Source organism: Vipera berus (genome assembly GCF_964194415.1).
Source record: "Vipera berus genome assembly, chromosome: W".
Taxonomy (NCBI): domain Eukaryota; kingdom Metazoa; phylum Chordata; class Lepidosauria; order Squamata; family Viperidae; genus Vipera; species Vipera berus.
Genome location: NC_138210.1, coordinates 76,496,163 through 76,563,317, shown reverse-complemented (window position 1 = coordinate 76,563,317; position 67,155 = coordinate 76,496,163). Strand labels below are relative to the sequence as shown.

The following is a 67,155-nucleotide window of genomic DNA, read 5'->3' as shown; positions in this document are numbered from 1 at the left end:
AGGCGCCCGTCCAAGCCGTCCGTGGGCGGGGCGGAGGGATGTGGGGGGCGAGCTAATCTCCATTCTTCCTGGGAGACGAGAAGGTCTTTGGGCGCAAAGGACCGACGCCGGAGCTTCCGAGCAGGTGCGCCATCGGCTCGAGGCTCGCTCTGCCCTTCTGCGCTTCTTCAGCAGGTATGTTGGCGGCGCCTCCCTGCACCGGCCTGTCGGCCTCCGCGGGCGTTGGGGGAGACGGTTGCGGGGCTCCTGGGGGGATTCGGCGTGAGGCGCTGGCCCCCCTCCCCTCCCTCCTTTCTGCCGCCGAGGCCGGAGTGGAAGTTGGCTGCGGCCGGCAGCTCCAACAAGCGAGGAAGGCCTCGGCGGCGGCGGGGGAGGCAAACGACGGGGGAGGGGGGGCAGCCGGCTTTCTCCTCGCCTCCCGTTCACTCCCCGGGAGGGATCGTCTCCCTCCGGCCGCAACCTCCCGGAGCTCTTTCCCCCGCAAAGGGCCGGCCAGGGGAGGATGGCTGGCTGGAGCGGTGTTTGGTCCGGGGGTCTCCTTGGCTCTCCGAGCCCCGCCCTGCAGGGTTTCCCAAGGAAGGATGACAGCTGCGCTACCCTTCGTGCCTTTTCTGTTTCCAGGGCTCATCACCTGAGCAAGGGAAGGCCCTTCTCCCTCCCCCCCGCCCCCCCCCCTGTGTGTGTGTGAGAGAGAGAGAAAGAGAGAGAGAGAATGCAAGGAAAAGGGGGAGGGAAGAGCAATGTAGCCCGCACTCACACCGATTTTGTCAGGCAGGCTTTGTGGGCCAGTTCACCTGCCAGGGAAGGAAGCCTGGAGTGAGGAAGGTGAGGCTGAAGTTCCACTCTTGTCTTAAGAGGGTTTTGACTGAGGGGCTCCGTCAGCCAGGAGAAAATGGTGGGGAAACAGGACAGAGGTCACACCAAGGGCATTGGGCTGACGGCCTCTGCCCAGCTCTGGGGTCAGAAGAGCAGACTTTGGTTGCATCCAGCCATCTCCAGCCAGCGGCTTCTCTCTCTCTCTCTCTCTCTCTCTCTCTCTCTCTCTCTCTCTCTCTCTCTCTCTCTCTCTCTCTCTCTCTCTCTCTCTCTCTCTCTCTCTCTCTCTCTCTCTCTCTCTCTCTCTCTCTCTCTCTCTCTCTCTCTCTCTCTGAAAGCTCGATGCCCCCCTTCCCTTGGTCCATGCTCTCCCTTTGAGATGGTGGCTGCATGGATAACAAAAAGTAATTTTTGCTGAAGCTTTGACTGTCACAAATTCCCTGGATCTGCCGGATGTAAGGGTGAATATGCTTGCTTCATCCAGATCCCGAGGCTGCGTTTCCCCCAAGGCACAGCCTGTATTGTGACGACGTGTCTCCCTCCCCACTTGGTTGTAGGGCGCCAAGTGGGGCTTCTGTGGAAATCTGCGGGAAGCAGGAAGGACCAGCTATGCAGAGATGACCAGATGACTCACGGGATCATGGAGCCGCCTTCTCTTGCTAGGCTTATGTCCATCCCCAATTCCTCTTCTCCCTCTCCACCCTCCTTCTCCATCCCACCCGAGAGAACCTGTCTGCACCCTACCGGAGGCCAACCGGGCTGCTTGCAGAGGGCTGCTGTGGGACTCCCGTCCGTGGCCCTTCCTTGGGTGTTTATGGAACTCTGTGTCCCTGCAGCCACCGTTGCCTCTGCAAGCCATGAAATTGGAAAGTGCCGCCGACTCGCAGCTGGAGTTCGCCATAGCCACAGAAAGAGATTTTGAGGAGATCCTGGCCATCTCCAAGGGGATCTACGGGGGCCTCGACTACCTCCCAAGCCGCTACCATGCCTGGATCCATGAGCCAAATCGCACCGTTGTGCTGGCCAAGAAGAACGGCGTGGTGGTAAGGGCCCGTGCGAAGCTGGCTCGCTGCCTCTCCTCCCCCAACCCTTCAGCGGGGTGGGTGGGTGGGTGGGAGAGGCTGGTGGGGAGCAGCATTGGTCAGTGGAACAAAGGGACCTGGATCCTTTCCGAGGGAAAGGGGCATGTGGCCTTTGGCTGCCCAACCTACTGCCTCTCCAAGGGGATGGCCCCGGGACCCCTAGCCTCCAGATGTTCAAGGTGCACTGCCACATCCTCCTGTTTCCAAGAGGGCTGGCATTAGAGTGGAGTTGTGGATTTGTCCGCTACTCTTAGGAGGGGTTTACAGAATTTTTGGTGTGCCCCCCTTTTAGTGGAGAGCCCAGCCGAGCTTACAGTCCTGACAAACAACTTGGCCCTAGAATGGGAAGTAGCCCCTAAGGCAGAAGGGGAGACGTGACCTTGCCCTTTCTTATGCGCATATATTGTGTCCAGTAATGGTCCCAATTACTTTTGTCAGGTTATGGAAGGAACAACCTGAATTTGAGAAATAGTTTCTAAACGTGCATTGCCCCAAAAGCATTTGGCTGGAGGCCAGATTGGGTTAGCCCTGCAGTCCCTTTTGTGTTCTTCAAAATGGAAGAAGAGACAGTTCTGAAGCAGAAATCCAGAATGTTTCCAAAGCTGTAATGCGGCTGTTTTACTTTATCTGCCACACTTGAATGCCCCCCCCAAAAAAACCTTGGGAAGGAATACTCAGGCCAAGGCAGGCACTCGCCAAGCACTGCTTAGATGCCCCCCCCATTTCAGAAGCTGCAGAAGAAGGACCCTCAGGAGAAACCCCTTCCCCTCTCCTTCAAAGCAAGCTGTGCTTCCACGTTCACTGGACTTTTCACGTAGGTGCCAGGCGGGGCTCTGGTCCCCATCAAGGAACCTGGGGGGCTTCCTTGGACAAGTGCAGTGGGCTGATTAGAGTTTGGATCCCGAGTGTCCGTGTTTCATGTGGAGCCAGGGCCTCTCCCATGCTTGCTCCACCCATCGGACCTCTTGGAAGTTGACCCCCTGCTCCTCGCCCCCCCCCCGCAATCTGCCCCCAGATAGGGCTCCAGTCGGTCTACATCATTGATGCGGGCGAAACCGCCCTGGTGGAGGGACTGCGCGTGGCACCCTGGGAGCGTGGCAAAGGCGTGGCTGGGGTCTTGCAGCGATTCTGCTCCGCCATGGTGAAGGAGAAGCATCCAGAAGTCAAAGTGTCACGCCTGACCCGGGATGACAAGCTGGGCCCCAAGGACTTGAGGAAGTATCGCATCATTGCGAAACAGGTAAAGGGACACCCTGCTCTGGAACGACCTGTCCCTTCTGGGGGGGGGAGGTTGAGGAGGGGGGCGGGACCAAGTATACCAAAGCGCTGGGGCTCTGTTCCTGAACCAGCTGGGCCTAGGACAGGTGGATGCAGGACCCTTGGGAGAGAGGGTGCCGGTCGCCTGCCCCAGTTGAGAGCGCGGACCTGAGCCCAGGGCTCAAGGCCTTGGGCAGCCTGGCAAGCTGAGGTCGAGCGCTCGGCCCTTCAGCCCAGGCCGGGGGCACGGCCAGCAGGCACACTCCCCAGCCCAAGCCTGCCACCTGATGCTGCGGCCGCCTCAGCTCTTTGGGGAAGAGGCTGGGGTCTCTGTTGGGCCCCAGGCGAGGAGGAGATCCCTGCTGGCAAGCGCACCTCCATGGCCGCCCAGCTTCTCAGCCAGGAAGCCTCAGCAGCTCCTTCCCTGTGGCTGGGCCCATTTCTCTTCGCCCCCTTCTTTCCATTCCTCTTGGAAAAGGCCCTCAAGATCCACTTGGGGGGGCAATCTACTGGCTGCCTAGGAAGCCCTCCCCAGCTGGTTGCCTTCCCTGCAGACCTGGCTTCCGGGAACACCCCCCCCCCCATTTCTAAGCTGCCTGGAGGGACAAAAGCAAATGGGGATCCAGCCAGACCAGAAGGGCCTGGAGAAAGAGCCCCCTCTCCGGGTCTGTACTGGACGGGACCCCCCTGGAAGCCAAAGGAAGCAGGGCCAGCCCTAGGGGTCTCCTCGGGCAGGATGCCAGCAGGCAGAGAAGGGGCACTTGCCATAGTGGCCCCCCCCAGCAGGCAACGGCTTGGTTGTTGCCCCGCCAGGCTCTTCCCGCCCCCCCTGAAAAACCCTCCTCCCCTTCCAGGGGATCCTTCTGGTGCGCTTCCAGGCCCAGGAGGTGCTGTCGCGGCTGGAGGCTGCAGTGCTGGCGGAGGGCGGCTTCAGCCCGGAGCCTTCGGAGCTGCTCCTGGAGAAGGAGGTGCCGGAGGTCATTCTGAAGGAGGCTTTCCGGAGGGAGGTCCTCCCCAACCAGACCATCATCCAGGACTGGCAGCCCTTCAAGGCCACCCGGAGCAACCTCGGCCTCCTGCAGAAGAAGAGCCTCTGCTGGGTGGTGGATCAGAAGGCCCGCCCGACCGTGGCCACCCTGAGCACTCAGCCCTTCTCCATCCCGCTGGGCAAGGACTGGCACTACCTGAACATCGACGCCTTTGGCCGCAGCCTGGCCCACCTCAAGAGCCAGCTGATCCATCACCTGCGCCTCCAGGTGCCCGCCCTGCGGGGAAGCGTCATGTGCCAGCTGTTCCTGGAGCCCCAGCTGTGGCTGGAGATGGCGGCCTTCTGCCAGGAGGCCCTGGGACTGGAGCTGGCGAAGGACTACACTGAGCAGTACCTGCTGGAGGCCGACATCTGAAGGGCAGAGGGCCCCTCCCTTCCCGAGCCCGCTTTGCCCACCATGGGTCTCCCCTGCCTTTCCGACAGGCCCGGTCTGTCCTCTCAGGTGGGCCCCACAGGCCATCCCGGCGGAGAAGATGCAGGCCCAGGAAGGGGACACCCTGCCCCCCCGCCCCACCCCGTTGGCTCTGCCCGCGAGGCCTGCAGCCACAGCCCTTCCCTAGGGAACAGCCCAGGGGAAGGGGAGGATGGGTGGCCTCTCCAGAGGGCTGGGCCTCAAATTGTGTCCTGAGCACTAAAGCCCCATCAGCGGAGGTTCTCTCTCTCTCTCTCCCTCCCTCCCTCCCTCCCTCCCTCCCTCCCTCTCTCTTTCTCCTCAGTCCTGTTGAGAGGCATCTTGCTTGCCCTCCTCCCTCCCCCAGCTGTTTGCCATATCTATTCAGTCATATTTATTACATTTATACCCCACCACAGCCCTACAGGACTCTTGTCATATTGACAGGAGTTCAAACATGGTGAAAATATCAGTGATTAACATCCATTTAAAACCATCCAACACCTGAAATGCTCAAATCAGAAAACCCGAAAGGGACGCCCATGTCGTCCCAAAGGCCTCTGCCTGTATTTCTGTCCTCCACGCTCCAGGAGCTCCCTGTCCAGTGGGAGGCCATTCCGGAGGTCCTCTGTGCACCCCCCTCCCCCCCGGTCCTCCCAAGTGTGGAAGACCCCCAGCTGCCCTTCCGGCGAGATTGAGCGCAGGGGCTGATTCTGGGGTGGGTGGGTGTCTGTGAAGGCACTCCAGAAGCATCCGGAAGTCAAGCCACGAAAGGGAGCGTCTCTGAGCCCTGGGAGCCGAGGCCGTGGTGGGCGTAAGGTGGCCCCATCAGTGAGCACTGGAAAATCGGCAGCCTTTTGCATGTGGGGGCAGCTGAGGCTCCTGCCCTACTCTTAGAGGCAGAACCTTGAACCTTGTGCCAGGAGGCCCTGTGGCCAATCCTCTTGCCCCGAGGAGGCCCACAGCTGGGCACTGGTCAAGCTTTTTGCCTATTGTCCTCCTGGCCATGGGTTCTCTGCCAAGAGCTGCTCCTGGGGCCAACCAGGCACCCCGATGGACAAACCGTAGCTCCTCCTCGCTCCAGAGCTGTGGATACCCTCAGCACACTGACAGTGTTGAACCCCAAACTAACCTATAACTCAGCCGGTGGCTTCATGCAGAGGTAAAACTGGGTTTAGTTGCACCCTCCCTTTCTTTCACCCTGACTGGACCAGCCTTTCTGAGGAGCCCCCAATCCTGACCCAAAGTCCCTAAGGATGCCATGTGGAGGGGCTGAAAGCTGCTGAGGGGCCCGAAAGGAGCTGAACCGGGGTGCTCTTCCCATCCAGATCCCAAGAAGCTGCTTCCGTCCCAGGTCTGGGTCTGAATCCTGACCAGGTTCCAGACCTTCTGCTTTATCCGAAGAGGGTGGTTTGCCACCAACGCAACAACCTACTAAGAAAGAAGGGCGACAGACCAGGCAACAGCTATACAGCACCTCCGGGTACAGGGAGACGGGGGAGGCACGCCCCAGGTCCCTTGAAGGCCACCAGGAATGGCCCTTCTGCCTGGAGACACTGGCCGTCTCCCAGCGGAGGGAACAGCCTGCCTTGGCAGCACCACGAAGCCACAAGGGCCCAAGCTGCGGGCAGAGAGGGCATCTGAGAGAGCGCCCTGCCCCCTTCCTAAGGGGGAACCGACCAAGCTTACTGGCAGGTTGAGCGGAGCCAAAACGCAGGTGAAAGTGAGTGACGTTGCTGGCCCAGCATTGGGCTAGCCGGTCACAGGGCCAGCAAGAAGCCCTCTCGACAGGATCAGCCGCTCCAAGAAAGGCCACTGGACAGCAGCCCATGGAGCCCCTGAAGGAGAAAAAGTGTTTGGCCTCTCTTACCGCCACCTAGGAGGGGTGAAGCTGGGCAGGTACCCAGCTCAGCCTGTGGCTCTCTTGCCCATCTGTGCAGGTTCCGGGAGCTGAGTCTGCACCTCCTTTTCTGCAGGTCCTGCCTCAGAGACCAAGGAGCTGCCCAGGGCTGGCCAGTGGAGAGAGGCCATTTGGGGTCAGTTGTACCAAGGGCCTGAGGCACTGCTTATGGCCAGTGGTCTTCCCAGTCAGGTGGTCAAGAAGGTCCCTGGTGCCCCTCAAAGCCAGCCTGATCCGTGAGCATACGGGGCTCACCCTCCAAATGTTGAAACCTTGCAGAGGCAAATGGCCTCAGAAACACTCTGACCACGACGAAGGGGGGAGGACACCCTCCTTGTCCAGACCACAATTGCTGTGCGACGAAAGAGGGTCGTGGGCGTCAGGGCTGAGGCTACTTGAGGGAAGCCATGAACTCCTGGGGTCTAGTAGATCCAGACCAGCCTGCAGAGGGCTTGAAGTCGCCAGAACCACGGGGGGGGGGGGACTCAACTGCCAGCTTCCTCCCTAGGTACAGGAGACTAGGAGGGGATCCAGGTGGCCTGATATAACACAAAAACACACACTCACACACACCCTCCCTTTGATCTAGGTTACATACAAAGTCTGTATACATCAACCCTCTATCTCCAACTCTGAAAGGACTACATCCCCACCTTTGGAACACGCCCCAAGGCTGGCTGTTTGTCTACCACAGCAGGCAGTGGGGCAGCTTTGCAGGTTTGGGGCCAAGGCTACATCCAGGTTGGGGGGTGCAACCCCAAGGGGCCCAGCCGCTTCTGCTGCCCCCCACCTCCCTGGCAACAGTTGCATGGCTACGGCGAGGGAGCCTGGCAACGGGGCCGACGTAGGTGGTGCTCCTGGCAATAGTCAATGTGGCCACGTGAGGAGAGAGGAAGAGTGGCACCAGGTCACCACGTCCTATTGCCAGGGCCCCTGTCCAGTTTTCCCAAGAGTCACGTTCAAAGAAGAAGCCTCTGGATACAAATTCATTCCCTCCCACCTGGGCTCTGCCGTTCCCTCGCCAACCCTGCCCCCCAATAGCCTTTCCTCGCCCCTTGTTTTGTTCAGTGGGGAGGCAGAGCGAGCGTTGGCACAGGGCATTGCCAGCCGTCCTTGCAACGTTGTTCATTCTGAGAGCTGTCAGCAGGCCATTTAGAAGCGTGGGGGGGGGGGCTGCCTCCGAATTTGATTCCCCTTCAACCACAGCTGCAGCCCCTCTGTCTAATTCTCTGGGGTGGCTTATTCAGGGCCTGCCCCACAGGGGCAGTTTTCTCCCAGAGGCGGGGTGGGGCAGCCAGGTGGCAGAGCTGGAAGTGGCTCCTTCGGCTGGGAACAAAAGGCAAGCAGACTCGCAGCGCCCGTGAGCCAGATTTGCAGACCGTTTGCGGCCTGCTTGTCCTTGGGCTGCCTTTAGGACAGACAATGGGGCAGAAGGGGGACTGTCCTACCGTGGCCGGAAGCTCCACCCCCAAATGCCTCATCAGGCCCTTTTGATAAGCAGCCAATAACTTTTGAGGGATTGTGCAAAAAGGCAAAAGAAACGCCTGAACAAATTGAAGGCGTAAGAAAAAAGGGAAATATAGCTCAATCTAGTTGATGCCCTCCGGGACCCTCCAGGCTTCTGCCAGAATCCACACTCCCCTCTGCCATTTCCCTCCTGTTCTTGAAGCGTCCTTTTGAGCAGCTCAGCAGCTCCAGGCTTGCCCCCCCCCCCGCCCCCGCCTGCTGCGGCTCCCCTCTCCTCCTCCTCCTCCTCCTCCGGCCGGTTGAAGGAGCCGAGAGACTCACTACCGCCCCCAGCAGGGACCCTCCCCGCCCCGCCCCTGCTGGGCTTCTCCTGTGGCACCGCCGGGACAGTGGGCAGAAGCAGCGAACATTTACACAGCAGGACTGGACTTGACTTACCTGCACCCTGCCTTCCTTATTTTTCATAAATAACTCAGAGCAGAGAACACACAGAGCACTCCTTCCTCCTCCTTCCCCCCCCCCCACAGCAACAACAACCCTGTGAGGTGGATTGGACTGAAAGAAAGGGACTGGCTCAAAGTTGGGCAGCCGACCTTCATGTTTCATTTCAGGTCTAGAACTCGCCGCCTCCCGGTTTCTAGACCAGCACCTGAACTTCAACCAATATTTGTTCCTTGCACCCAGCCGCCATCTATCTTGCTATCGGCATTTGGTGCCCTTAATTTTTCCCCATTTGATATCTTTAGTGAGCATTCTGGCAAAGTCAACTAGCACATCACTTTGTGCTAGTTTTTCATTTACGTATGATTCACAATTATTTGTTCAGCTTGAACACAACTGCCTCGATCTTTGATAGACTAACATCCTCCTCACATTTTTCAATGTAACCAGTGTGGCAGATCATTCACATCTGGAGCAGAACATCTGCCTCAGAATTAGTGGATGTCCTTTCTGGGGAAGTTTCAAGAGGGGCTGGGGTGGCCTCTGTTCCCACCTGGCAAGGAGCTGGGCTGGGTGACCGCCAACCCGCCGGTTCCCATCTGCCCTTCTGTGGCTCTCTGACCCACACACAAAGCTCCTGGCACACCTGCACCCCCAATCAATGTACCCCAAACCTCCCCGCAGCAGTTCCTTCTACAGAGATCATAAATGCATCATGCTAAGAAGAGACATCTCTCTCCTTGGCTTTTATTGTCTGCCCATTCTCGAAACATTTGCACAATGAACTGTTTATTCTCAGACGTGCTCCATCAGTTCCAGAAACGCAGTTTTGTTTGTGTTCACTGTTGTCACCTTTTGCTTTTAGTAAAAGAACAAGAAGCATCCTGTACAGTTGCAACCTTGGCAGATAGGTTGAAAAAGTCACACAGCCGTAAGCAACCCACATCCCACTCTTAACATTTCTCCAGTTATACTGCAGGCTTAACCATTCTCAGTATTCTCACAGTATTTAGGTTTTCATTTTCATTGTTCGTTTTCTGGAAGCTAACAATAATATTAAAAATACTGAATGCCAGCTGTTTGATGGTCTGTTTGTTTGTTGAGTAACATTAATCCAAGTCCACGCTTTCCTTTGCTAACCTCTGAAATACCCCTTCCAGCATTCCCTTACTTTGGTTTTATTCCAAAATTCATGACTTTGATTTTCATTCACTGTTTTCCTTATCCAGTCCCTTGCACTCTCCCAAATGGGAGCAACTTTTATTTCTGTCCACCTCGATTTCTTCTGCCTCACGGGTCCCGCACTGTTTCTGGCAGCCGCCTCTGCTCCCTCTGCACGTGAGGCGGCCCTTTTCTCATCCTCACCTTCTGTAGCAGCCCTTTTTGGAGGGATATTTTTGCCCCTCCCCAGCCTCCTCCTTGCAGTCCCCGTTGGCATCCAACTCCACATTCTTCTGGGCACTTTAATTCTTTTCCTTCAGTTTCAAGCTTCTTCCATTGTTGCCGTGCACTACGTCCCTACGGTAAACCGAGGGTGACAAGTGGCAATACAAACCACTCCGTGACCAAGAGGACCTCATCCTGAACTGAGGAATTTACCCTGCCAAGACCCAATTGAGGGAGAGTTTCCCAACTGGGGCTTCCTCCAAGCATGGGCCAAGCAACTCCCTTCACCAGTAACATCAGCAGAAAAATTGGAAGCCGGGCAGTTTATCTGCTCTGGTGTCCCAAAGTGCTCCCCGCTAAGCAAGTTGTCCCCCTCATTTTGCACCCAGGGCAGTTTTTGAAAGGGGAACGGGGAAGCTAGCAGGGAACATACTGGTTGGTCTCTCCCCAAACAAACCCCAAAGCAAGGTGACCTCAAAGTAAGGGCTGGGCTGAGAGGCCTCTGAGCCTGAGTCATCCTGGAAGAGATTACCTGCTTTTCCTGCAGGAGCCCCACTCTCCTCCTCCTCCCCCCCCCTTTCTCCCCATAGCAGTCTGGTGAGCGACTGAGGGAGGCCCAGGCCCAGCCAAGCCCTCCAGCCTCTGCACTATCCTGCCCTGGAGAAGACCTCCCTCTCCCCAATCACCTCCCGGGGCTTGGAGAAAACTGCGAACTGAGCCGGGATAAGATACTGTAGGTCCCTAAATGGAACTCCTTCACTGCCTCTTTGTTTTTCTCTCAATGAACCATCGTTCCACCCCAGGACCTTTCGGATCCTCCTTATTAAGCCCGTGAGATGCCACCCTCCTCAGTCAGTCTCTTTGCTATATTCAGCCTCAGGGATGTTCTAGTTCACATCAGTTTATAGAAGGCTGCATCCCACCGGAGCTCTGCTGGGGTGGCTTTTGCTGCCTCTGGCACCGTAATAAATGCCTCAGAGGAACTGTGTGCTGATCCCCATTTCAAAGAAACTCTTGAAGAAATTGGTGGGAATAATGCTGAGGGCAACCTTTCGTCTGGCAAGCAGGCAGTATAAATGCTGCCTGGCATCACGGCCACTGCCAGCTCTCGGCTTCTGCCCCGTCAGGGGCTGCTTGGAGGGCAGGCTGGCCTTCATCGAAACCGGCTGAACTTTCTCATCTGGCTTTCTTGGCTGAGCCAGAGCCCCCTTTTTTATGGTCACCGAGCATTTGGCTGCCTGACGGAAAAAAGAGATGGCAGGCATTCCACTCCACTGCGCCCCACATTCTCCCAGGCTGACACGAGAAGGTGCAGAGCCCGAAGCCTGAACCTTTGTTCAAGATGCCTTCACTGGGGGTTGGGGGGGTGTTCAGCAAATAAAGCCCTGTTGCAGGCCCTGGGAGCAAGGCCAGGATCTGCCCCCCCCCCTTGTGCTTCTAGGCAAGCCAAGGGGAGAAAGAGCCGGACCTGGGTTCGCCTCCCTTGCTCAAAGCGGGGTCTCTCCTGCTGTTCCCACAATTCTTGCTGGCAGCGCAGCTCTCTGTCCCGGCTTCTCTTTGGGAAGAAGGCGCAGAGGACACTAAATGCTGCAAGGCAGCAGCTCAGGAGACGTGGTGAGACAGGCTGGGGCTGCGAGGCCAGTCCTTTCCCTGGCAGAATCGGGGCCGGCCCTTGGGCTGGCTGCCTCACTGCTCCCTGGTGCTGGGCCCATTTGAGTGGCTCAGCTTCTAAGTAAAAACTCTAAGAGCACCCACCCACCCCCTTCTCCTGGCCCCCTCCCCAGAAGTGAGGATGGAAAGACATGGTGCCAGGGGAAGGGGGCAGTGTAGCTCTTGAGCTCCAGAAGCTTCCAGGAGGACCTTTTGAGAAGCTGGAGAGAGACTCTCATCCAAGGGCAGCAGGAGAGGAAGCTCCCTCGGTCACTTTCCTTAAAAAGGACATGGACTTGGGGCAGGGGGAGGGGTGGGCTCAGCCATTCGTTCTTGGGCCTCCCCTCGCCTTGCCCCCACCACCACAAAGTTTCCTCCAGGCTGTGGAGAGTGCAAGGCCTGCAATTGGGGAGTGCCAATCTCCCTCCTTAGTGCGCAGCCTTGGAGGAGGAGGAGGTCCCCGCCCCACCGCCCCCAGGCCCCTCCCTCCCCTGATAAACGCCTCCTGTAATGTCCATAAAGATTATCAATGGGGTGGGGGAGTGGGAGAGAGATTCTTTGAAGCAATTCTCGCCTTGAAGGAATGGAGAGGGATGCAGTTGGGAGGGGCTTCTGCCCAGTCGGGGTCGGAGGGCTTACTTACCAAGAGGGGGGATAGACAAACAGCAGTTTCCAGAGGGGGGGTTCAAGGCAAATAAAGAGAAGCTCTTCATTACCATGGAACTGGCTGTCTGGGGGTCCACAGCCCAGATGGTCTTTAAGACAACAGAACGACAGCTCTCTCTCTCTCTCTCTCTCTCTCTCTCTCTCTCTCTCTCTCTCTCTCTCTCTCTCTCTCTCTCTGCCCCCACCCCTCACCCCCGCGTTTCTCTCCCTCCACTTGTATCCCGAGCTGGGAAATTGTATTAAGAATGGAGCCTGATTTCCCGATGTGTTCTCAATGCTAATACGGTTGTAAAACAGGCTGCTACTTTCGTGTGGCCACGATGGCTTACTTTTCCTGACATGGCTGAAGATGTTGGGGAATTGGGGAGAGGGAGGGGTGAGGCAGAATAAGCCCGTGTGCCTAACCCCTTAAAAGACGGAGAAGACTGTCAGGCAGTGGGCCAAGAGCTAGGATGGAAACTGACCCAGCTTAACCAATGCACAAGGAGATCGTTGAACAGATCTGGCTGCACGTGTCTTGGGAACCCCAAAGGATCAGGCGGGAAAGAAAGGGACATTTCCCTCCCCCACAGTGACCCCCTTATCTGACGATCCACAGAAGCCCTGGCAGAATCTTTCTGATCCACGAGCTCACTGATCCTTTCTGAAGGAAAAGAAGCCTTGCTGATCTGTCCCTCCGCCCACCGCCCCACAGTTGCTAGGCTGTGTCTCCGTGCTGGACGCCCCTTTAAAGCCCCTCTCCCCAGGCCCGTTGGACTAAATTTAGCACGGCGGGTCTTCGCCGCGCTCTGCGAGCTCCGTGACTCATTCTCTGCAGCCGTTTACTGCGTCAGCGGATCCGGGAGGGGGAGGGGGAGGAGGCGGCGACCACGAATGAGACAACCGGCGGCGGAGAGGGGGCGGCCACCAGCTACAACGCAGCCACACACCGGGATGGGTGGGGCGGAAGAGGGCCTGGCCCGCCCTGTGGCCTCGAGAGCAAAAAGCAGAGAGGCGGCCCTCCTTCACCGCCCCCCACCCTTCCCTGGCCTCCTCTCTGGCAGAGGCGAGGCTTCCCTTCCTTTCTGGGCTCACGGCAGGCGGACCGGAGGGGCTGTGCGCCCGGGGAGGGCCCCCCCCCGCGAGCTTCCAAGGCAGCGGAAGAGGGCCGGGGGGGGGGGAAAGAGAAGCGAAGGCGTCACTTTGGCACCTGCTTCTGATGCCGTCTGAGCTCTCTTCGAAACTTTGGGTGCTCTTCGCCGCTTCTCAGAGACGACTCCCCTCCTGACGCGGCTCTCCAAGGGGGCAGGCGCCCAAGGCTGCCGGAAAAACATCTCCTTTGTGAACCTTCATTATCCGTGACTCATCCCGTTTTCTCTTCCAGCCGCCGCCCCCACCCAGTACCTGCAGCGAGCTGGAAACGCGTTGAGGGGGCAGGGCGCCCCATACCTGCTTCGGGGATTGGAGCCGCTCGCCCCCCTTGCAGTGGGATTTCTTCCCCCCTCCCGCCACTCGGGCGGCTGATAACAGCTGAGGCGCACGGGGGGGGGTTTATGATTCACCGCTTCCTAGAGGAGGAAAACAAGAGCTGCCTGGTGCAATGGGGGGGAGGGGAATCTGAGCCACTTTTCCCTCTCCCTTCATCCGGTCTAAATTTCACCCTTACATACCGCTTCGGCTTGGCGGCACTCGCCCGCTAGGATCGGCTTCGTTAGCGTGAAACGGGCAGGCAGCGAAGGCCAGGGCGGGAGAAAACGCCCTCCGGCGGCCCCCAGCTCTCCAGGCCTCCGCCCGCCGCCGGGCCAGAGCAAAGCCGGGCCTTCCCCGGGCCGAGGCAAGGGAGCTTTCCGAGGTGCTGAAAGGAGGGCCTGCGTTTCCCAGCCGCCGAGCCAGGCGCCCCTTCGCAGGCTCAGGGCGCAGCCCCCCAACCACGGGAGCGGGCCCGGCCCAGGCTTGCCCGGAGAGTGCGGGGAGCGCACCCAGGCTGCCTGCAGCTCTTCGCCGCACAAGGGGGAAGGGGGCAGGTTTCCTGTCAGCTGGGCACTGGATCCGAATCGGAGGAGTAAAGTCCCCGACGGTCCTTTTTGGGCAGGAAGGAGAAGAGCCATTTAATCCAGGATGGCATAAAAACGGCCATGGGCGCCCAGCGGACTTTGCTGGGCTATCGCCTGAAGTCACAAGAGACACCTCAGGGCCAGGAGGCTCCTGATGACATCCAGCGACTCACCCACAATATTATCCTCTGTGACCAGCAATGTTGTGAACATGCACTAGTTCTTCCTCTGGCATGCAAATCGGCCCCGGGGCCCCCGTTTCGAGATCCCGAGCTTGGCAGGGAGAGCGCTGCTGGCAACATCAGGTTCGGGGGTGAAGGGGTGTCAGGCGGTTAGCAGGTTGCCTGGCTGTGAGCTGTGCGTGAGACAAAGCCCTGATGACGCACACTGTCCACAGCTGCCAAACCCACCAGGACACCTGTGGTCACACGTCCCCTCTTTCCCCCTTCAGTCTCACCATCCTGTCGGCCTAGATGGCTGAAGGCAGCACACGGGCACAAACAGGGCGAGGGGGCTTTTTGCTAGGGGCAAGGGCTGTCCTCCGCTGCCTCTCCCGCTTCCTCCGCATTTGGCTTGGTGGTTTAAAGCAGGGCAGAATAAGTTGAAGGCACACAAGGGCCTGCTGAGTCCTGGAGCTCAGTTGGCGGTAAGCCATTCCGAGGGTCTTCCTTTATTTATTCAATTTCTATAGCCCCCCATCTCCATCAGTGACTCTGGGCAGCTGGCAATTCAAGAAATATATTACAATTAAAACAATAAAACATTTTAAAACAATAAAAAATAAAGGAAACATCCCCCCCCAAATATGCATAGCAGCCAAAGTAAGCAAAGGCCAGTAAGCAATAAAGCCAGGAAACAGGAGCCTTGACCCACCCAGCATGGCAGCTGGGAACATAGCTGGGTCTTTAGGGCCTTATGGAAGGCAAAGAGGGTTGGGGCAGAATAAGAGAATAACAGAGTTGGAGGGACCTCGGAGGTCTTCTAGTCCACCCCCCCTCCACTCAAGCAGGAAATCCTCTTCCAGTTCTAATCTCCACGGGGGGGGGGGAGGAGGAGGAGGAGGTTCCAGAGAGCAGAAAAAGCCTTGCGGAAGAGCCAGCCTACAGCTAACAGGGTGATCTCAGGATCAACTGGCACTTCCCTTCTTTACTTCCAGGGGTTCTCAATTCCCTTCACTTTATTGCAGGACCTTCCCTTGCCCGTCTCCTGATTTTAGTGGCAGCTCATCAGCCCCAAAGGGCTGCCTCATGACCTGCTAAACCCAGGAGAAGGGCCCAATCCCCTTCTGGCCTGACACCTTCAAAGAGACAAGCCCCAAGGCGTGCTGGAAAGGCAGCCTCTGAAGACCAAGGCACCGGCTCTCGGCCTGCTTTCCCCCAGCAAGAACACTCATTGTTGCAGCCGTCCTGAGCTTGGACATCTGCCCTTGCTTCCCTCCCCCCCACCCCTACCTTCCCTCCCCCCATGCTACACAGCCACTCCTACAGAGAAAGACCGATTGCTAGTTTGTCATCTCCCCAGTTACTTGGCTCCTCCACAGCCCACTTGTGAGTCACACCACCCCCGTACAGTAGCACTGCTCAGGCCCACCAGCAGCAACAGTCATCCAGTGCCCAGGCTGGAGGGGAGGGGGAAGGGGGGGAACCATCAGCCCTCTCGAAACAGGCGAGGCCAATAAGGCTCCAGCTGCCAAAGGGCAGGGGGTGACCAGCACCCATTTCTGCCTAATTCTTCAGCCATTAGGAATGTTCCTATCAAGGGCGTGACTGGTCAAAGGCCTCCAAATGTCCTCCAGGGACTTTAGATTCCTTCCCTTTGCCAGAGATGGGGAGATGGGCCAGGGATCTGGAGAGGCCAAGTAACTATGGCCCTTCCTTGTCAGCTCTCAGCAGGTCTGGGCTTTGGGCCCAAGAAACTGCCGTGGATGCAGGTCTCACCCGATGATAAACTTCAGAGGGGCCGAGAAAGCCCCACAGGTCAAGCCCTGCCCTGTGCAGGGTGCAATGGATGCTGACGACGGCCCATGTCTTGTCCCAGTCCCAGGAGCCTGTCTCCCTTCAGGGACACTCAAGGCAAGCACCCCCCTCAGGCAGCCCCATTTGGCCCATGGAGATGCTTGAAAGGAGCTCCCCACGTCCTTCCCTGCCCCAGATATTGAGAGTTAATGGTTGGAAATGAGGCTGGACCCCTTCTCAGCTGGCCTTGTGGACCATACCACAGCCAAGCCCAGTAGGTGGAGTATACCCAGCCCCAAAGTCAGATGGGCATGGAGGCAGAGCAGGTGGGGGGGGTGGGCAGATGAAAGCACAGGAGGGAAAGGAGTCCTCCAGGCGGGCAGGCTGGCTCTGGAAGCAGGAGTGGTGCCAAGGGACAGGAGGCAGTCCTGGCCTCAGCAGCAGGGGGAACGGGCCCACATCTCATGGAAGTGGCAAGCTCTGGGGGCTGGAGAAGGCTCACCAAACCTGGGGAGGCCCCGTCTCTGACAGGGGTGAGTCCGTGCCCTGCATCTCCCCAGCACTGTCCTGCTGCCCAGTCTCTTTCTTGGCCCTATTTTAAAACAACAGTGGGGGGCAGGGAGGAGAAATTGTGTACTGCTTCACGCAGTTGCTCACACTGCTGCACAATCCCACTCCACGCCGCTTAAGGCTGGGGGGTGGGGGGGGAACAAAGGCCATTCTAGAATCTGAACTCTTGTTCCACACCTGGGAAGATATTCTGTTTGAAGCTGCAGCTCCACCGTGGGCAGCAACTCCATGGTCTCCCCATATCCCTGGTAGGGATCAAGAGCCATTAGGCAATATGGTGGGCAGAAAGCCAAAAGTCATCAATCACTGCCAATCATGTCCATCCCCCTCCATCTGCCCCCCCCAGTCCCTGCCCCGCTCCTTTCTTAGTCAGGGCTGGGGTCTCGCTCCACTCCAGTGGGCTGGGTGGGTTTCTCGAGTGCAGCAGTAAAGCTCCTGGTTGCAGACCTGCTTTATGCCAGGCAGGAGGAGTCCAGCCCTCTTGATTCATTCACACAATCGGCCCCTTCTGCTGCAGGAGTGACTCACTCTCCAGGCATTAATCTAAACTCTGACAGCCCGGAAATCCGGCATCAGCCCTGGGAGGGAGCAGCTCGCTCGCTCGGGGAGGGGCGGAAAACAGTCACCAGGTGGAATTTTTCCCCTGCGTGGTGGCCCTTACAGGGACCGAGGCAGAGAGCCAGAGCAGGTCCCCATCGTTTGAGTCTGCGTCTCCCGTGCATGCTGACTGCTGGCGAGAGTCAGGGTGAGGGTGAGGAAGGAGAGGACTAGCGCCCCCAGAGAGCGGCTGCCACCAAAGGTGTGGCCGGGCTCGCCTCGAGGGAGGAGCCACACTTGCCTTAGATCTCAGGACGCCTTGGTGGCCTGAAGGTTTTGCCGCCCCCCCCCCCCGGACCCCTGCTTCCTTGGCTTCCCACAGCTCCAGCCAGCCAACCAAAGAGCCTGGCCTCCCTGTCGATGTTCCTTCTTGGCCAGGGACTTTCTCTTGCTGCTGGATGCTCTTTGGACATCCAGAGGTAGCAGAAGAGGCTGCCCTTACAAGAGTGGCAGAGTTGAGGTAGGGAAGAGTCCTCTGGTCGGCCCTGCAGGGCGTGCATCTCCAGGACCCCCCAGCAGGAGCCGTTCAGAAGTTTCTGCAGCAGAATCCTTGGGGGGGGGCGGTTTCTGCTGATGCTCCGGAGACCACTCCCTTCCCTAGAAAGAGAGGCAGGCGGGCTCCTCTCTTTTCTTTCGGACCATTATGAAGTTGCTCTTTCTGCTGGGAAGTTTTCTCTGCGATTGATTCAGTGGATCCACCTTCCTGTCACTTAGATCATGACTCTCTTCTGCCTTCTGGAGTTACCAGAACCGGTCTTGTCTTTTTCTCTACGTGACAGTCTTTTAACGCTTGAAGACTGCTATGGCATCTCTTCTTAGCCGTTTCCCCTCCCTTCCTTCCACCTTTCTTCCCAAGACCTTGTTTCTAGTCCCCTAAGCCGTATCCTCCTCCTCCTCCTCCTCCTCCTCCTCCTCCTCCTCCTCCTCCTCCTCCCCCCCTCCTCCTCTTCAGTGCTGGGGTCTCCTGGGTGCCTGGACCTCTTGGCTGGGAATGTACAGTGCTCTGTGGCCAGAGGAAGGGGGAGGGTCACGGCTGAGTCTCTCTCCTGGGCTTCCTAGAAGGCATGAGCTTCAAAGCCACCCTCCCGTCGGATAGGACTTCAGTCCTCACAGCCTCCAGCTGTTTGTCCTCTGGCTGCAGGGCACCCAGTTGGGAAGGCTGGGCTAGACGGGTGGGACTTTCCCTGTGGAAGGGTGTTGGTGTAGTATCTGCCAGTGTTTGGAAGCACTGCTTTTCTAACTCCAGCTGGCCGGACGGTGGTTCCTTTTTAGACCGCAGAAGAACGCAAGGGCTCTTTGCAGGACTCTTTTGGTCTCCAATGCTGCAGAGAAAGCCTTACTCCCAATCGCCTTCCCGGAAGGGAGCGTCCAATAAGCCTTTTGTGTTCCTGGCATGTAAGCAGGGAGCTTGCAGGAGCTGACATTGCTCCAAGTGGAACAAGACAGATCCGTGAGAAAAAGGGTCACGGCTTCCCATCATGGCTTCCCCGCTCCCTCCTGCAAGCACACCCTATGCCGGCAACCAAGGGGGAAAGGGGGGAAAGCGGAGGGAGCCTGGGTGGTTTGGTCTGAGCACAGTAGACTCCAGCCTCCTGTGGGGTTGGCCAACCTCTCCGTCGCAGTTCAGAGGTGAGGGGTGACAAATGCAGAGGACGGCACAGCTTCCCTCCCCCCAAGGACACGGAAGGGGGAATGGGAGGGGAGAGCCACCAGGACTGCAGGAGGAGGGGAGGTGACTCACCCTCTCCTGAAACCTCGCAAAAGCCTCTCTGCACGGATCCAAAAGGAGTCACGCCTGAGAGGGCAGGGCGGAGAGAACGGGCAGGGAGAAGAAACGAAGCGAGACGCGGAGCTGAAGGTAAGCACGGGCGGGCCGTAGGCACGGCGCGGCAAGGCAGCAGGCTTTGCTCGGGGCTCTGGCAAAAGGCGCCGAGATAAAAGACCCACCGCGCCGACCTGGGGTCCCCATACTATCTCCTGCGCGCCTCCCGGTACCGCGCTTGGCACGCGGAACACGGAGTGCACGCAGAGGTGTCTCAGCGCGCGTGCCCCCAGTTCCGCCCCGCCCGCGCATGGTTTGATGATTTGCCCCCGGGCAGCCGCCAGCTCTCTGAGGCCTTCGCACCGCCGACGCGATTCGGAAAGAAACCACGGCTCCCTTTCTTGGCCCGGGCAACGGGGAAGCCCCTGTGCAGATCTGGTAAGAGATTCCTCGGGGCTCCCCAGGTCTGTGCCCCTCCCACCCTTCCCTCCGAGTGTCTCATTCATTCACCAGATCCACGCCTCGCCTCTCCTGCGGCTTTCTCCTTCTAGTTCTTCATTCATCCACTCCGCTCTCATTCATTCAGCCACAGGCAGCCATTCACTCTTTCACTCGACGGGCTTATTTCCGTTTCGCGCAAGCGCGGAACTCCCCTCCAATCCTGCTCAAATTTTATGAATGAACATTGACGTCAATAGAGCCCCCCACGTGGGTCGGGCTGGAAGTACAAAAGCAGCAGCCCAGCCCCGCCGCTGTTCAAGGTGCTGAAAGACTATCCGGCAGAGAGCGACGCCCGAGCAAGGCAGGCGGCGGCGGCGGCGGCGGCGAACCGGCAAAAGGGTGGAGTCCCCGGCGGCGCAGCTACACCCGAGCCGATAACGCGCTCCTCCCTCCCGGACCACTGAGAAACGTGGGTGAGCGCTGGTGGGCGGGAGGGAGTGCCCTCTCCCAAAAAGAGGGGGAGGACGACAACCGCCCCCCCCCCGGCCTCGCCCATCCACGGGGGGGGGAGCGGATTGCTGGGAAGGGGTGGCGAGCGATCCAAGCGATCTGGCGTCAGGAAAAAGCCGGTCGGCGGGGGCTCCCCGTCGCAGGGGACTCTTGGGTGGGAGAGCACGGACTGCGGGCGACGAAGCCAGATCTCCGAGCCTTCAGCAGGTGGACACGGCCGGGGCAAGGGAAAAACTTGCGTCACTCCGGAATTCAGCCGGGAGGGACCCCAATGTATCAACCCTGCTGACTCGGGCGCAAAGGAGAAAGGGGAGGGCGGGCCCCATGGAAGATCTGCCTCGCGTTGTTGTTTTCTGAAAAGCAGGAAGGAAGAGTGGCGAGGCGAAGGGGAAGCCTCCCGGAGGGTCTCCGAGGAGAATGGGGGGGGGGGCGTCGCTCGGGGTAAACACTGCGGAAATCGCCAAGGCTGAATCCGATGGGCATGAAAGGCTCTGGGGCGCGGCTGAGAGGTCGAGAGGCCGAAGTCGATCCTAGAGAAGGAGGGGCGAAAGGGAGCAGGATCTCAGGAGGGGATCTGAAGGGGAGGGGGTCGAGGCTGCGCCTCCCCAGCACTCCCCGCCAGCAAGGGTGGTGGGTGTGGGGACTGCAGCGCAGTCTGCTGCTGCTCTGCTGGGGGGGAGGCTGATCCTTCCCCCCCCAGAGGACCATCTGCACCAGTAGCTGGGTGGGGGTGGGGGGCTGGCTGGGGGGTGATAATTGGGCCAAGGGAAGCATGAGCTGCTCCTTCCAAAATCACGAAAAGGGGCAGAGACCAAAGCGTCACATGTCGAGTCCATCATCTCCACCCCACAAGAACTAGGTGAGACACAGGAGAAGCCCGTTCGATGAAAAGAGGATTTCATTCTTGGGGGGGAGGCAAGTCCACTCCCAGAGGATTGGGCTGAATGAATGAGTGACCGCGACGGGTTGGCAAGAAGCAACAATAACAGAAATTCGTTTCAAGGGAGGAGCCCCCCTGCTTCCCCCCCAACACACACTGTGGAGAAGGCAGGAGGTGTGAGTGCAGACTTGTGGGCGGGGGGGGGGGAGTACCATCTTCCTTGGAGCAAGGCCCCTCCGTGGCGCAGGGAAGGCGAAGACTGGGGCTCTCCCAGCTGCAGCCCTTCTCAGATCGCTCTTGAGGTCCCCTTGGAGACCTCCTGCCCCAGCCCTGCCATGGCCAGCCCTTGCGAGTGTGCCCACCAGGAGGCCTTCCGACAAAAGTGCCTGTTAGCAGGCCCACCTGCAGGGAGCAGACCCACCCCGAGATACTCTGCAAGCCATGGGCCCTGCAGAGGGAACCCTCCGTTAACTGTGCAGCTGGCAAAAAAGCAGCTAACTGGGGGAGGGGGGTTGTTAATGAGAGAATAGGTGGCTATCTAACCGGTGGTGGTGGTGGTGGTGGGAGGTTTCGCCTCACCTCTGACAGGAGTAGAAGGCCAAGCCAGCTCCTTTTGTCAACGTTTCTGGGGGTCACATGTGTTTTTCTTGCTCCTGGGAGACTCAAGCCCTGACCTTGCCCCTTGTCTGTCTCCCCCTCCTCCACAGATCATCCAGTTGTGCATCATGGTGCTGTGGCCCCAGCCTCTCCGCAGAGGGACACGGGTCCTTTTTCTCTGCCTTTTGGTGCAGTCCCGTCTCCAGCTGGCTGCCCCCCTTCCTCAGGGGTTGGAGGGCCGGTTGGGCGAAACTCCAGACGAGTCCAGGAAAGAGTGGGCAAAGGTGGGCCCGGACGCCGGGCAGCAGAAGGGCGGCAGAGAGGAGCTCTTCCAAGACTTGGATCCCGAGGCCCTCGCTGCTGTCCTCCTGCAAGCCCTTCAGACTGCACCCCAGGGCTCCATGGAGTCGCCCCTCAGCCCCAAGGCCAGGGCCGCTGAAGAACGCATCCGGGGCGGGACCGGGAGCTCTGATGTGTGGCCAGAGAGCCTGCAGGACCGGCCATCCAACAAGGACAGAGATCGGCCACAGGAGGAGGCGGCCGAGGAGGCCAAGGAAAGGGTCTCTGACCAGCAGGAGCTAGAGAACCTGAAGTCCATGTTGAAGGAGCTGCAGCACTTCAGCCCCACTGACCAGCGAGGGGAGCCTTCCTACCGCCATCCAGCGGCCCCCTCCGAGTCTCCCCAAGGCCCCCGCCCTGACGACGTGCTCAAGGAACTGGAAGAGTACCAGCAACTCAAGCCCCACACCAAGCGCAGGGCGCCCCCCCAGGAGCCCTGGGCCGGAGCCCGGAAGCTGAGGCAGCAGCAGCATCTGGAGCACCAGCTGCTGCAGCGCCGCTATGAGGAGCTGGCCGAGAGCCGCAGGCAGGCGGAGGAGGCCCGCCGGGCTGCAGCCGAGGAGGAGCGCCTGGCAGACGTGGCCTCTGACCTGCTCCTCCAGTACTTGCTGAAGGATGGCGAAGAGGAGGAGGAGGAGGGGCAGCGAGGGGCCAATGCTCAGGAGGAGTCAGAAGGAGGAGGGGGGAGCAAGGAGGCCTCACTCCTCTTTGCAGACGGGGAGGACAATGTGGCGGAAGACAAGCGGTCCAACGAGACCCCGGAGGTGGGGGGGGAGGAGGAGGAGGAGGAAGACATAGATCCGAACACCATTGACCGTCTGATTGAGCTGTCCAGCAAGCTGCACCTGCCTGCTGATGACGTCATTGATATAATCAACGATGTTGAGAAAAAGAAGAAGGAGGAAGGGGAGGGGCCTGAGTCCCACAGCAAGGCCAAGCCGTTGGGGGCTCCCTCCCGCAGCAAACCCAGGAAGGCCCCTTCCCACCCCAGTGCTCACCAAGAGGCCCGCCCCATCCCCAAGGCCTTCCGCCCCGCGGCCTTCCAGACCTACCGCCACCTCCCCAAGCAGGAGTTTGCCGCCTGGAACGAAGTCTTGAAAGGGAACGAGTTCCCCGTGCCCAAGCGGTACCAGGCCAAGGACGGAGGCACCGACCGCATCTCCAACCACATCAGCCCCCGGACTTTCCAAACTCCGGCCCGCCACCACTACCGCCACCTGCCGGGCCCCACGGTGCCACGGGAGGGCTACTATGACATCCAAGCCCACGATGAGGACCTGGAGAACTACCTGGAGAACCTGCTGATGAAGCACCCCAAAGTTTTCTAGTGAAGGTGGCAGCAGCCGCTCCTCCCCCCCAGCCCCACGCCCCTCAAAGAAACTTGGCCACTCACAGTGTTTCTGACATAAATCTGGGTTCTTGCATGATTCAGGAGAACCGAGTCTCCCCACCTGGTGAAAGGTCCCGAGATTCAGTGCCACCCTCCCTTTTCATCCGATTTCAGAACAGCTGCCCCCCACTGGGGAAAAGGGGAACTTCCTTTTCTCGAGCCTAAAGGAGCCTCTCTGAGCAGCCATTCCCACAGACTCCCAAGGAAGTGCAGCCAGAGGCCTTTGCAAGAGCAGAACAGGACAAACCATCACTTTCTTCCCAGAGTGCCCACGTTCCTTAGCACTCGCAGAAATAATTTGCAGAAAAGAATCGGGCAAGAGAAGGGAAGTTGGGCGTGGCAACAAAGGCCCACCTCCTAAATGCTCCTTTTCACCTGCCCTCCCGTGTCTCAGGTCAGCCTCCTTTGCCTCCCCAGCCCCCTGAAGTCTGGCAAGGCAGACGAGCCAGTCTAAACCACAAGGCAGTCCAGGGTGGACTGGGGCTGATCCTGAAGTATGGATCGCAGCACTGGTCAATTCCAGTGAGCTCTAGACGGCGACTTTGAGGGACGGGGTCCTATTCTGTCTTCAAGAGACAAGGAGAGAGCAGCCAATTAGGTCAAATTTTGGTCCACAGGCTTCCCCGAAATATAATTATTGGACTTGGGGCAGGGGGTTGTAATGGAACAACTTGTTGCTGAAGAACTCACCATCTGTTTCCTCCTCCTCCTCCTCCTCCCTCCCTCCCATTCAGAGTCCAATGTCCAATTCTCAGAGTCTGCCTGGACAAATCACTGCAGTTTTCTTGGCAAAATCTTTTAGAAGTGGATTGCCATTTCCTAGGGCTGCAAGAAAGTGACTGGCCCAAAGCTGCCTAAGCGGCTTTGTTGCCTAAGGCAGGACTAGAACTCACTGTCTCCTGGTTTCTGGCCTGACGCCTTATGCACACACCAAATTGGTTTCTTTAATCTGCTTTTTGTCACAGTCTAAGCAGTGAGCAGAAGTGAATTCCCACCAGTCTCATACCGCAGACTCTCCTTATTGGCTGCAGGGACATTTCAAACTAACACAGAAACTAGAAAGAGCTGAAGGAGCAGCTTCTGGGGGCCTTTTCCCGGGAACAAGAGAGTGCCTTAGGAGCACAGCCTGAACCTGCTAGCCCAACTCCTTGGTGTCCACTTATACTTTCCCCCCTACCATACATTGGCTTTTTTCCAGCTAGCAGAGAAAGGGATCTCAAGAGGTGCAAACCCATCTTTTCCAAGGTGGTGGAAGGGGCAGGAAATAAGGCTGGGTAAAGATGGCTCCCATGGCATCTGCTGATTCGGCCTGCGTGTTCTTACATTCTGTGGATTACAGACCCGAGGGGAGGCTTCTTCGCGGAACTGCGATTGGGCCTCCAATTCTGCCCTTGAATCAGTCTGGCCACATATTTGAGGGAATCTGCCTGTGGGGATGGGAAGAAGCCTGTCTCTCCTAACTGGGATGGCAGCACGGGGAGGGTGCAAAGCGAGGCAAAGGGAGAGGTGAGCAGACTTGGCCCCCTCTGGAGCACAGCGGCTCTTTTTGCCCTGTTCCGCTCTCCGGACAAGCCGTTCTCCTCCTGGCTGCCACCGGACCCCATTGCTCAAAGGGACCCCATTGCTCTGGCAATCTGGGACAGAGACGCCGGGCCCTCGTCCTCAGCTCCTAGGCAGGTGATGGACACCAAGGAGTCACGTGAGCAGCACGCTGGCATTCTGCACCCAGAGCCAAGGGACCCTCCAGGGGGTGGGGAGGGTGGGCTTGAGCATGCTTTAGTAGACCTGCTTGTGAACATTCATGACCATCCAAAGCTGCCTGGCAGAGGGATCTATCTGGGTGAGCACCGGAAGGCTGACGAGGTTGTGGCGAAGGTGGCAGTTTGCACGTGTGTAAGAATTTTCCACTGACATCAGTCCTAGAGTGTGCAAGTTTCTTCAATTTGTGGTGTCCAGTCCTGTACAAACAAGCAGAAGTTGCTTTGATGTCTGGTCCATTTTGTTGTACTTGAAATAAAACACATTTGCCCTGTTGTAAATAGCATGTCGAATTACTAGTTTTGCTAAGAAATAAAAGCAACTATTTTATTATGAGTTACTCTCATTATTTGTAAATTGGTGGGCTACAGGCCGACTGGGCCTCTGCCCCCCAATACAAGATCTGGGAAACTTAGAACCATCACTAGAACTGGCCCAGGGAAGTACTGCAACGTGGTACTTTCCCCAATAGCTTCTGAGTGTCTGCAGAGTGACAAGTGCCAGCCCACTCTCAGCTCCTCAAATCCAAGCAGGGCAGAGAAGCTGGCCTTGGGCACCCAGGAGACCTTCCAGAGAAAGCCCGCCATTGCTCTCCACGGCGGTGCCTGAAACCAGCACCAACCACGAAGCCTTGCTTGCCGCATCGGGAAGGCAAGAGGGGCCAGGAGCTGGCCTGGGGCGGTGGGGGGGGATGCTTCCAGTTTGCCCTGGATCTCACTTGAGAAGAGAGGCAGCTCTGCTAGGAAGAGCCGGAAGCCAGGAAGAAAGCCCCCCACCTTGGTGACGGGCACAGAGGGGAGTGGAGAGACCCCAGCATAGGGACGGGAAGCCTCCAGAGGGACCCTACTGGAAGGCCCACACAAAGGGGGTGGGCAGAGGTGGCCGAGTGGCTGCTCGTGGGCTCAGCCTCAGCAGCTGCCAACAGCCCCCCTCCAAATGGCCAGAGGAAGGTTGGCAGCCAGGAGGCCGGTTCAGCTGCCCCCTCAGCAGTGACGCCATCCAGGCCGGCTCTTGAACCCCCAGGTGGCTCTTGCACAGGCTTCTAGGTGCCCCACCCCCCCAGGCCTGGCACAGAGGCTGCGTCCTCCCCCCCCCCCGTGTAAAACAAGGTCCTCTTGCTGAAGCCACGGAGCCCTGCCTCCTTGGGGGCAGCGCCTGCCTGACAGAGAAGTGTTCCTGGAGGTCTGGCCGCTCTGGCCCTTCAGCCGTCCTTCAGGCTAGGCTAGCTGGCCTGACTGCAGACATGCGTTTTTGTGACAGGTGTTGATCTACACAAGTTACCTTTTAAACAAACAAACTGTGGGGTTTAATCTTCGTATCCTGCCAAGTCAGTTGCGAGATGGGCACCACGCAAGTTGGAGAGAAATGAGGTCCCATCAAGGAACTCTGAAATACTCTAGTAGTAACTGCCTTGTCTGTTTTCCTGCGTGTTTCTCAGCCACGCTGGGAAGTAACCCTCACATTAAGCCCCAAGATGGTGGCTTTCAGTACCACACGGCACCCATCAAGGCGGAGGAGAGCAAGGGGGACCAGAGGACCTCTCCTCAGGCCAACCCAGCCCTCCCCCTCGGTGGCTGGAAGCAGGAGGCCCCCAGGCAGGGATCTGTGGATGCCCCCCTTCTCCAACTGCCTCTCAACTGGCTAAGAGGGATGAAAAAGGCACTGGGCCAGCTGGGCACAGAGGAAGGGGCTCCCACTGGTCAAGCGCAGCTTCTCCCGGCTGGAGTCAGTGAGCAGCTCCAGCATCCAGCCCGAAGCCTCACCACTCTCCCTGAACCTCTGGCCTTCCGCTCTGTCACCCCCCCCTGCACCCCAAGTGCCCCAATGCCAGGCAAGATGCGGAGTGGCAGGAGGAATCAAGGGGTGCCGGGGCCCCCAAGGCTTGCTTGGCCCGGCCCTCCCCGCCCTGCTTAGAAGATCTCCAGGGCCAGCAGCAGGTGCGCCCTAGCTGACCCTTGCACCCCCACTGGCACAGCCGCAGCTGGGACCCCTAGCCCTAAACACCTCCCCCAAGAATTGAGCGCGTGCAGCACCTGCAGCTTTGAGGTCGGCTCCCACAGCTGGGATCCTGCTAGGCATAAAAACACCCTCAGGCAGACTCTTCCAGACACGTTTTATTCCAGAAAACCCAGGACGACCTCACCTGCCCCCCATTCCTTGGGTCAGGGAGAAGCGCTGGCAGAGGCGGAGTGCAGAGAAACACACACACACACACACGCACACACCCCTCCAACATCCAGAGAGCAGCCTTCAGGTGCAGGAAAGCTGCTGTTCTATGGCGACTTTGGAGCCTCCCGATGCACCCCCCCGGGGGGTGGGACAGAAGGCGGGCACTGTGGGCTCTGCCAGTCAGCGGCAGCAGGGCGACACTGCAGGTGCGAAAGGGGGCAGGAACCGACAACTGGGCAGTGAAGAAAGTCGCGAGGAGGTCCTTCCACCACTACCATCCGGGACCGTGATGAAAAGTGCCCTGGATCCTGTCCCCGAGTCGGGGGCTGCAGAGTCCAGCTGCCCACCTGCCGGAGCCTCACAAGTCGGTATTCGCGGAGCTTGTGGGGCAGTGGAGGAAGGGGAGGGGCAGGGTGGCGAGGGAAGATGGCCTGAGGTTCTGAAGGAAGCCCCACTATGCCAGCCCCATCTCCTCCAGCACACTCCGGGGAGACTCGTCCTCCTGCAGGATGGAAGGGGGAGAGGGGATCAAGGGGGAGAACTCGCCATGCCACAAGCAAGCCCCTGCCAGAGACAGCTCTGAGAAGGCACTCTGCACATGCTCAGCCTGCTGCTGAAATTTCTCCCAGCAAGGCAGCCGTTCAGTGTGCCTGGAGGAGCCTGCTGGCCATGGCTGCTCTCCACCCCATTGTTTGCACTACGGCTCCGCAGCAGTCCACACCAACTGCGGGAGAGTGCGAGTGACTCACGGCATGCAGAAGCCAAGCCCCTCGGGGGAGGGTGCTCCTCCTCCTCCTCCTCCCCCCCCCCCCCCGGCCATTGGCAGTGGGTGCAGCAGAGCAGCCTGCCTCCTCCCCCCCACAAAGCCCCTACCTCCTGCAGGAGGTCTGCCTGCTCAATGGCTTTCAAAACGCTCTTCTTGGAAGTGTCCTGCACCTCCCCTCCCATCAGGAACTCATCCAGGATGAAGTAGGCTTTTTCGAAGTTGAAAATGATGTCCAGTTCACACACCTGGGGAGGAGGGGTGCAAGGCAGGGAGGGCTTTGCTAATGATCCTTGGGGAAATGGAAGTGCCCCCCTCCCCCCCCGGCCTGCCAGCCCAGTTCCCCGCTTGGAGGATACACAGCCGGTCCTTAGCAGGCCCAGCAACAGCCAGGGTTGCAGAGGCCATGAAGGTGTGGGGCAGGGACAGGGGGGCTGCCAAGAGCTGGCCTGGAACAGTCCTGTTGTGTGGGGCACAAGGGGGGTGGGAGCAAGTAAGTGGCCAGATCAGCACAAGGAAGGAAAGCCGCAACTCCCTTTGACTCACACTGCCAAAATATTTGTCTAGCAGCTCCACGTATCGATGGATGAGTTCCAGAGTGATCAGCTCATTGTCCTGCCCCTCGATGCCGCAGCAGAAGTACAAGCTGGCGTACCTGGGCCAGAGGAGAGGAAGGAGGGGCTGAGAGCCTCTCCCTTGCCCCACAGCACCCACCTCCTCCTGAAATATCAAACAGCACTGGGGGGGGCGTGGAGGACCACCAGCAATGCCCTGCTTTCTTATTAGCCAGAGCCGCTCAGACATGCCAATGGCCCTCTCCCCTGGGGACCCCTTACCCTCTTTGGGACGTAGCCCACCCCAACGGGCGGAGCACACACACACCCTCAGCAGAGAAGCTGCGCTGTCTGTCCAGAGCAGCGCTTAAGAGACCTGGCTGGGGAAAGGAGCCGTCTGACACGGTGTCTTTGAGAGGACATTGGAGGCAGAAGGCAAAAGCTCTTGCTGCCCTGAGGCACCCCCCCCCTCAAAAGGAAGAGCAGTGGGTAGCTCAGCCCTCTGCTGGCCCCCAGAATGTGGCCATGCTGGATGTCCGACCGGTCCTTGGTTCCGTCTGGCAAGGAGGCCTGATGGACAAGGCTGAACCCTCTTTTCATGGGGGGGAGGGGAAGCAAGGCCTTCCCGGAGGACGCCCCCGTTCCCCAAATAGCCAGGCTGCTTCTGGCTCAAAGCCCAGGCAACCCATGGGGTGGACCCCTTCCGGGCGCCACCAGCTGTTCTTCTACCCAAGAGATGCAGAAAGGAAGGCAGGTGTGCAGAGGTAGTGAAGGAGGGGCCTTCTCCCAGAAGGCACCGCAATCCACAAAGCCCCCCACTGGACGCAGGAGGAGGAGGAGGAGGAGGAGGCCTTGCGGGCTGCTCCTCCTGGGAAGGAGTCACCTTTTGTAGACCACCTTCAGGTCCCGCCACTCCAGGAAGCTGCACATCTTGGGCTTGCGTGCCAGCACCACCTGCATGAGCTCCCGGACCATCTTCTTCTTGTCCTTGTCCGAGGTGGCCAGGTACCACTTCTGCAGACGCAGCTTCCCTTGACGGCTGAAGAGCAGCATGAAGCGCATCTGCGGGGCACAGGGGGGGGGCGGTCAGCGCCCACCGGCCTTCACTCCACCGCGCCGAGGCCCCTCCGGCCCGCGGCAGGCGCTCGGCAGCAGCCCCGGCTCCAAGGCGGGCCCCGTCCACGCGGGCCAGCGGGCTGGGGGCGGGCGGGCAGAAGCGCAGGCGGCCACCGGGAGGGCCGAGCCCAGAGCCCCCCCGGGGAGGCGGCCTCTCCTCCCCCCCTATCCCTGCGCGGAGAGGCGGGGCGGGGGCGGCGGGAGCTCGGCCGTCCCTCGCTTCCCCGCCCAGGTGCGGCTCTCGGGGCGGAGGCGGCCCGGGGATCGCGCCCGTCAGAGGCCCCGCTGCTGCTTCGGCCTTGCCCTGGGCCGCCCGCCTCCCCGCCCGGAGGCCCCGGAAAGCCTCGCTCCTGCTCGTCGCCCGAGCCCGCCCCGGCCCCCGCCCGGCCTCACCATGGCGGCGGCGGCGGCGGCGGCGGCGGGGCGTCCCTGGCGGGCCCGGCAGCCGCTTCCTCTCCGCCCTAACCTGCCCAGGTACCTCCGCCCGCGCATGCTCGTGGCGCGCACTTCCGGGCCCGGGCGGTTGCCGGGAGACGCGGGAGACGCCCTGCCGTGACGTCAACGGGAGGACGCCTGGCCGCCCCGCCCCAGAGAGAGGCGGGGCCCGGCTTGGCCCCTCCCTCCGCCTTCCCGCCCCCGACCGCCCCGTGGCCGAAAAGCAGAGCAGGCGAGTCAGTCGGTTGCCCGTCGCGGTGTATTTTTATGTGCAAAAATAAAACAAAATATCTGCATATATTAAGTTTTTCTTTTTAGTCCCAAAGTGCTCGAGTTCAGACGGCTCTTGTTCCGCAAGGGGGGGAGAGACCGGCTCCCCGATCCAAGGCTGGCGTCGGCGGCGGCTGGCAGCGCTCCCCTGCGCCTCGGGGCCTCCTCCCGCCTGGACCTTCGTCCGCCGAGGGCAACGGGCTGGGCGCCCGGTTCTCGCGCTGGCGCCCTCGGTGCCCAGAGTGGCGGGGCAGGCGAGGGAGAAGGCCCAGCAGAAGCGGCTTCCGCGAAGAGGGTGGTGGGGGACGATCCCGCTGGCGCGGAGGCTCCCTGGCCGGGCGAAGAACGGCGCTCCTTCGCTTGAAAGGGAGGTCGGGCGCCCAGCAGGGGAGGGGCGCTCAGGGCTCCATCACCTGCCCTATGAAGAGGACGGTGCCTGCAGGGAGGAAGGGAGATGCTGCAGGGGGCCAGTGGGGGTGGGGCAAGCGGAGCCGCCTCTGCCCCCCCTTCCTTGGCCGGGGTGGGGATACGGAATGGGGCCTGAAGGAGCCCCGTGTGCAAGTACGTGCCCGTTGCACACCAGCAGCCTCCAGCTGAAGCAGGACCAGGGCTGGAGGGAGGCAGAACCCTGGCTGCCCCCACCGGATGGAACTCCAGCTAGCTATCCTGATGAAAGCGGCCCAATGCTGGGGTGGGGGGGAGTAGGGTTAAGGATCCGGGGTTTGTCTCTGTCCGTCTCTGAGCTGCCGCCCCTCACCAAAATGGACAGAACAGGCCCAGACAGGGTCCCTGCCCTGAAGGCCTTCCCTGTGGTTCCGATTGGCTGGGTTCCAAAACAGTTCAACCCTAAGGGAAGGTTGCGTTTGCATCACAAGGGTGCCAAGCAAGTGTATACTGTGAAGGCTTAGCACAATGACCAGTTCGCGCAACCGCCGGCGTCTCACGACACTGAGCCACCCAACTTAGGCAAAGACCCACGCTCTTGGACCGGAGACCCTGGCTGGTGCACAGGCAGCAAACTTGTGGGCGCGCCAGCATTCTCTGTGGGCGCGCCAGCCCTTTGGAATCAATTGCCGGTTGAGCTCCGGATGGCTCCCGACCATCGCTCTTTCCGCCGTGATCTGAAAACCTATTTATTTGAACAGGCCGGCCTGGTTTAAGGGTTTGGGGTATTTTTAGTTATTTATTGTTAGGGCTTAATTAATTTAATTTTATTTTAACTTTTGTATGTAATGCTTTTACTGCCCTGTACACCGCTCTGAGTCCTTCGGGAGAAGGGCGCTATAGAAATTCAATTAATAAATAAATAAATAAATAATAAGCCCAAGGCTGGCACTGGATGCGGTCCTGGTTCAAGTGAAGCCCTCCTTTATTTGGAGGGTGGGGAGGCGAGCCGATTTTTCCCTGGGCTCCTGCAACCCCTGGGAGAGAAGCCCCTGCAGTCTGTGGGGAGGAAAAGATCCTCGGTGGGCCTTACCGGTTGGGTTGTGCCGCACGACAAAAAGGAACGGCCGGTCCAGCACGATCTCCAAGGGTGCCATCCGGGCATAGATGATAGCAGCTGGGAGGGAGAGAGGAGGGGGGATGCATTCAACAGCTTAACATTCAGTGGGCACCAGTGCCACCCTCTGCCCACTCCCTCCTGAGGCTCGTGGGAGGAGTCATGGGGGCGACCCACTTCAGAGCAAAACCAACCCCGTGCATATCAGGGAGCCCCAAAGCAAGGGGGGGAGTTTGCTGGCAAGAAGCAGGTTCTTCTCTGCCCACAGAACTGGGCAGAGAACGGGCCCTGCAGTGGTCCAGGGTACCCACCTGTGGCAGAGGAGGCCTTGGTACCACTCTCGTTCACGTCAATCTTCACTTTCTGCAGCACCTGAGACACAAAGAGGGCATCCCACACTGCAAAGAGAGGGCAGGACCCGTGAGCGTGGCCCCGACCCCAGGGTCCTCTGCACGGGCAGCACCTCTCTCCTGGGCTGGTCTGATGCCCGGGGGGGGGGGGTTGCCAGCCAAAGCCACAGCAGGATACTCCAAACTTCCAGCCTGCTTCGGCCAGGGGAATCTGGGCTCTCTCGCTCCGGAGCTGATGGGCTCCAGGGAAAGAAGCACTCTGCACACTTCCCAGGATCCCCTTCCCCCCTCCTGGCCTTGGGCCTTAGCCCTGCCAGGCTCCCTGCAGCCAGTGGGCAGCAAGTGCCGCGCGTGGAGGATGAGGAGCCAAGGGGGCTTGGGGGGGGAGGGAGACCCCAACCTGAAAGGCGGCTGAAGTTGGCCTTGTGGCAGTCAAACATGTCCGTCATGCCCAGGGCCTCCAGTGGCCCGCGGAGGTCAACTTCGCTCTCCAGAGAGAACCTGCACAGAAGGAAGGAAGGGTCAGTGAGGGGCAGGCGGGCCTCTGCGGGGTTGGTGGCTTGAGCCAGTCCCGAGTGACGCCTACTTGGGCAAGACGAGGAGCCGTGTCACGGCGGACATGTTGCCCTTCCACTCCGCCATGAGCTGGGTGTCGATGGCAGCCGCCAGGGCCGAGAGGGGGGCGTTCGGCTGGAGGGGGGTGGCGATGAGCAGGCTCAGCGTCTCCCCCTGGTAGGGCAGTTCGATGACGTCGTAGCTCCCCTGCTCAGGGATGGAGAACTCGCCTGGAAGAGAAGGGAGGGTGAGAGCCAGATCGGGGCCCCTGGAGATCTCAAGGACCAGCCCTGCGCATCCTGACCCCAGTACTCTCCACATGCTCAGAGAAGCTCCCTCGAGCTGACTCAGGCCCCAAATTGCCCCAGCTCCCATCTCTCTAAGGAGGGGCCTCCTCACCATAGTGGAATTCGGCCGTCTGCTCCATCATGGGGACTGCAATGGTGCTGCCGTCCAGCTTGTGGAAGATGCGCTGGTGGGTGGCGGCCTCCGGGAAGGGAAGCCGCCAGAGGCCTTTGAAGTGGATGGCATTCACCAGCACCAGGCGTGTCATGGCACCCAGGGCGCCCTCCTGCAGGAAACCCTGGATCATCCCTGAGAAAGCAGAGACGGGTGATGGGAGGGCAGCACAGGGCAACCTCTGCTTCCAGCCTCAGAGGTCCTTCGGGGCAAGTCCAGGCCCCAATCAAGCACCCCACCTGGCATTTCCTGCCCGGTTTCCTGAGGGTCCTTCCTGCGGCTCCCAGGGCCTCCCCAGGCCCGTCCCAGGAACTCTCCCTGCTGCTGCTCACCATTGGTGTGCTGCTTTACCCAGGCATTGACAATGTCACGTGCGCGGGCGCTCTCTGAGAAGTCCACCTGCTTGACCATCTGGTGAAAAATTCGTTGGAAGCGCAGCATGAAGGTCGGCGCCAGCGGCAGATCGCGCTGCACAAAAAGGGCGTCTGCCATCTCCAGCACGTCCTTGCTCCGGGGGTCGCTCAAGGTCTTCTGCAGCAGTCGCAGGGCTCGTGGGACGCCCCATTCTGTGGGGGAGAGCGTGTCCTCAGCTCTGCTGGAGCCAGGCCCTCTACTGACCTCTCCGATGAACGCACCAGGGACGGTCAGCTGCTCTGGGGAGAGCAGAGTTGGCCTGCAGGAGGGCGAGGCGAGGCCTTCCTCCCCAGAGGACCGCCCGGGCACACCCCGCTTTCCTTCAAACACTGTGGAGCCTTCCCCTGCACTAGGGACACTTCCCTTGGCCCTTCCGGCAGGATCTGCGGGCGGTTGGGTTCAGCCACAGGACCTCTCCTAGCCCACCCGTTCATGCTTCCAGGCTGCGCAGGTTGGGAGGTCAGGCGCCCTACTAGGCTGCCCCCCCATCTCGTTTTTCCGAAAGAGCAAAGCAACCAACTAGTGAAGCGGTGCCCCAGCAAGCAGGGCATCCACGCCCTTCCCTCCTGCAGTCCCTCACCTTTCAGGCTGAATCTCATGGCATCATTGATCTGGCGCCGGGTGTTTCCATCCGATGCCACCTGGAGCATGGCCACCACGGAAGCCACGCCGTGCGGGGAGAAGGCCAGGTTCTGGTCTTTGGAGGCCTCGGACGCTTCCCGGAACACCCGGAGCCCGAAGTCCGCGGAGAGCTGGGCCACCCGGGCCACTTGGCGGCCAGAAGGGGGGGGCGCGGCACGCGAAAGGGCCAGGCAGGCCAAGGATAGGAGGGACCACAGCTCCATCCTGCCGAGAGAGGAGAGCGGTGAACCGGCGCCGTCCTGGCCGACGCGGCTCCCGGCGGCCCACAGCGGCGACCGGGGGGTGGGGGCTGCCGCCCGCCTCTTATCCCGGGCCGGGGCAGGCCCGCAGAGGCCACCCCGGTTCCGTCCTCAGAGTAGGAGGGACGAGGCCGCCTCCGCCAGGCCGATCAGGAGAAACGGCCGTCCCTGGGGCTTGCAAGGCGGGGAGCCCCTCTGCCTCCGGAGCGTCCCCCTTGCTTACTCGGCTCCCTGGGCGGCTGTCCCTGGCCTCGGTGCCGGTGCGCTGCCGCCGTCCCGCGCTGGGCTTTTTATGCGCTGCGCCCGCCTGCCAGGAAGCCGGCATGAAGTCAGCGCCGGGCGCCGCTCCTCCCCCCGCCCCCTGCGCGAGACCCGGCACCCGCCCGGAGGGAGAGCGAGGCCCCCGCCCCGAGCAGCCCGCCCTCCGCCCCCGCAGGGGCCTCCTCGGCGGAAGGGGGCATTCCGTGGGGCGGCGGCGGCGCCGTTCGGCGTTCCCCTAATCCTGGACGGAAGCCCCGTAGTCGGCGCGGGACAGACGGCGGCCTTGCCCGCGGAGCCCTCTCCAGAGGGAAGGTTTCCGACTTCAGGCGCGCCAGGAGAGGCAAGGACGGCCTGGGAGGGATCCGGGCGTCCCGCCTGAGCGGGCAGGGGCTACGGCCGACGGAACGGCCGAGGCAATCCTGAGCTGCCTCCGCAGCGGCGCTGACGCTGCGCCAGTCCTCTCTGGGCGGCCAGATTGCAGCCGGACTGTCCTCCGGAGGGTCCACTTTGGGTTGCCCCAATGCAAGGAGGCCCTGAGGAGCTGCAAGGAGGGCAGAGGTTTGCAGGAGCTTGGAACGAAATCTAGGAAGAGAAGAACTAGGGATGGGCGGCCTAAAGAAGACAACCTTTTTAGGGGAGACGGGAAACCGCCTTCTGGCTCTCGGAGGGGGAAACTTTTTATTTATTTATTTTATTTTAATTCCATTTATATCCCGCCCTTCTCCGAAGACTCAGGGCGGCTTACAAGCTTAGCAGTAGCCTTTATTCTATGTATATGCCTGCTTGTTAGGGCTTTCACACACACCCCAAGCGGCATTATTACAAAGTCAGCTTATTGCCCCCAACAATCTGGGTCCTCATTTTACCCACCTCGGAAGGATGGAAGGCTGAGTCAACCTTGAGCCTGGTGGGACTCGAACCTGCGCTAATTGCAGGCAGCTGGTGTTACTTAAGGAGGCATTAGCCCACTGCTCCACCAAGGCTCCTTGGCTTCTGTATAGTGTCAGCGGGCAAGGCAGCCGCCCGCAGAGGGAAACAGCGTAGAGAAGGCCCAGACTCGAAACGAGGAAGAACTTCCGGACCCCAGGAGCCTGCTGCATTTGTGGGCCTCTATTGCAGGCGGTTGGGCAGCTCTTGGTGTGGGATAGTCTGGGAATTCCTGCTCTGGGCAAGGCTGGACTAGGTGACCTCCAAGGTCCCTTCCAACCAGGTGAGAGAGCCTTTCCTGGAGCGTGGTCTGAAGTTGACTCTTGTCCCTGTGGGCGTCACAGGGTGCATCCTGAGGCCTCTTCCGGTCCCATTTCCCTGGGCTGCAAGGAGCGGGGAGGCCCCCAAGCCCGAGGGTTTCCTCCTGGGCCCTGGACTCAGGGCACAAGGGTTCAGGGAAGGACTGCAGTGCTCCCCACCCCCACCCCGCACGTTTTGCAATCTCTATTCGGCACATTTCAGCCCCTGCTGTTAATCAGCCGTCTTGGGATGATGCAGCCTGAAGTGGCCGCTGCTGCGGGGGTGGATTTCCCCCTGCTGTGCCAGGATGAACCCAGTCTCCTTTTGGCCACAGCGTCGTCATCGTTCCTGAACGCTTGGAATCTCTCTCTGCCTCCTCCGGGCTCTTCGGTCTGAGGGAACAGTCCAAACATGGGGGCGGGAGAGGAGTTCCGTTTGTGGGCCAGGAAGCCCTGGCGGTCCCAGGCAGGGAAGGGCCAGGAACAGGGCACCGAGCTCTCCGCGTGCCTTCTGCGCAGCTGGCACCATGGCTGTTCCCCAACGCATCTGTCCCTTGCAAAGCAGCAGCTGGAGAGGAGGCCTGGTATCGGGGCGCCCTGGGGCGGTGCTGGGCCCAGTGCTGGTGGGCGGGAAGGGAAGGACAGCCTGGACGCACCAAGAGCCCCTGCTGGTCAGCACGCTGCTCCTTTGAGTGCGGGAGAGTGGCCAGCAGGAGGACATTCCAAGCGAAGTGGTCAGCAGTCCCAGCCGACAGTGAGCCATCTAGGGGCCGACTCTGCCAGGTTCCCAGGCCCACCTGCAGCAGGAGGCAAAGAGGAATGGAGAGTGGGGGTGGGGGTGGGGTCCTGCTCCTCCTCCTCCTCCTCCTGGGATGGGAGGAAGGTTGCAGCTTGGGGCACCAGCACTGGGAGCCCCCTTGCTCTGATCTTGGCTTGGCCTTTTGAGCTCCCCTCTTCTTAGCTTTGTGACCCCCAACACCCCATGAAGACTGAGACACACACACCCCTGCTCCATTTCTGCTGACCACCGACTCTACATGTTCACTCCAAACGTTGAGATTCGATGTGACCAACCAAAAGGAGGCTTCCCACCTGCCCCCCCCCATGGGAGGCCAGGCTAAACAGACCGAAGGCTAGCTGCCCTCTGCTGAGAGGGGGGGCTGTCTGTGAGACAGAGGGGCCACCCCAACTTGAAAGCCAGCAAGCTCCGTCTGTGGAGCTGCCCGGCTGAGGCGGAGACCTCACTGGGACAAAGACCTCCGGTTGCAGAGGCTTCCTCTGGGAGAAGCAGCCCGGTCTTCCCATTGTGTCCGCTGCCTTTGGCGCTTGGTGCCTTCTTCGCCACATGGATGACCTCCCTTGCTGCCCCCCCCCAGGAGGACAGGGTCAGCAGCTGCCTCTCAGGGCTGGCAGGGGGGAGGTCACTGCTGCTGCCGCCTCCACTTGTATAATTTGGCCTTTGAGCCCCTCATCCCCTGGACCCCCACGCCCACCCAACCCTGGGAGAGAGCTGTTGCGGAGTCCCTCCAGCCGCAAGGGGCACCTGGCAGGCCACAGCAGCAGGTAGAGCGCCCTGCCCAGCCAGGCCTTGGCTTGGTTGCTGCACGGCGTGCGCCCATCCCTGCCCAGCAAGCTCAGCTCAAACCCGCTTGGGCAAACAGACTCAGCCACCCGGTTCCAGAGGCGCCCCAGCAGGGGCAGAAAAAAGGCCTTGGGCTGAGCCACGTCAGGCATGTTGAAGAGGGGTATGAGACTGGGCAGCTCCCCCCCCCTCCGTAGTGCCAAGCGTGGTCTCCCCACCACTGCGTCTCTTCCTGGCCTGCCCCCCTGAATGGCCTCTGGGGCTGCTGTCAGCCAAGAAGGAGCACCGCCTGCCTCCAGCGGGAAATGTTGGCCCGCCTGCAAAGGAGCTGCAACGTTGCCTCCCCCCTCCCCGCTAGCGGGAAGAGTATTGGGAGATCGGGAGCACCACACTGGGGAAGGCTGGCTTAAACATGGTTTTGTGCAGATCCAAACCTGAGCGCGTGTCTCCTCTCTTGAAGGAGCCGCCCTGGGTGCCTGCCTGCCTCCCAGTGCTGCTTGCCACCTTTAAAGCCCCAGATGGCTGGGGGGCCAGGCCGTCTGACGGACCGCCCCTCCCCAAACATCTGCCCGTCTCACCAGGCCAGGAAGGCAGGGTATGTTGCCGGGTGTGGGGAGGGGAGCCTGGTGGGACCCAGGAAAGGGCCTTCTCTGCACCAGCCGCCTCCTTTGGAACCCCAGCCCCCCAGAGATAAGATTGCCGCCCCCGGGGGCTTTTCAGCAAGGCCTTAGCAGCGTGGTGGTGTCAGTGGCCCTGGGGACCCCATTCAGAGCTGATAAAGTGTTTGATTCTGTTGATGAGGGTTGAATTGTGGATTTTTAACTGGATTTTTAATGTTGCACGCTCTCAGAGTCACTGTGTATATAAATTTGTCTAATGAATAACATAAAAGAGCCCTCTGTGGGCTGAGCCAATCTAGGAAAAGGTTGTTGTGACTGGGCTTGAATGGACTTTCTACCAGCCTCGCCCAGCCGATTCTGGGGGTGGGGCACCATGACTCACTTGGGGCCTGTCTGGGAATTCCCTTTGGCCTCCAGCTGCCCTCCCCTGCCTGGCTTTATCTTCTGCCCAAGACCTCTGCCGTCTTCCTGTTTTCCCCCACCCCCTGCTGAGGCCCTGGGTGCCAGGTGTTTCCCCTCCCCGCCAGCCCTTCCTGGGGCTCTTGACCTGGGCCAAAGGGGTTGGCCCCGAAGGGCTCCAAGGGAGGAGAGCGGGGGGGGGGGCTTGTCGCTCCTGAATGCTTTGCGGCTGCCTCACGCTGTCTGTCTCTGCAGACCTTTTGCGAGGAAAGGGGGCCAGAGGGGGAACCCTCAAAGCACCTTCTGGGTGCCCTGGTGTTGCACGCTGCAGACGTGTGCCAGGGTGCCCCGGGCAGCAGAGAGCGGCCCAGGGCAGAGGTCGGGGCCAGCAGACACAGCCTGCATCACCCACAAAGGCCAGGCCCTGGCTCCTCCTCCACTGTCCCTAGAGGGGGCCCTCTGTCATTCACAGCCCCCCTGCTTTGCTTCCACCCACCCACCTGACCTCTCAGCCCCTTCCTCAGCCCAGCCATCTCAGCAGGAGGGGTCCCTGCCTACACACAGAGTCCCGTTTGCAACTGTAGGGCTGGGCCCAGCCAGGTGCCCCCCCCCTGGCCAGCATCCCCAAAGCAGCAGCCATGGAGTCAGACAGCCCCTCCCTCGCAGCAGACCTAGAGGGCCGCAGGGCTTTTCCCACACCAGGAGTTCAACGTGACTGGCCCAGAAGGGGGTGGGGGAGGCAGGGGGAGGGGACAACTGATTCATGCCTGCAACAGAGAGGCTGCTGCCCAGAAAGGCAACACAGAGGCAGCCACTCTGTGCCCATCAGAGGGCCCCGCTGTGGGGAGAGCCCCGGCTTCGGAGACTCCACCAAAGTGCAGTGGGGGCCCTCGTGGGGCCCAGAGGTTGAGGGTAGAACTCCTGCCCAATATCGTCCCTGCCTCGTTCATTCCACCACCACCCCGCTGCAGACTGGAGGCTGGCTGAATTGGCACAGGGTGACCCCCTCAGTCTGCCTCCCCATCAAGCATCTCCCCACACTTCCGGGCTGCCCATTTCCTGGACAAAAGTGTAGCAGGGCCTCCAACCTGGCAGGATGTGGCCATTTGGCAGAGTTGGCTTATTGTACAAAGCACAACTGATTCTGGGTGGGGTACAAAACAGCCCCCAAGCGCAACTGGGCTCTCTTTTGTTCTTTGAAGACATTTCGCCTCTCCTCCAAGAAGCTTCCTCAGCTCTGACCGAATGGAATCCTTTTATTCCCCACCATCCGGTCAGAGCTCAAAAAGCTTCTTGGAGGTATCAATAAATTTGTTTGGGCAGGGAAAAAGCCACGAGTCAAATTTAAGATAATGCAAGACACGCGTGAAAGAGGTGGTCTTAAAATGCCTAATCTTAAATTATATTATGAGGCTGCTGCTTTATAGTCAATAAGTGATTGGTTTAATTTAACACAAGGGAGATTATTAAATCTTGAGGGTTATGATTTGTTATTTGGTTGGCATGCATATTTATTGTATGATAAGAAGGTGGATAATGTATTTAAGATACATATATTAAGGTATGCTCTGTTGCGAGTATGGAAAAAATATAGACATAAGTTAAATTATAAGATACCAATTTGGGCAATGCCTAAACATGCAATAGAAAATATAAATGTTGGATTTAAACATGATGAGACTACATATAAAGAAATTTTAAGGATAGAAAGGAATGTATGGCAATTAAAGCCATATAACATTTTAAAAGAAGAAAAGATTGTGCAAACCTGGTTTCAGTATGGGCAGTTACAAGCAAGATGGAAAGAAGATCAGAAAGTTGGCATTTTGATATCTGATGGAAATTTGGTAAAACAAATTAAGAGATCAAGGCCAGGCACATATAAAAAGGATATATAATGCACTGATAGAAATTGACTCAGAAACGGAACTTGTTAAAGATTGTATGGTAAAGTGGGCCCAGAATTTTCAGGAGGTTATAACAATGGATACTTGGGAAAAGATTTGGGTTAGAAATGTAAAATTTACACAGGCCCAAAATTTAAGAGAGAATTTTTATAAAATATTTTATAGATGGCACTTAGATTCTAAAAAATTAGCAAGTATGTATCCCAACTGCCAGCCCAAATGTTGGAGGTGTGGTTGTGAGGATGCAACGTATTTTCATATATGGTGGACTTGTAAAAAGGTTAAAGCTTTTTGGATTAAAATTTGGTGGAATATGCAAAAGATATTTAAGAAAAGGATAAAGTTTTCTCCACAATTGTTTTTATTGGGTATTATTACAGAAACTACTGTTACAGATATTAAGTTGATGTTGAATTTAATTACGGCAGCAAGACTTTTAGTAGCGCAATATTGGAAGAAGGAGGAACTGCCGACTATAGAAGAGTGGACTTTGAAAGTTTCTAACTTGGCGGAAATGGCAAAGATTTCAGCACATTTGAAAGAAAAATCGCAACAGAGATATATTGTGGAATGGAGAAGATGGATTGAATATATTCAGAATAAATATGGGACTAAAAAGTTTCATTTAGCATTTGAATAAGTAGTGGTTTTAAACAATGTATTATTAGTTCTTTGTTAGTAATATAGTTACCGTATGTTTACGGAGAGTTAAAGTGCGATAGAATTTAAGGTTTTATTTTTGTTAGCATATTTTAGTTTAAGTTTGTAAGTTTATACCCTGTATTCAGCTCTGGGAAGTCGGGGAGGGGGGAGGGGAGGGGAGGGTTGGTGGGAGGGGGGGAGGGATGGAGTATATTTAAAATGTATTGTAAAACTTTTCAATAAAATAAAAAATAAAAACTTGGAGGAGAAGCGAAACGTCTTCAAAGAAAAACAAGAAAGGCCAGTTGCCTCCTGGAAAAGCAGCTCCGGGAGCCCCCAAGTGCATTAATAAACCCTCAGATGCCTCCAGCTCTCCCGTCCCTTCAGACAGGGGCCAAAGCGGAAGAGAGGCCGGTTTTCAGAAGGCCCACGGAGGGGGAGGAGGCCCTCTGGACCACCAAGGGCCCACCGGAGTCTAAGGGCTGCCCTTGGGAGGGTGGCCTCAGGCGGCTCGTGGACTCTGCCTTCCATGCAGCAGGCTTGCAGCTCCTGCCTGCTCCCGTTCACACACGCCCCGAGCCTGTGTGTGATTCAGGGTCTGAGAAGCGGGCGGCCGTTGGCCTTCCCTCCTTAGGGCCAGTCCGAGGGTGCTGGGCCCGGTGCCGCTTCCTGCAGTGGGCAGAAGGGACGCTGATTGCCCGCCCCCAGGAGTGGGCTCCCCAGAAGTCTGGGTTGGTGGCCACCAGGCTGCAACAGCAGGTCGGAATTCAGGGTTATGCAACTGGTTGGGCAACTTGTGGTTGGCTTGATGTGCGCACGCCATTGTGTGTCACACAAAGCAGGGTGGTTCCTGCTTTGGTTTCGGGAGAATTTGCTGATTAAAAGCCTCCAAAGGAAGAACATTGTTTCCAAAGCCAGCTCGGCACTTCAGAGGAGAACGTTCGGGGGGGGGGGCTGCCCCTTCCAGGCTGGAGTTCCCTAGACAGCAGGAAGGCCCAGCTGCGTAAAAGCGGCAGAGCAGGGGAGGGAACGGATGGGGAGCAAGAGCCTGGCATGTGGGGAGAAGGTCCCTGGGTTAGAAGGCTAGAGACCAAACCAGTGTCTAAGCCAGCAGGGGCAGTGGCTGTTGCTGCTGCCTTTGGACCAGTGCTGGGGGGGGGAAGTGGGGGGGTGTCCCTTGGATGGTGATTTCTCCCTCCCCTCCTTTGAGCACTCTGGCAATTTCCCTCCCTTGGAGATTTCTCTGCTCTCAAACTCCTCTTGGGCCACTCTGCCTGCGCTGACCCCCACCCCCCTAGTTTGGGTGCCAGGGGGTTCCTGGGTGCAGGAGCACTCAGGGCCTGGGTGTCTGCAGGGCCACCTGCTCCAGATGAAATCCACCTGGCAGCCCCACAAGACAGACAGGAGCCGGAAATCTGCTCCCCTGGAAGGACTTTGCGGCAGTAGCAGAATCACACCAGCCCGCTTGAGCTGCCCCAGCCCATCCCCCGTGGCTCAGGGCCGCGCCTGCCTGATTCGCTTTCTTGCCTGGGCGTTTCGGCCCCTTCCCCCCAGAATGGCGGCCGGTCGCTGCACAGGACCCTCTTCCTGACTCTCTAGCTAGGGCGGAGGAGGCAGGGCCCACGGTGGGTCCCCGCCTCCCCCAGAGCGCTTCGGGGAATGTCCCAGAGGGTGGAAAAGGTCCGGAAGAGGAGCACTTAGTCACAGCTGCTCTTCCAGGGCGGGTTGTTTGTGTTTGCTGTCTCTTAGCAGCAGAGGGTTGGGGGCTGGCTGCAGGAAGGGCCACCTTCTCAGCCACACCTGACCGGGAGCAGCCAGTAATTCAGCGCATTAACGAATAAATGAAACAGCCAGAACAATGTCTATGAAGATAATTTCTTCTGCATAGCAATACTTAAAAAAAAAAGAACCAATGAAGGAAGGAAGGATTTATTTTTGTTTAAACTTATATGATCATCCCACACAGGCAACTCCGGGCAACTTACAACATTAAACATCCCCCCACGATGGCAGCAATGCAGGATTATTGCATCCAGCCCCCCCCCATAACTTCATGCCAATGTGCCCTAAGTGACTGCATTGGCACAGAAGCCCAGGCAAGTTCCCCCTCCCGGGTTAAAGACACCTTTAGATCTCAGGGGGAGCAGGGAAGTCCTGAAACATGGGGGGAGGCATCCCAGGCAGCTGACCTAGAGATACGAACCCCAAATTCTGACAGCCCAGTTTACATTCTCTGGGCACCAAACTTTCAAAGCCTTTTCTCTTGAGCGCCGTCTCTCCTACCTTGCTAACTGCCCCTTAGAGTGGAGGCGGCGGCGGCAGAGGCCTTGCCAGGAGCGCCCAGTGTCCTTTCAACCAGCCAGCCTCGTCTGTTGTGTTTGCTGTGGCACCTGGCCACCTCCTGTCCACAGAAGATGCGCCTCCCTCCCTCCAGCCAGTCCGGTGGCCTCTCCAAGAGCAGGCTTTGTGGCACCCATTTCTGTCCACCCTCAGCGTTCCTAGGCTGGACTGGGGTGGTGGAAGAGGCCCAGCCTTCTGGAGACATGGCCCTTCACACAATGAAGGGTTAAATGGGGGCCTGAAAACACACACACACACACACACACACACAGAGTTTCAGAGCCAATCCACTGCCAAAGGGTGTCTGCTCCCATCTGGAGCCCTGCAGATGTGCAATGCCCGTCCCCATCCTCAGGGCCTGCTGCTCGTTCACTTGCCCTGGTACTTGATCTTAAAGACATGGATGGTGCCGTTGGTGAGGGCTACCACAAAATGTCTGTCCCCAGTAACGGTGACCACTCGTGGCTTGAAGATGCCATTCTCTGTTGTGAGAAATGATCCCAGCTCTTCCCCAGCCTCTGAAAAGGCCACAATCTTGTTCAGCTCCCGAAGCACCACGTAGACAATCCCAAGGGCATCGGCACAGACGCTGCCTGGTTGAGACCCACCCAACTGCTCCTCCTGGTATTCGGTCACCAGATCCCCGTTCCTGTCGAGCAGCACCACGCTATGTCGGTACCAGTCAGATGCCACAAATCCCTTTTTCCATCTGCCCAGGAATACCAGGCACCTTTCGTGGGAGGCCTCCGACACAATCTTCTCCAAGAGTTGTCCTTTCAAGTTGAACACCTCCAGATGTCCCGCCACAGACACGACCACAGAATTCCCGTCACAGGTGGTCACTGCGTGGCTGGCCTGGCCCCCCTTGAGTGCCTTTTGCCACATAATCCCCCCCATTTCATTTAAGACGTAGAGCTGGGATCCGGCGGTGAAGACCGCCTTGTTGCCCACAGCAGCCACGCTGAATGGGGCCACGTTGTTCGGCACCGGGATCGTGCCCTTGAACTCGCCCTGCAGAGAGAAGCGCTTTAACTTCTTGTTCTCCTCGTCAGCCACGAGGATTTCACTGGAGCCAAACGGGAACAAGCCCGTGACCTGTGGCCGCTTTTTGTCCGTTGGGACTTTCACCCAGAAGCTGCAGAAGAAAACGGGTTTCGGGATCAACCGAGGGGCCTTTGGCCCCTCTTCCGCCAGCCCAGGGCCTTCCCCACTTGGGGCCTTTTCCTGTCTGGAGGCCTCCCCCACTTCTGCTGCCTGGGGCCGCTGTGGCTGCTGCTTTTTCTTCTTCTTAGCCTGTTGGGTGGAGCTCTCCATGCTGCTCTCTGGGCTGGTTGCTGCGGCCTTCTCGTGAAACTCCAGAAGGAAAAGGTTGCAGCCGTAGAGGAGGTCTGGCTGGATGCGGAGCTTGGGGACCTGCCAGGCTAGGGGCTGCCAGGAGAAGCTCTGCAGCTGCCTCAGCCTCTCGGAGATCATCTGCTCCAAGGACACGATCTCCTCCGCCTGGCCCAGATTCAGCACCTTCTGGGCAAAGGCCACCGTGGTGGAGGCCACCTGCTCCTGGAAGTCCAGCTCAGAAAGCAGCAGCCGAGAGGCCTCCTTCCGCTCCTCCAGGTAGTCCGAGAGTTGGCTCAGGACCTTCTCCTTGTGGCTGAGCAACTGTTCCATGGCCTTGGCACACGTCTGCTCCACCACGCTGCGGATGTTCACGTTCCACTCTTCCATCTCCTGTGTCTCCTTCTCTAGGTTGACCTTTGCCTTGGCGAGGAGGTGCATCTTCTCCTCCACTCCACCCAGGAGGCCTGTGAGGATGGGGCGGCGGGCTTTGACCACCTCTGAGAGGGACAGGCACGGGTGCTCCAGGTGAGGGCCCAGACGGCACTCCCGACAGAGGGCAGCCGTACAGGTAACACAGAAATACTGCAGGTCTTCACCCTTGTGCTCTTTGCAGCGTGAGGCGTGACGCCTCCGGACCTCCTCATTGAACTTCCCAGAGCAGTAAGCCTCCAGGTCTACCAGGAGGTGGCCGTGGGTAAGCCGGGAGCAACGGTGCCCGCGGGCACAGGCCTGACACAGGTGGTCGGCACAATCAATGCAGTGGGACACGGCAACAGAGCTGGCATCTTGGCCAATGAGCGGGCACAGGCTGCAGGTGGCCCTGGCCTCCTCGACCGGAGGCACCAAGTCCAGGAGGCCGTTGATGAAGAAGTTGGTCTTCAAACCTTCAACGCCGGCTGGGAGAGACACCAGCTCGCGGCATTCAGGGCACCGCAGCTCCCGCTTTGACCCACCCAGCAGCTTCTTCAGACAGTCCTGGCAGTAGCTGTGAAGGCTGTATTATATATGAGGTAACATGATGTAAACATTCCCTAGAGTGTATATGTTAACCGCACAAAAGTATCGTCAAAGCATATACTTAGGGAAGCCGCCTGACAGGAATACACGCGGGAACTTTGACAGCTGTCAAAGTTCCCCGTACTGCGCAGGCGCCTCCACTGACAGCTCGCGGCTGTCAAACTCCGGACCGTGAAGAAGACTGAGCTGTCAAAACGTCCGCCACACTGCGCAGGCGCAGCCACTGACAGCTCGCGGCTGTCAAAACACCACACCACGAGGAAGCCGGAGCTGTCAACAGAAGACGACGCCGATTGGTCCCTGCCTGACACGGCGCCAAAATAAATACATCTGATTGGTCCTCGCTACCAGCTGCCGGCTATAAAAGCCGGACAAGTTATTCTCTGTTTGCCTTGCTCTAATAAACTTGTTGTTAACTAGCCTGTCGTCCCGAGCAGTCCTTCGGCTACTTCACTGGCGACGAAGGTGGGATCGCTCCGGAGCTGAAGTCACGGCCGAGGAAGAGAGTTCCCGGCAAGAGCTGACACGGAAGTTTTAACTTCCATCGGAGCAACCCAGGACCGGACGACATGGCAAACTTCGGCCGTGTGAGGGAGTTTGATACCCGCCATCCCGAGAGATGGCAATCACACCTCGGCCAAGTTGAAGGATTTCTTCTCGTCAGTAAGATCACTGACGACCGAGCAAAGGCCGCCGCCCTGCTGTACATCAGCGGGCCCCCGGTGTACGACGCAGCCGTCGGGCTGTTCAGCCCAGTGCCCATCACGGAAGTCTCCTACGCGGACCTGGTGGACCAGCTGAACAAGTATTACATGCCGGCTCGCTCGGAACTGTACTGGCGGGTGCAATTCGCACAAAAGAAACAACGGCAGGACGAGCCCGCCAACGAGTTCATCGCTGGGGTCAGACACGCCGCGCGGAACTGCTGTTTCCCCGACCTGGAAGACCGCATCAGAGACCAGGTGGTGATCGGTCTGAGGGACGAGAAGCTACAAAAAAAACTGACGTCCAAACCCGACATGAATCTGGCTGAGCTGACCAGGGAGATCATGGCATACGAACACAGCCACAAAAAGAAGCCGACGAACACGACCCCAGAGTCTCCGGCGACCGTCTACCAGGAAAGCGCAACCTTCAGCGACAGCGGAGAGTCGGTAGATTTCACCGATGGAGAAGCCCTACAGCGCAGGATGGAGCACCGACAGCCGAGGAGGGGAAAAACGTCGGACCGCCGAGGATCCAGGGACCCTCCACCGCCACCCCCTCGTTACGTGCAACGAGCCGCCTGTGCCAGCTGCGGGGGCAACCATGCCCGTGGAAACTGCCGTTTTAGGAACGCAAAATGCCACAACTGCGGGAAGACTGGCCACATCAAGCCGGTGTGCCGCAGCAAGGGCCGGGACAACGTCAATGAGGTGGAGGCAAACCCCCCAGGTAGGCCAGCTGCCCAGGCCAACAGGGAAACCCCACCAGGCAACCGGGTTGAGACAATCGATAGGGTAAACTGCATAAGTTCCAAGGTTAAGGTCTGGGTCAGAATTCAGGGGGTGCCTTGCCACATGGAGGTGGATTCAGGGTCAGCGGTCTCCTTAATTTCGCTAACTACTTATCAGGAGATCTGTCAGAAAGGCCGAAGACAAATTCCCCTGAAACAAACTCAGGTTCACCTTGCAGACTTCCAGAAAACCCCTATTCCGTTGGAAGGGAAAGCCAAGGTCCTTGTACAGTATAAGGGGTTCAAAGGCACCCTAGAGGTTCTAGTTACGCCAGGGAACCGTACCAACTTGATAGGGCTTAACTGGTTCACTCCACTAGGCATCGCCTTATCAGGGGTTAATACCATTCAAACACCCAGCCTGGAAGCCGTTTGCGAAAAGTACGCCGACGTTTTCGAGGGCACTTTAGGGAAATATACAGGTCCCCCCATTTCCCTGCAATTAAATCCAGCAATCCAACCAATTAAAATAAGAGCTAGGAGGGTACCTTTCGCCCTCAAAGAAAAAATTGAAAACGAGCTTGACCGACTCGTGAGTCTAGGGGTGCTAGAGCCAACAGATGGGGGAACCTGGGAGACCCCTATTGTCACCCCAATCAAACCTAATGGCGAAGTGAGAGTATGCGCTGACTATAAGGCGACAGTCAACCTAGCCCTCAGCCCCCATGCTTACCCGGTGCCAGCGGTAAGGGACGTATTTGCTTCCATCCGCTCTGGCACCATTTTCGCCAAGCTTGACCTCTCGCAGGCGTATTTACAGCTGCCTGTCACAGACGACACCGCGGAAGCGCAAACTATTGTCACCCACCGCGGTGCTTTTAAAGTTAAGAGGCTTCAGTTCGGCATATCTGCAGCCCCGGGTATCTTCCAGGGTATCATGGAAAAGACCCTGAAAGGAATACCCGGGGTCTGCCCCTATTTCGACGATGTTCTCATCGCCGGAGAAAATGAAGCTAGTTTAGCTGACAGGCTGTCAGCTGTGCTGAGCCGGCTCAGAGAAGCCGGTCTCAAACTTAAGAGGGAAAAGTGCTCCATTGGAGTCACTTCTACAGAATTCCTAGGGTATAAAATCGATAGCCAGGGCATCCACCCCACCTCTGAGAAACTAAGGGCTATTCAAACCGCACCCAGCCCTAGGAATAAGCAAGAGCTTCAATCCTTTTTGGGACTGTTAAACTTTTACCATGCTTTCATTCCCCACAAAGCCACTATTGCAGAGCCTCTCCATAGGCTCCTCGACAAGGGTACAACTTGGTCCTGGACCAAGGAACATGAAAATAGCTTCCAATCGTTAAAAAAGATCATCTGTCAAAGCTCAACCATCACCCTTTTCAGAGAAGACACCCCAATATGCATCGCTTGCGATGCCTCTCCCTACGGAATTGGGGCAGTCTTAAGTCACCTACTCGAGGACGGCACACAAAGACCCATAGCCTTCTATTCTCGCACTCTGACCAAAGCTGAAAGAAACTATGCACAAATTGACAGGGAAGCCCTAGCGATAGTAGCAGGGGTCAAAAAATTTCATGATTATCTGTATGGAAGACCATTTACGATATTTACAGATCACAAACCCCTGCTAGGCATATTTACTTGGAATAAAATTACACCACAAATTCTCTCCCCGAGAATCTTAAGATGGTCAACGTTCCTAGCAGCCTATTCTTATCAACTAATACATAAACCAGGTAAGGAATTGGGTCATGCTGACTGCCTCAGCAGACTGCCCATACAAACCAGGGACTCAGATCCAGCCCCAGCCAGCCAAATTTTAGCAATCTCTCAGCTTCCAGAATGCCCCCTGACGGCAAACATTATAGCTAATAATTCAGCAAAAGATAAAATACTTGCCAGAGTCCTCAAATGGGCCACAACAGGGTGGCCAGCTCAAAACCCACAACCCCAATTCCAACCTTATTATAACAGGAAAAACGAGATTTCAACACATAGAGGATGCCTGCTATGGGGAAATAGGGTCATCATACCAGAGAAAAACATAGACCAAACATTACACATTTTACATGAGGGGCACCCTGGAATTGTAAAAATGAAGGCAATGGCTAGAAGTTATGTATGGTGGCCTGGCATAGATAAACAAATTGAAAAGTATGTGGGTGGGTGTTATACCTGTCAGGAGACCAGGAGCGAACCCCCCCAGGCACCGATCCATAAATGGGAGACTACAAGGAACCCTTGGTCACGTATACATATAGATTTTGCAGGACCTATCCAGGGCCAAAGTTTCTTAATAGCAGTAGACAGCTATTCCAAATGGCTGGAAGTCACGCCCCTTAGAAAAACAACGTCCACAGCCACTATTCAAGCCTTAAGAAAAATATTCGCAACGCACGGCCTACCTGACACCATAGTTTCCGACAATGGACCTCAATTCACCTCTCGTGAATTTCAGATCTTCGCTACGAAGAATTGTATTAGGCTGGTCACGTCGGCGCCGTTCCACCCGTCGTCGAACGGAATGGCTGAAATTATGGTACGATCCACGAAAGAAGCATTAAAAAAATTCGTTAAAGGGAACTGGCAGAGGCGACTCAGCCAGTTCCTCTTATCACAACACACAATGCCATGTTCCACAACGGGCAAATCACCGGCGGAATTAAGATGGGGGAGGAGGCTAATAACACGTCTCGACAGACTGCACCCCGACACATACCCAGAAGAAAAACAGCACCCCCACCCCGGCCGCACACTCAAACCTGGTCAATTAATATGGGCAAGATCATACACAGATAAAAACAAGTGGGTTCAAGGGACAGTAATAAAACAAACAGGGCCCATCTCATACCTCATAGCTACGCAGGCACAGGGCAACATACGCCGCCATATTGACCAGCTCAGACCCAGACAACCGCCACACAATTCCGAGCAACCAACCAACGCCGACTTACAACCCCCTCCGGAAATGCTGCCTATCCCAAACCAGGAAGTGGAACACCAAAACGAAGAACCAGAACCAGACCATCCACCACCCCTTCGCCGATCATCCAGGAATCGAAGACCACCCACCTACCTAAAGGACTATCAGTGGGCAGGGTCAAACATCCAAGAGGAAAGAAACGCACCAGGGGAGGGGTAAGGGGTGTATTATATATGAGGTAACATGATGTAAACATTCCCTAGAGTGTATATGTTAACCGCACAAAAGTATCGTCAAAGCATATACTTAGGGAAGCCGCCTGACAGGAATACACGCGGGAACTTTGACAGCTGTCAAAGTTCCCCGTACTGCGCAGGCGCCTCCACTGACAGCTCGCGGCTGTCAAACTCCGGACCGTGAAGAAGACTGAGCTGTCAAAACGTCCGCCACACTGCGCAGGCGCAGCCACTGACAGCTCGCGGCTGTCAAAACACCACACCACGAGGAAGCCGGAGCTGTCAACAGAAGACGACGCCGATTGGTCCCTGCCTGACACGGCGCCAAAATAAATACATCTGATTGGTCCTCGCTACCAGCTGCCGGCTATAAAAGCCGGACAAGTTATTCTCTGTTTGCCTTGCTCTAATAAACTTGTTGTTAACTAGCCTGTCGTCCCGAGCAGTCCTTCGGCTACTTCAGGCAGGGCAGGATTTTGGGCTGGCAATAGTGCTCCAAGCAAATGGTGCAAGTCAAGAAGCTGCTGGAGAGGGTCTCCCAGAGGGAGGATGCGCTGGCAGCCATCTGGCCACCTTCTGTCTAGAGAAGCCCACCCTGGCCTGCGCCTGGAAGAGAAGGAAGGACAAAGACAGAGGGTGGAACCACGTCCAAGCAACCCCCGGCCTGCTCAAGTGGCGCCCCGAAGCAGACGAGCTCTGGGACCCAACCTGCTTTCAGCCCCAGGCAGAAGGTGGGTGCCAGTCAGCCAAGGAAAGCCAGCCTTCAGCGGCTCTCGCTGTCCCTGGGAGCCAGCCCTTCTTGCAAGCCCTTCTGGCTGATTCAGGGAGGCCCCTTCCCCTTCAGGAACTCGCAGCACGGCTGCAGCACCTGCCCCCAACGCTTCCCCCTCCCGCAGACCCTGCGGAATCACAGACCTTGGCGGTGTTCTGGCCCGGCGCCCTGCTCAAGCAGGAGACCCTAGGAGGGTCCCCAGGCCACGGGCAGCGCAGGAGGGGGCTTCTTTGCTGGGCGCCTCGGGCAGGGCCCTCAGGGCTCCGGGTCTCCAAAGCCGCCTTCCTGCTGCGGAGACGAAGAACCGGCCAGGGCCGCCCGGCTCCCGCCTGGTCTGGAGAAGATCCGCCGGGGTCCACCTCGGTTGGAGGGCTCCTCCTCTCCTCGCCTTGTGGGGCAGCCAGTGGGGAGCCCCTGAGAGCCGCTGCCGCCGCCAGGATCGCCACCAGCCACTTTGTAAGGGGAGGTGCTGGGGGAAAGCAGAAACGAAACCAAAAGCTACTGCCCCGAGGGCTCTGAGGCGCGCGCAAAAACTGGAAGGGAACAGGCCCAAAGGCCGGAGGCGGGGCGCGATTCTCCATTATGACCCCCTCGGTGGCCCAGAGTCTTCCGCCACCCGCCCAGGCGCCAGCTTCTCTCGCAGCCCTCTTGCCTCCACACGGCCTTCGCTGACGGCCACGCCAGGTCAGGCGACCGGGGGGCTGCGAGGAGGCGTTTCTTTCTCCGCTGCTCCGGAGCTCGTCCAGAGGAGGGTCTGCTGCGAGGGAGCCCAGGGCTGGAGCCCTGGAACGCCTAGGGGGAGTCTGCTTGCTTTGAGGATTGGGGGGGGGGGCTTTGGGGCCATAAGAAAAGACAAGCCACTCTGCATACACAGACAGCCATTCAGCGTGGGCTCGTTCCCTGCCATCCACTCCGGCTTTTCCACCAACCCGGCTCTCTTCAGTGCTAGAGGCTAGCCAGGTTTTAAAGCGGTGGGGGTGGGTTGCGGAGATGCAGACGGGATGCCTAGAAGGGCTGGGTTAATTCTTCGGGGGGGGGGGAGGTTCCTCACCAAGCTCGCTCCTTCCTAAGGCCGGTTTCTCCTTTGGCTTTTGCGTGTGGCCCGAGTGTTGCTGGGGGAGCCGTGATTGCCGCTGAAAAAAAGGGGCTAGTCGGAAAACGGCCTCCCAGACTCGCCGTGGAGTTTGCTGCTTCCTCGCGCGGCCCCTGCAGTTGCACAGGGGTTCACCTGTATGCGTGGGAGGGGACCCAAGCCCTCACTTCCTGGCAGGGGCCACGGATGGACTTTTGACTCGTGGAACAGTTGTCCCCTCTGCAGGCAGCTCTCGCTGGAGGGTGCTGCGGGCGGGGAGAGGGCCAGGTCCACTGGTTGTTCGGGGGGGGGGGAAAGGAGTAGCACAGCCCCTCTGACTCTTTGCCCCCCCCCCCAGGCCCAGCTCAGGCTCTCGCTGCCTCCCCGTCCCACTTCTCACCCCTCGGTCTGAGGACAGGGCGCTTGGGGATGGAGGGGCGGCGGGAGAGAGAGCTGGGAAGCCGGGCGTCCACGGGGGAGGGGGGCAGGATGGGCAGAGAGGGCTGGAAGCTGTTTCAACCTCCGGCCCTCTAATATTTTTTGTTGCTTTCTAGACTCTGAACATCCTTTATGTACCGTGGTGACCAGAACTGCATGCAGGTATCCCAAGGGTGGCCTCCTTATCAAGCTGCATTTCGCTTCCCCAGTTTTGCTCAGGGCCGCCAGGAGGGGGCGCCGAGCGCCCTTCTCGGATTCTGGAGCTGGGCGGAGCTGTCAGACAAGGGCGGCTTCCTCCAATGGGCGCTGCTTTTGCCTTGCCAGGGGGGAGCGGCTGACCGCCTACCGTGAAAAAACGGGGGTGAGGCTGTGTGTGGGGGGGGCTGAGAATGAGAACATTTGTGTGCATGCACTCCACTGTCCCCTTCCCCTTGCAACACATATATAGAGCAGGGGTGTCTTGAGACCGGAAGACCGGAGGACTTCAACTCCCAGAATGCCCCGGGCATGCATGAATTCTGGGAGTTGAAGTCCTCTGGTCTTAAAGTAGCCAAGGTTGGACACCTCTGCTTCAGAGTCTCCTCTCTTCAGGATGCTGATTGACAGATGCCCCACTTCTGCCACAACGTAGCTGTTGCTCAGTTGCTGCTGAACTGAGAAGACCCACACCCCACCCAGACCAGCCCAAGCGCCGGGAGGCCCCAGCCTGAGTGGATTCGCTTGGGGACCGCCTGCCCTGCCGCCCTACCTCTCAGCCATTCCCTCTCGCCAGCCAGGGAGGGAGGATTCCGGCAGACCTCACCCCACAGATGTAGGGAGGGGGAGAGGAGATGTTGCGGTGAGAGACCTCCTGGCTTCAGATTCTGCCCCCTCCCCTCCCCACCCCCACCAGCAGCCACCCATGGAGACCAGCCCCCCCTCTGCTGGGCAGCCCATCTTCTCTGGGGTGGGGAGGAGCCCAAGCTGGGCTCAGCAGGCGGGTGTGTGTGTGTGTTGCCCCCATTTGCCAAGCGGGGATCTCGGTGCAGAACCTCGTGGTCTCAGCGCTCAGCACCAGTTGCGGGCCTGACAAGAGCTGGCCGAGCTGCTGCCCTCCCTCCTGCCCCCAAGAGACCCAGACGAGGCCGTTGCGTTCATTGCTTTTATTAGCCACAAAGTCAGGCAAAGCGCTGCTGCTCCCGGGGCTGGTGCAAGGCCGGAGGGGCCGGGGTGGCTGGGTCGTGGCACAGCACTGAGCCAAGCAATTGCCGGCAAGATGCACCCCCTCATCAACCCCCAGAGCACATTCGCCAGACTTGCAAGGCCGGGCATGAATTGCAGGAACAAGCAGCCCCCAGACTCAAGTGACAGGGAAGGTGGGGCAGCCTTGGGGGGCTATTAGGGATATGCTGGGGGTCGCTGTCCCTGCCTGCAGAGACAGCATGTGAGTCACGGGCGAGGGGGCAGCGCAGTCAGCAGCCTCTTGCCCCCCCCAAGGCCCCATATCTTTGCAAACTCCGCCACAGGGGCTCTTCAGCGTCCAGGCCTAGCAGAAGTCCACGTGTCCCGCTGAGGCTCCTTCTCCTCCCGTGGCATCAGGAGCCACTCCTAGGCATCCCAGCCCCCAGGTCGGGGATGGCAGGGCCCAGGACCGCCATAGCAGATGCCCCGATCGGGCCAGGACGTTGAGACGAGCAACCCAGCAAAGCTGCTTTGGTCCAGCCTGGGCTTCCGAGGCTTCTTCAGAGCTGGGTTATCTGGGGCCGAGCAATCTGTGCCTGCAGAAGGAGGGCCAAAGGCAAAGGGGGGGCTGGCTTCGGAGCACCAGGAGGACAGAGAAGAGGCAAGCCACCCCGCCACCCCCCAGGGCAGGGGAGGGTGCAGGGAAACCCTGTAGGAGCCCTGATGGTCCTGGTATCTGCAGCCCCATCTGGTATTGGGGCCGTTAGCCCTCCCCTCTTCCCCCTCTAGGAACTGTCCTTACGGGTGTTTGCTGCCACCCCCTCCGCCCCCCCCCCAGCCGCTTTGCTCTGGGTTCCCTGGGAAGGTGCCTCCCTCCCTGCCCCAGGCTGTGTCTCCCAGAAAGGGTCACCACCCAGCTGCCCCTCCCCCCTTCTGGACCTGGAGGGAGGTGTCCACTTGGTCCAGCCGAGGCCGGAAGCTGCCCTGTGTGGGTGCGGGACCGGCGTCCTCCCTGCTGGTGCTGGCAGAGGCGGCTGCAGGGAGAGAGTGGAGGGAGGCCAGTGACGCGATGGTCCTTCCGCCAGAGAGGCAACCAGCTGTGGGGCACATCCTTGCCCCTCCTCGGATGCCGCCCAGGTCTGGAGCCCTTGGTGCCCTCTTCCAGGGAGGCTCCGGGCAAGACCTACCTGGCCTCTGTTGCTGGGCTCGGGGGCTCTGTGGGGGGAGGCCCTGAGGCCTGGGCACCCAGTCCGACTCATTCTCGTACCATTTCTCCTCATTGGGGTTCAAATTCGACCGCCTGGGGAGAGTAGGAAAAGCGGTTAGGGAGACCTGAGCTCTGGCCCAGGACTGGTCAGCAGGAGGACTCCGGACTGGGCCTGCTCCCCCAAGCGGATGTTCAACCAAGAAAGATGGGCTCCCCCCCTGCCCACAGGGAACAGGCAACGTGAGAGGTGGGAATCAATGCCGTGCCTCTGCCGCTGCATCATTTGAACTCGGGACCCCAAACGCAGGAAAGCCTGCCTTGGCACAGATGCCACCTGGTGAGGGCTTCCCCTGGCCACCTTGGATGCTTGGCAGTGCCAGGGCTGGGAGCTATTGCTGAGCCTTCCTTTGCCCTGATTGTGCAAGGAGGCCCGGGCAGCTGCTTCCACCCTGGCCCTGGGCGAGCCACCTCCGGAGCCGCCCGTGGAAGTGAGCAGCGTTCCCTGGCAAGTGGTGCCAGGCACTGCGGTGCCAGCCCCCTTCCAGAAGGCCAGTCCACTGTGGCTTTCTCAGGGACTGCTCCAGAACCGCCTTCTGGACAAGCTGTTTGCCCCGCTGGGTCATCAGTGGCCGCTAAACGTCACTGGCGTTTCCGGGGAGGGCAGGAAGTGGGAGCCTTTTGGGGCTGCGCTAGAAACTAGGCGTCTGGGACCGCCTTAGGCATGAAAACTGGCTGGGACTTCGGCCGGCCCCTCTCTCCAAGACCAACCCGCCTCGCAGGGTCACTTCGTGGGGAAAACAGGAAGCGAGGACCTGCAGACCAGCTGTGATGCTTGTCTGGAGTTTTAATCGAGGACCTTCAAATATCTGAATTAAATCTGCGCGCGAGGCGTGGTGCCTGCTTTTCTGCGGCGTCTCCCTTCGGAAAGGGCTGCCCTGGGATGTACTCGGCGCTCAGAACAAGGGCTAAGTAGACGGCTCTCTGCTGAACAGGTCCCTATTTTACAGGGGGAACCTTTGGGCTAGTTTCACACCCGTGGCTTGACCTTCCAATTGTTTGCCGTTTCTGTTTGGACTGCAGTTTCAAGCTGTTGGCAAATTGCCTCGTGGAAGCGGTTGCCTCCCGTAGCTGCCCAGAACAAACACGGCACCTGCAAACTGGGCCCGTCACCAGGAGGGCCCGGTGCAGAAGGCTAGCCAGGCAGCTTGGAGAGGCCGGAGAAGGGCTTCCCGAGCTCCAACCGGAGGGAGCCCGCAAGGCAGGGCAGCCCAGGACGTCCCGCCAATGTACCTGTGGTCTTTCTGTGGGTGGCAGCGCCGCCAGCAGAGGAGGGCAGCCAGGACCAGGATGAGGAGCAGCAGGACCGCCAGGCCCAGGGCCACCCCCACGGCCACCCCCACCTTGCTGATGCTCTGGTCGCAGTGGCGGCCGCTGTACCAGTAGGCGTCCGACTGTTGGCAGCTGGAAGAGAAGGGCAGAGTGCCAGGGCTGGGGGGCAGCCTTTCTCTACATGGGAGGGTTTAGTTTCCTCTTCGTCACCTTTCACACTCTGGCCGAGTGGGGCATGGGAAGGGGGGCCCACGGATGCCCTGCAGCACGCATGGCCACGGAGACTGAGGGGAAGGCCCCGCCGTGCTCCTGTGGCACCCAAGGCGCCATCCTGGGAAGGGCCCCGGGGCTGCTCTGCGAGGAGAGCCCTCTGCAGCTGCTTTGGGCCAGAGCCTCAGCCGCTCCTGATCTGCTCCTTCAGGGTCTCGTGCACATCTCCTCCTCTCCCCCGGCCCCCGACCTGCCCACCCCCCAGGCCATCCCTGCTCCCAAGCCCCGGCAGGGTCCAAGAGCCGGGGCTGCAGTCCCCTCTGCCACCCCCTCGGGGGGAAGGTCCCGGGGCTCTGGATATGTTGCCCTGGGGTTTCCCTAGGAAGCCCCGTCGGTTGAGCTGGTGACCGAGAGGAGGGGGCCAGGCCCACCTGCTGCTGACCCGCACCTCCCCCCACCCTACTCACTAGCAGTTCGGCCCATCTGTCTGGATGTAGCAGCTCCCCTTGTCACAGCGGAAGGGATCCGGGTGCGAAAAGCTGCAGTTGGAGACGCACTGCAGCTGATTGCTAACGTTACGGGCCAGGTAGTACATCTGCATGTCTTTCTTGATCACGGAGGCATGTCTGCAGACCTCAGACAAGTCTAGCAGGCAGGAGGAGAGGAGCCGGGTCAGCCAAGGACTGGGGCTCCCACCACTATTGCAATCCACCCACCCCCCCCCGTTGCAGCCTTCCGGGGCTCCAGGCTGTCTCTGCCACTGCTTTTGGCCCAGAAATGGCACGGAGCCCCTCCCCCACCCCTGCCATGGGGTCACCCGATGAGGCTGAGCTCCGGGTCGTGGGAGGACCCGTCTTGGCCCTTGCCTGCTTCCTTCATTCTCCCATGGATAAAACAGGCCCCACTGAGACCTCCAGCAGAAGGGCCTGCCCCCTTTCTCTTGGGCTGCTTCTCCCCTGCTCCCTCCGTGCCCAGGGAAGGCTACCTGTGGAGCAGGCATTACCCTTGGCACACTCTCTTGCACGTACGCTCACGCACACTGCATGCACCGGCTCTCACCTTGAGGACTGAGAGCCACTTGAGTCACCTCAGAGTCACTCGAGTTGAAACACAGCTTATCTGAAAGAGATCCGGTTATCGCGCCATTAAAAGCTCTGATTGCTGCTGGGAAACGGGCTCTTTCAAGGGCCCCAATGCAGGCAAAGGGCCCGGAGGAGAACTGAACAGTGGAAGCTGCCTCTGGAAAGGAGCTTTTCCCAGGCCTGGGATATTGCATCTCACCTCGCCCCCCAGGGCTGCCGTGGTGGGGCTAAGCCAACCAAGGCCCCCTCACCTTTGGTCTTGGAGGTACAGACATCCTCCTTGCTCTGCAGCAGAGTCCGGATTTTGCGCACAGCCGTGTCGTAAGAGGCATTGAATTCAGAGAAAGGCACCTGCAGGAGCACCTGGTGCTCCACGTTGATGCTGCCGTTGCTGGTGGGAAGAGAAGGGGAGGAAGACGCTGCTTCACTGGGCCCTGAGTCCTGCCCCGAGGGCCCCAGGACGACGTGGCCTTGGTTGTGGGCACTGGGCCACCCACAGAGCGCCTGGGATGGGGTGCCTGCTGCCTCGGGTGGGGCTTTTGCCCCTCAACCGGGCCCCAACTTGGTTCCCCCATAGCTCACCTCAGACGGATCACAGTTACCTCCTGGAACCCAGAAATGTTGGCATAGAAAATTTTCATCTGGGGGGGGGAAATGAAGGGAGAGAGATGGGGGGTCATTGTTTTCAAAGTATCTCTGAGGATGCACATTGAGGCCTTCTCAACTGCACTGTTTCACCCCAGATCTGGGGTGGGGTGGGGGAGGCTTTAAGCAGGCATCAGTCCTTCCAATGTTCCCCCTAAGCAAGAGGTTGTAGGCACAAGCCCAGGCCTCCACCCTCATCACGGAGCCCCAGGAGCCTCATCAGCAGTAGAGATCAAATGAGGACCTGCCAGCCTCAAACCTGCACTGAGCGGCAAAGCCAGATCTATGGGTCCAGTTCGGAGGAGGTCTGCCTGCGCCAAAGCCCGGTCAATAGCCGGAAAAGATCAGAGGGCAGCCGGCTGTCTCTCCCACCCGCGGCCAGGCAGAGGGGACCGGGTGGCATCTAAGCGGCAGAGGCCTGAGGCCGTGACCAGCCCCACCCCTCGGGCTCTCGGCCGCAGCTCTCGGGACAGGACGAGGGGAGCCTAGTGGACCAACAGAGGGGCTCTTCCCATCATCCCAGCCAGCCTCTTCACCTGCTGCTTAAATTGGGTCTCAAAAGTCTGGAAAGCCGGCGAGCCAGGAGTAGCCATCCCTGCTGTAAAATTCTTTTGGATCACTTTTACGAAGACGTTGATTGTAGCCGTAATCGTCACTGTGAGGAAGCACAGGGTAGTGAAAGCCTCTAGGCCAGGGCCCACAGGCCTCTCCTGGCCCCTCGCCTCTCCCCTTCAGGGGGCAATCAAGTGGACCCATTCACTTATCCAGTTATTTATTGACCCTCCAACTTCCTCAAAGACAGGTTTAGAGTCAAAGAATTGCTAACTCATTAAGGAGCAGAAATCCAGCTGACGCCCTGGCACCCTTGGCTGCCCGTGCACCCATCTGGAGAATAAGGCCATAAAAACAATGTTCACGTCAACACCCTTGTACCTTCTGTGCCCACACGCCCTTGAACAACAGCATGTTCATCACCACGGGTGGGAGGGGTCTGTTCCCTGAGAAGGCAGGGCAAGCCGCTCCCCTCCCCACCCTCCCTTCTCAGCTGACTTGGAGGGGACAACCAGCCCTTTCGCTTGCTCCTGAAAACCTGCAGAGCCGGGTGGCAGCCCTGAGCACCCGTAGCCCTTCTGGACCAGGTGGGCGTCTGAAGCGGGCCGCTGGACAGCGCTCTGAAGTAGTCCAGGCGAGAGGGAGCGAAGGCCTCTCTGTCCCAACAGCGGCCTAAGTGTTGCGCCAGCCAATACCGGCGAGGGGCCTTCCACAGTGGTGGGAGCAGAAGACCAGGAGGACCCCCTGAACTCCCTCCCGGGCAGTGCTATCTCCAGAAGAGACTCTGCGGACCTGCCTGGCCGAGAGCTGCGATGGACAAACCACGCCATCCGGGCTGGGCCCACCTTCAGCCCACCCAGGCCCTCCGAGCTGAGCCCGGCAGAAGAGGCCAACGGGGTCCCCTTGGGGCTCTCTGAGCCTGGTGGTTTTCTTGCAGACGTTTCACGGCTCAGCTAAGCAACGTCATCAATGTAACAATCACTGATTAATGACACCTGGCATTGATGTTGCTCCCTAGCTGGGTGGTGAGACGTCTGCAAGAAAACCACCAGGGTCAGAGAGCACCAAGGATGCCCCCCCGCCCCCCCCAATTGAATCCTGAGTTACGCATCTCCTCTTCTACCACAGAGGGATGCCGTATGTTTCCGATAGGGGTTCTGGTGAACAGCTCCAAATTTGTGGTGGAAGAAAAAAATAAATGACCCAGAAGAGTTAAAAAAAACCCACCGGTGATTAAGCATTTTAATAACTATCTGTCTTTACTAATTATTATGATTCTATTCTAGGTTTCCTGATACGTTGCGTACACTTTTTTATTTTGAGTACAAATATACAGCATTATTTTTTAAGCTGCTTGAATATACAAAATGGGGAGAGGAAGAAAAAAGGATAAAGTTCAAACGAAGGGGAGAAGGGCAGGAGGAAGGAGCAGCCGAGCTCTGCCCCATAAAGACTCTTCTATTTTAGTTGCTTCCTTGTGCGTTTTTTCCTTTGTTTGCCTTTGTTGAATTTTTTTCTTTTTCCCCCCTCCTTTTTTTTTCTTAATTCAACCTTTTAAACATATCATTAAAACTTAGCCACAGAGTATCTGATCCATTTTTTTCTACATATTTTATAAGAAAAAAGGATTGTTGATGACCCAAGAGCATAAAACTGCCAGCCGATCTTTCTAACACCAAAGAGTAATAATTTTTGCTGCCCCTCCTCTGGCTTATACTTCTTTATAGAATAATGTTTCAGGTTTTTGGTATTTCCTCCAGATTGTATTCACATCTTTAGATCTTCTTGGCCTTTCTGACAACATCTAAGCAGAGGTAGCAAAGCCAAAACACAGCCAGCCGGGAGGCCTAAATCACATCGTCGTTCCCATGTGAAGACCCAGCTTTCAAAAAACCAAAATTCCCTGGGGAATCCAGTAATTAGTGTTTTCAGCTGCATTTTTCTTCACTGAAATCTTTTTTTTTTGTATGCCACTCAGTTTTTATAGAAACTGTTTAAATAAATAAATCCTTAGCTGAATTTATTTGATAAAAACTATTGATTTTCTGAAGACTATTAGTATTAGAGTACCTATAGATTAGCATAATTTTTTCCAACTCTCAGTACTTGCCAATAACCCTTATCAAGGGTCTTTCCCAGATCCTGTCCGAAGGATGCTGAGACCACCTTTTCCATAGCATCAGACCCGCATCCGATGTTTACAAAAGAAGGTGACCCAGGATAAATAACAGAAGGTAACATTGTCCCTGATCTATAACTCAGCCAGGCCACCCAGAAGGAAACTTACACCCTCTTGCTTGCAAGGACAGCTGGATCTCCATCGGCCTCCAGAGTCACAGATTTTCCCTGAAGGAGGCTGGAAGAAACAGTGTAGACCTCCCACGGTGTGTGTGTGTGTGTGTGTGTGTGTGTCATGGTGGTGTCAGGCATTTTTGCGCATTTGATAGATATGTCAATTAGGTCAAATCATTCAAAATGCACCTCATGCTACTGAATAAGATAGCAATTGACCACACAGGATTTAAAAATCATTAGATATCGCCAAAATAAATTCTGATATGTCTGTTTTTATCTTAGTTGTATGTTCTTATAGTTGTTAACCACCCAGGGTTTGGGGATTCTAGCAGGATATAAATATATAAAGACACAACTAAATAATTATCCGACTTATTTCGTGGGCCCGCCAGAGCAACAGAGACAGCTGCCTGCCGCTGAAGCCCCTGTCCGTGCCGTCAGACCAGAGGGAAGGAGGCTCAAGCACTTCAGACACGGAGGGGCTCCAGCTGGGCCTGCAGAGACTGTCCTGAACGCCACATGAAAACTCAACAGCCATCATCCTCATCATCACCACCACCACCACCAGCATCGTCACCATCATCGTGATCACAGAAATCAGGAGGGGCACGAAAAAGAACTTACCCACAACAACTTCATTCCTTGCCTCCTTGCAAAATGGCTCAGTGAAAGGTGACGGACAGTCACAGATATTCCCAAGAGGAACCCCGCCATTGAAACATTTGGGGGGCAGAGTTTTAGTTGTAGAAGCTACACAAAAAAGAACAAAATTAGTGAAAACAAAGAAGGTAAATGTCTAGAAATCATTTTAAAGCCTTACCCATTAGGAGTTTCCTAAACAAAAGATATAAAAATGGAGAACTTGGTGCTCTTCTAACTGGGTTGCTTTCTTGCGAATGTTTCATTCGTAAATTATGTAACATCATCAGCAACTCATACGGAGTGGGGACATAAAAAATACCACATCTAAGAAGAGATGGATTCATCAGAAAGTTGCTTTAAAGTCTACATTATATCACCTTGCCTAGAATAACTTCATGTACACAGACTGACAAACGAAGAATAACAAAATCTCCTCAAACCAAACAAATCATCTGACTTACTTGCTGATACTGTGACCCATGTGGAATTACTAACACCCCAAAATACAAAAAACTACATTAGGTAACATCTATGGCAGAGAGGAACATATGCCAGGAGGAGAAAGGGTACATGGAAGGACAGGACTGGCTCTAACTTTCTTCCAAATGACATCAGTAGGGGCAAAGATTTTTAATGAACACTCATTGATAAGGAAGGACATGAACAGAGCAAGGGAGAACTAGATGCCAAGAGAAGCTGAGTAGAAGGAGATGAACAGCTAACAGGAAAACAGGTTGGAAGAGGCAGCAGCGAAAAGAAAGATAGCACGGCTTCCACAAACAGAACTTGCACGACTATTCAGAATGGTAATGTATGAATATCAAACTGTCCACCTGAACTCAAGGTCGTGGATTGCAATGTTCTCTCCTGGGATGTGGTCATTCTGGAAGAAAGAGAAGGGGATGAAGGCTGCATGCTGGGGTGCCCAGTAGTAAGAAGAGGCCTCAGTGAGCCAGGGCTGCTGTAAGAAACTACAGGGCCAGCGGTTATTGAAGAAGTAATGGACGCTGTAGTTGTCCTCAGAGATTCCGGTGCAGAAGTGCTAGGGGCGCCGGATGTCACAGGAAGCGAGGACTCCTGGCTTGGACTTGGGCTCCGACTGGAAGACACAGATAAGGTTGAGTGAGAGGGCACAACCGTGCTGTGTGACCGTTCCGAGGTAGAAGCAGGAGAAGGAGATGTGAGTTCTGACTGAGTGGAAGTCCCCTTGGGTGTGCTGGGACTGGACGTTGTTTGGCCAGTCGTGTGGCTGGAGCTGTGGGTTTTGGCGGAGGAAATGGTGGAGGGCAAGCTGCTCTGAAGATTGGCCGTGCTGGAAGAGAGGCTACTATGCAGGACACTTGATGTTTCCGCACTGGTACTCAGAGTTGTTGATTGCAATGTGCGCTCCTGAGCGGTGGTCGTTCCGGAAGAAAGAGAAGAGGTTGAAGCGTGTTTTGTGCTTGGCTGCTCAGTATTCACAGAAGAAGGACTCAGTGAGCCAGGGCTGCTGGAAGAAATTACAGGGACAGCAGTTATTGAAGAAGTAATGGACGCTGTAGTTGTCCTCAGAGATTCCGGTGCAGAAGTGCTAGGGGCGCCGGATGTCACAGGAAGCGAGGACTCCTGGCTTGGACTTGGGCTCCGACTGGAAGACACAGATAAGGTTGAGTGAGAGGGCACAACCATGCTGTGCGACCGTTCCGAGTTAGGAGCAGTAGAAGGAGATGTGAGTTCTGACTGAGTGGAAGTCCCCTTGGGTGTGCTGGGACTGGACGTTGTTTGGCCAGTCGTGTGGCTGGAGCTGTGGGTTTTGGCGGAGGAAATGGTGGAGGGCAAGCTGCTCTGAAGATTGGCCGTGCTGGAAGAGAGGCTACTATGCAGGACACTTGATGTTTCCGCACTGGTACTCAGAGTTGTTGATTGCAATGTGCGCTCCTGAGCGGTGGTCGTTCCGGAAGAAAGAGAAGAGGTTGAAGCGTGTTTTGTGCTTGGCTGCTCAGTATTCACAGAAGAAGGACTCAGTGAGCCAGGGCTGCTGGAAGAAATTACAGGGACAGCAGTTATTGAAGAAGTAATGGACGCTGTAGTTGTCCTCAGAGATTCCGGTGCAGAAGTGCTAGGGGCGCCGGATGTCACAGGAAGCGAGGACTCCTGGCTTGGACTTGGGCTCCGACTGGAAGACACAGATAAGGTTGAGTGAGAGGGCACAACCATGCTGTGCGACCGTTCCGAGTTAGGAGCAGTAGAAGGAGATGTGAGTTCTGACTGAGTGGAAGTCCCCTTGGGTGTGCTGGGACTGGACGTTGTTTGGCCAGTCGTGTGGCTGGAGCTGTGGGTTTTGGCGGAGGAAATGGTGGAGGGCAAGCTGCTCTGAAGATTGGCCGTGCTGGAAGAGAGGCTACTATGCAGGACACTTGATGTTTCCGCACTGGTACTCAGAGTTGTTGATTGCAATGTGCGCTCCTGAGCGGTGGTCGTTCCGGAAGAAAGAGAAGAGATTGAAGCGTGTTTTGTGCTTGGCTGCTCAGTATTCACAGAAGGACTCAGTGAGCCAGGGCTGCTGGAAGAAACTACAGGGACAGCAGTTATTGAAGAAGTAATGGACGCTGTAGTTGTCCTCAGAGATTCCGGTGCAGAAGTGCTAGGGGCGCCGGATGTCACAGGAAGCGAGGACTCCTGGCTTGGACTTGGGCTCCGACTGGAAGACACAGATAAGGTTGAGTGAGAGGGCACAACCGTGCTGTGCGACCGTTCCGAGGTAGGAGCAGGAGAAGGAGATGTGAGTTCTGACTGAGTGGAAGTCCCCTTGGGTGTGCTGGGACTGGACGTAGTTTGGCCAGTCGTGTGGCTGGAGCTGTGGGTTTTGGCGGAGGAAATGGTGGAGGGCAAGCTGCTCTGAAGATTGGCCATGCTGGAAGAGAGGCTACTATGCACGACACTTGATGTTTCCGCACTGGTACTCACAGTTGTTGATTGCAATGTGCGCTCGTGGGCGGTGGTCGTTTTGGAAGAAAGAGAAGAGGTTGAAGCGTGTTTTGTGCTTGGCTGCTCAGTATTCACAGAAGAAGGACTCAGTGAGCCAGGGCTGCTGGAAGAAACTACAGGGACAGCAGTTATTGAAGAAGTAATGGACGCTGTAGTTGTCCTCAGAGATTCCGGTGCAGAAGTGCTAGGGGCACCGGATGTCACAGGAAGCGAGGACTCCTGGCTTGGACTTGGGCTCCGACTGGAAGACACAGATAAGGTTGAGTGAGAGGGCACAACCGTGCTGTGCGACCGTTCCGAGGTAGGAGCAGGAGAAGGAGATGTGAGTTCTGACTGAGTGGAAGTCCCCTTGGGTGTGCTGGGACTGGACGTTGTTTGGCCAGTCGTGTGGCTGGAGCTGTGGGTTTTGGCGGAGGAAATGGTGGAGGGCAAGCTGCTCTGAAGATTGGCCGTGCTGGAAGAGAGGCTACTATGCACGACACTTGATGTTTCCGCACTGGTACTCAGAGTTGTTGATTGCAATGTGCGCTCCTGAGCGGTGGTCGTTCCGGAAGAAAGAGAAGAGGTTGAAGCGTGTTTTGTGCTTGGCTGCTCAGTATTCACAGAAGAAGGACTCAGTGAGCCAGGGCTGCTGGAAGAAACTACAGGGACAGCAGTTATTGAAGAAGTAATGGACGCTGTAGTTGTCCTCAGAGATTCCGGTGCAGAAGTGCTAGGGGCGCCGGATGTCACAGGAAGCGAGGACTCCTGGCTTGGACTTGGGCTCCGACTGGAAGACACAGATAAGGTTGAGTGAGAGGGCACAACCGTGCTGTGCGACCGTTCCGAGGTAGGAGCAGGAGAAGGAGATGTGAGTTCTGACTGAGTGGAAGTCCCCTTGGTTGTGCTGGGACTGGACGTAGTTTGGCCAGTCGTGTGGCTGGAGCTGTGGGTATTGGCGGAGGAAATGGTGGAGGGCAAGCTGCTCTGAAGATTGGCCATGCTGGAAGAGAGGCTACTATGCACGACACTTGATGTTTCCGCACTGGTACTCACAGTTGTTGATTGCAATGTGCGCTCGTGGGCGGTTGTCGTTCCGGAAGAAAGAGAAGAGGTTGAAGCGTGTTTTGTGCTTGGCTGCTCAGTATTCACAGAAGAAGGACTCAGTGAGCCAGGGCTGCTGGAAGAAACTACAGGGACAGCAGTTATTGAAGAAGTAATGGACGCTGTATTTGTCCTCAGAGATTCCGGTGCAGAAGTGGTAGGGGCGCCGGATGTCACAGGAAGCGAGGACTCCTGGCTTGGACTTGGGCTCCGACTGGAAGACACAGATAAGGTTGAGTGAGAGGGCACAACCATGCTGTGCGACCGTTCCGAGGTAGGAGCAGGAGAAGGAGATGTGAGTTCTGACTGAGTGGAAGTCCCCTTGGGTGTGCTGGGACTGGACGTTGTTTGGCCAGTCGTGTGGCTGGAGCTGTGGGTTTTGGCGGAGGAAATGGTGGAGGGCAAGCTGCTCTGAAGATTGGCCGTGCTGGAAGAGAGCCTACTATGCAGGACACTTGATGTTTCCGCACTGGTACTCAGAGTTGTTGATTGCAATGTGCGCTCGTGGGAGGTGGTCGTTCCGGAAGAAAGAGAAGAGGTTGAAGCGTGTTTTGTGCTTGGCTGCTCAGTATTCACAGAAGAAGGACTCAGTGAGCCAGGGCTGCTGGAAGAAACTACAGGGACAGCAGTTATTGAAGAAGTAATGGACGCTGTAGTTGTCCTCAGAGATTCCGGTGCAGAAGTGCTAGGGGCGCCGGATGTCACAGGAAGCGAGGACTCCTGGCTTGGACTTGGGCTCCGACTGGAAGACACAGATAAGGTTGAGTGAGAGGGCACAACCGTGCTGTGCGACCGTTCCGAGGTAGGAGCAGGAGAAGGAGATGTGAGTTCTGACTGAGTGGAAGTCCCCTTGGTTGTGCTGGGACTGGACGTAGTTTGGCCAGTCGTGTGGCTGGAGCTGTGGGTATTGGCGGAGGAAATGGTGGAGGGCAAGCTGCTCTGAAGATTGGCCATGCTGGAAGAGAGGCTACTATGCATGACACTTGATGTTTCCGCACTGGTACTCACAGTTGTTGATTGCAATGTGCGCTCGTGGGCGGTTGTCGTTCCGGAAGAAAGAGAAGAGGTTGAAGCGTGTTTTGTGCTTGGCTGCTCAGTATTCACAGAAGAAGGACTCAGTGAGCCAGGGCTGCTGGAAGAAACTACAGGGACAGCAGTTATTGAAGAAGTAATGGACGCTGTATTTGTCCTCAGAGATTCCGGTGCAGAAGTGCTAGGGGCGCCGGATGTCACAGGAAGCGAGGACTCCTGGCTTGGACTTGGGCTCCGACTGGAAGACACAGATAAGGTTGAGTGAGAGGGCACAACCATGCTGTGCGACCGTTCCGAGGTAGGAGCAGGAGAAGGAGATGTGAGTTCTGA

General features: G+C 57.8%; 4 protein-coding genes and 1 long non-coding RNA gene across 6 annotated transcripts; 1 reads left to right on the top strand and 4 right to left on the bottom strand.

Annotated features, from left to right (window-relative positions):
- Window positions 1-1,673: 1,673 nt before the first annotated feature.
- LOC308676069 (putative N-acetyltransferase 16) lies at window positions 1,674-4,558 on the top strand (the record flags this gene model as incomplete). The annotated part of the gene is made up of 3 exons (XM_081341779.1): window positions 1,674-1,859; window positions 2,914-3,138; window positions 4,010-4,558. 3 exons carry the CDS (start codon window positions 1,674-1,676, stop codon window positions 4,556-4,558), a joined length of 960 nt encoding a protein of 319 aa, XP_081197905.1.
- Window positions 4,559-27,032: 22,474 nt separating this feature from the next.
- Window positions 27,033-30,048, bottom strand: LOC308676867 (AP-1 complex subunit sigma-1A). Of its 2 annotated transcripts, none has more exons than XM_081342907.1 (5): window positions 29,932-30,048; window positions 29,306-29,484; window positions 28,415-28,523; window positions 27,979-28,116; window positions 27,033-27,607 (listed from the first exon to the last, which is right to left on the bottom strand). In XM_081342907.1, exons 1-5 carry the CDS (start codon window positions 30,028-30,030, stop codon window positions 27,560-27,562), a joined length of 573 nt encoding a protein of 190 aa, XP_081199033.1. In that variant the 5' UTR covers window positions 30,031-30,048; the 3' UTR covers window positions 27,033-27,559. The 2 variants fall into 2 exon arrangements, with proteins under 2 accessions (XP_081199033.1, XP_081199034.1); XM_081342908.1 differs by having other exon boundaries at window positions 30,017-30,035.
- A 71-nt stretch (window positions 30,049-30,119) lies between these two features.
- LOC308676789 (plasminogen activator inhibitor 1-like) lies at window positions 30,120-34,747 on the bottom strand. The gene is made up of 9 exons (XM_081342814.1): window positions 34,627-34,747; window positions 34,103-34,368; window positions 33,441-33,674; window positions 33,049-33,243; window positions 32,681-32,879; window positions 32,495-32,595; window positions 32,056-32,142; window positions 31,721-31,804; window positions 30,120-30,679 (listed from the first exon to the last, which is right to left on the bottom strand). The coding sequence occupies exons 2-9, from the start codon at window positions 34,365-34,367 to the stop codon at window positions 30,642-30,644; spliced, it is 1,203 nt and encodes a 400-aa protein (XP_081198940.1). The 5' UTR covers window position 34,368; window positions 34,627-34,747; the 3' UTR covers window positions 30,120-30,641.
- Window positions 34,748-42,968: 8,221 nt separating this feature from the next.
- Window positions 42,969-51,548, bottom strand: LOC308676068 (E3 ubiquitin-protein ligase TRIM56-like). The gene is made up of 3 exons (XM_081341778.1): window positions 51,254-51,548; window positions 50,797-50,944; window positions 42,969-45,709 (listed from the first exon to the last, which is right to left on the bottom strand). Exons 2-3 carry the CDS (start codon window positions 50,901-50,903, stop codon window positions 43,750-43,752), a joined length of 2,067 nt encoding a protein of 688 aa, XP_081197904.1. The 5' UTR covers window positions 50,904-50,944; window positions 51,254-51,548; the 3' UTR covers window positions 42,969-43,749.
- Window positions 51,549-54,313: 2,765 nt separating this feature from the next.
- On the bottom strand, window positions 54,314-56,443 carry LOC308676866. Its single transcript, XR_014028372.1, has 4 exons — window positions 56,279-56,443; window positions 54,969-55,081; window positions 54,721-54,815; window positions 54,314-54,377 (listed from the first exon to the last, which is right to left on the bottom strand). It is a non-coding gene; the product is annotated as an uncharacterized lncRNA (long non-coding RNA).
- Window positions 56,444-67,155: the final 10,712 nt, after the last annotated feature.

What these genes read in the sequence shown, in the direction of transcription:
- LOC308676789 (XM_081342814.1), bottom strand. Translation starts at nt 34,367, where the DNA reads ATGGAGCTGTGGTCCCTCCTATCCTTGGCCTGCCTGGCCCTTTCGCGT. An exon ending in GACGGCCGAATTCCACTATG is followed by an intron (nt 32,880 to 33,048) that starts GTGAGGAGGCCC and finishes CTTCTCTTCCAG; the next exon opens with GCGAGTTCTCCATCCCTGAG. An exon ending in CAAGGCCTCCTCTGCCACAG is followed by an intron (nt 31,805 to 32,055) that starts GTGGGTACCCTG and finishes TCTCCCTCCCAG; the next exon opens with CTGCTATCATCTATGCCCGG.
- LOC308676068 (XM_081341778.1), bottom strand. Translation starts at nt 50,903, where the DNA reads ATGGCTGCCAGCGCATCCTCCCTCTGGGAGACCCTCTCCAGCAGCTTC. An exon ending in AAAATCCTGCCCTGCCTGAA is followed by an intron (nt 45,710 to 50,796) that starts GTAGCCGAAGGA and finishes TATATAATACAG; the next exon opens with CCTTCACAGCTACTGCCAGG.
- LOC308676867 (XM_081342907.1), bottom strand. Translation starts at nt 30,030, where the DNA reads ATGCGCGGGCGGAGGTACCTGGGCAGGTTAGGGCGGAGAGGAAGCGGC. An exon ending in CCGCCGCCGCCGCCGCCATG is followed by an intron (nt 29,485 to 29,931) that starts GTGAGGCCGGGC and finishes TGTGCCCCGCAG; the next exon opens with ATGCGCTTCATGCTGCTCTT. An exon ending in CTGAAGGTGGTCTACAAAAG is followed by an intron (nt 28,524 to 29,305) that starts GTGACTCCTTCC and finishes CCTCTGGCCCAG; the next exon opens with GTACGCCAGCTTGTACTTCT.